We start from the raw sequence: 70,851 nt of genomic DNA on the forward strand, positions 1-70,851 counted from the left end.
TATATTCTGATAATACTAGAAGATCCATGCACTTTTTTAAGTACATACTCGATATTATCTGCTATATGTCTTGTCTTCTTGAAAATATTTTTCAGGAACAATTGAGCACTCGAGTAGGTTGTGGTCAAGTACACCGCATTATCGAGAACGATCTCGACAAATGCAGAGTCGTCACGCCCAACCTACCAATGAAGACCGACGACCTATCTCATAGCACCGGCCATGGCTGGACTACTCGAGAAAAGGTTGTTAACGGATAATTCCTCGCGAACGCCGTCGGCTTGATCACCCGACATGATTGCGAACGGACATCCGGATATGCTACGAGTTGGGTGTGTGAGTCATGCTGGTGTCACGCCCCGAACTAGCCCCGAGCGGAACTATCTCGTGACGCCCCAAATTAACCTGTTAATCGATACCAGTCCCAGGAAACAGTACTGGTATCACAGGAAGACAGAATATCACAGCAACAGAGGTCTCTTTATTATAGAGTAGGAGTACAGTTATGTTGGGCTGCGGACAGATCCCGAGCTCACAACTGCATTACAAAAGGGAAAGCGGAAGCTAAGACTTGGACCAATCATCACAGGCGCGACTTGGGAACTAGGCCGAAACCCTAAAACTCATCGTAGCCGACTTGCTCTTGGAAAAACTCCTCGTCAGCGGGATCCTCTTCATCTTCTTCAGCAACTGGGGGGGATTATTTATATAGAGCAAGGGTGAGTACGGGAGTACTCAGCAAGCCATGGGGATTAAGTGTTTAATGCAGGCTTCAAGGAAAGGCTGTTGTTTTTGCAATTGATTTTATTTAAACTCTTTTCTGAAACAACTAAGTGAGTGCTTCTCAAACGACACGGATAAGACAGTGCGTCTCGTCCGGTCGGAGTATGTGCAAGGTATCAGTCTTTTGAATTGATCAAGGTTGGCATCCGGCCAACAGCTTTCAAACGGCCACCTGGGCCTGGCTGATCCCATCAGCCGCAGATTTTCCAAACATCGAACCCAAACCACATCAGCAAATCTCACAAAGCAGTAGTCAAACAAAACTACGCTAGGAATCACCTCACATCCGCCCATGACCGTGGGCACGGCTGTTCGAACAGTTTAATAACCTCTGCAGAGAGGGGTACACTTTACCCACACGACATTACTAACCCGGATCATCCAGCCCGTGCAAAACGGCCACGACTAGAGACCTTAAGGCTTTCATGACAAGGCATTTCGAACGCCGACACAGGTTCACCATATGCCAACGAGAGGGGTCCCAGACCAACACCAGATTAGGTCCCAGACCTCCCCGACACCACCCCGTTGAATCCACATGTCTCTTGGCATCATGGCTCCCCCGATTAGCTAGTTACTCAGCCAGGGGTATCCCGTTCCGCCCATGTGGTCGCACTTGTCTTATGTTCGGATGAAATTCCAAGGAAACGGTCCTTAAGTATAAGAGCGGGAGACCGTACACCTGGTATGTTCCCCGGTCCGCGATTTTGGAAATTCATTTAGTTCGCAAGCACCGACCCAGGTGTTGGGTTTTCCAAGTCTTTTGTAAAACCCAAGTTTTACCCAAGATGTTTCTCAGATTTTAAGTTTGAAGGCGACCGTCGATACTCGTGCAGAGTGCACGATTACCGAGGCGCAACTAGGTGGTTACAAGGGAACATGGTATAATCAATTAACAAAGGAAGGATCAGATGCAATAAGTTAGGTAGGCCCATCGGTCTGCCTTGCAGACGGGGCAAACAGATTAAGTGCAATCCTATCAATGCATAATATTTTGCAAGCAATATAATTAAGTTCAAATATAGGCTCGATATGTTCAAAGGTGGCTTGCCTTGCTCGAGATCTTGAGCTTGTTCCTCGAAATCCTCGCACTGCGGGTCTTCGGGCTCCGAAACTACACGCGAAACGGGACAACTCAACAAACGGCGAAAATTAAGCCCTATTAATGACCTCTAAGCATGCCATTAGATAGATCTCGAAATTTGAGGAGTTTTGGAAGTTGAACGGAGTCAAACGGACTTACGGTTGGGAAGATATTGAATTTTATGATTATTGGATTTTTGGTCTAAAGGAAAAATGATTTATTTAAATCCTTTTTGAAAAGAAAAGAAAAGAAAAGAAGGAGGGAGGGGAATTAGACTTCCCTCGGGCGGCTAGGGCGCGGCCCGAGAGAAAGGGGCGGCTCGGCCGAGCTTAATGGGCCGGTCGGCCCAAGAAGGCGGCCCAAGGCGCGCGCGCGGGCGGGGAGGAGAGAGAGAGGGCCGGTGGGCCGGGTCCACCTTGCGTGGTCCTGGGTGGGACCCGCTTGTCGGCGGTTCGGCTCACCGTGAGCGAGGTGCACGCGGGGCGTGCTAGGGTTTGGGGAGGGGAGGCGCGGCGCATGCGCGCGGTTCGCGGAGGACGCGGTGCGCGGGCCCACGCACAGCCTCACGGCTTGCGGTGGACCGCGCGCGCGAGCGGGGCGGAGGGCAGCGGCGGACCGGGGTCAGCTTAACCCGGTCGCGGCCGAGGTGGCGCCGACGTGGCGCCTACGTGGCTGCCACGCGGGCCGGCGGGAGGTAGACGATGACGTAGGCCGGAACGGACGGCGGACGGCGGCGGCGAGCGGCGGAGCGAACCACGGCGATACAGGCGAAAGCGAGCACACCGGGAGGTTGCACGGGACGAGGGGAGACGAGCCAACGGCTCGGATTCGTCGGGGGATGCTCGACGGCGGCGGATTGCGGCGGCGGCAATCGGCGGCGAGAGAAGGGGGAAACGGCGATGGCGCGACGGGAGACCGATTCGGGCGAGCTAGAGCATCTATGCGACTCCGGGAATCCGTTGCTAGCGTCGGATTGGGCGGAGCTACGCCGAGCGAGGCCGGCGACGAGCGGGCGCTACGGAGCATGGGCGGCGACGGCGGCAAGCACACAGCGAGCGGCGGCAACGGTCGGGGCGGCGCCAGCTAGCTACGGGGAGGCTACTCGTGCTGCTACCCAAGTCTAAGGGGAGGAGATGGAACGAGAAGGGAGAACGGAGGGAGGCACTACCGTGCGGGGGGGGGGGGTGATGGGGCGCAGTGACGAGAGGCCGACGGCACGGGAGTGATCTCTCCGGCCTCGGGCCGGGGAAGAGGAAGAAGACGAGCGCCCGGAGTCCCCTTCCGCGTCCTAGCGCGCACCGGCTCCTCCGGCACACGCGACGGCGGCGGTCGGCGAGAGGGACGGCAATGGCGCGAGCGAAAAATGGGGAAGATTGGGAGGGGAAAAAGGAAGGGTGGGCGCCTGGGTTTATAGGGCGGCAATGTCGGTTTGGAAACCGACCTTGGGCGGTCAAGGCGCGAGCTAGCGCTCGGCGCTTGCGGCCAAAAAGGGCGACAGAGGCGGATGACGCCGGCGGGGAAGAGAAAAGGAAAAAGGAAGGGAGAAAGGGGGGCTTGCCCCTTGCCTCTTTGGGAAAAGAAGGGGGAGAGAGGGCGATGAGGAGGAGCCCTGCCTCCTTTCCTTGGAAGCACGCACGGGGAGAGGCGGGGCCGAGTCGATGACGACGGCGATGACGGCGGGGGCGGTTTGGAACGGAGCGGCGACATGGACGGCAGGCGCGGGCAGGCGCGGCAGAGGCTGACGGCGGCGGCGACCAGGCGGTCGGCCACCACGGCGTGCGCGCACGGGAAACAACGGGCGGCGCGGCGATTTGGGCGGCGCGGCTCGGGCACGCGGCAGGGCAGCGGGGTCGGGCGGCGCAGACGGCGCAGGCGCGGCACGGGCGGCGACCACGCGGGCGCACCCCGAAGCAACGGCGCGCGGGGCCGATTTCACGGGCGGGGAGCTCGCGGGGATGGGGGCGGGGAGAGGGAGAGCGAGGGGGAGGCGCTCGGCGTGGCTCACGGGCAGAGCGGGGAGAGAGGGGGAGAGAGAGAGAGAGAGATGGGGAGGGAGGGAGAGATGGGCTGAGAGGAATTCGGCCCATCGAACCCGAGGGAGGCAAAATAGACTTTTACGGAGGGATTTGATTTGGGAAGGATTTGGATTCGGGATTGAACTTGACGATAGATCGGGGATCTGAGATCTGAGATGGCACGAACACTAGACAACAAGCAAAGAAACAGATTTCGCAATTAGGGTTTTTAAGAGATAGTTTTCCCGCTAGGCGCCACGACGGAACGGGCGCTACAGCTGGCCACATGAGACGCACTTGTAATAAACCAACTCTAGCACCTCTATTGGTGTTCGAGAGATAATTCTACACGTTCGCTGGTCCTCGAACCAGTGCGTAGCAATCTCTCGCACCGCACCTTTCATTGGTGTTCGAGAGATGATTCTACTCGCTCGCTGGTTTTCGAACCAGTACGTAGTAATCTCTCGCACCGCAACCTCCATTGGTGTTCGGGAGATAATTCTACTCGCTCGCTGGTTCTCGAACTAGTACGTAGTAATCTCTCGCACCGCAAACTCCATTGGTGTTCGAGAGATAATTCTACTCGCTCGCTGGTTCTCGAACCAGTACGTAGTAATCTCTCGCACCGCAATCTCCATTGGTGTTCGGGAGATAATTCTACTCGCTCGCTGGTTTTCAAACCAGTACGTAGTAATCTCTCGCACCGCAATCTCCATTGGTGTGCGAGAGATAATTCTACTCGCTCGCTGGTTTTCGAACCAGTACGTAGCAATCTCTTGCACCGCAACTTCCATTGGTGTCCGAGAGATAACTCTACTCGCTCGTTGGTTCTCGAACCAGTATGTAGTAATCTCTCGCACCGTAACTTCCATTGGTGTTCGGGAGATAATTCTACTCGCTCGCTGGTTCTCGAACTAGTAAAACGTAGCAATCTCTCGCACCTTAACTTCAGATGGTCGAGGTACGACTACAGCAATAACTCAGCGGTCCGCGCACCATGACTTCAGATGGTTGAGGAACAGCTACGACTGGTCTTCGACCGGCAGCGTAGCGGTTCTCGTACCACAACTCCAAATGATCGGGAGACACCTACTCACTGGTTCTCAACCAGTCAATCGTAGCGATCTCTCGTACATTTACTTCTAGTGGTTGAGTTACGACTACACCTGGTCCTCGACTAGCGGTGTAGCGATACTCCCACTACTTCCACTTCTAGTGGTCGAGTTAGGACTACTACCTGGTCCTCGACCAGCCATGTAGCGATACTCCCACTACTTCCACTTCTAGTGGTCAAGTTACGACTACTACCTGGTCCTTGACCAGCCATGTAGCGATACTCCCACTACTTCCACTTCTAGTGGTCAAGTTATGACTACTACCTGGTCCTCGACCAGCCATGTAGCGATACTCCCACTACTTCCACTTCTAGTGGTCAAGTTACGACTACTACCTGGTCCTTGACCAGCCATGTAGCGATACTCCCACTACTTCCACTTCTAGTGGTCGAGTTACGACTACTGGCTGGTCGTACTCCCACTATTTCCACTTCTAGTGGTCAAGTTATGACTACTACCTGGTTCTCGACCAGCGGTGTAGCGATTCTCCCACTATTTCTACTTCAAGTGGTCGAGTTACGACTACTACCTGGTTCTCGACCAGAGGTGTAGCGATTCTCCCACTATCTCTACCTCAACAAAGTTGATATCAGGTACACAATATCGCCAAGTGTTTTACCCAGAGATCCCTTACCACGATGACACCTAGCGTTGAAACCTATCCTACTGTCCCTTTATGCCGTCTTGACAAGGCCTCCGAGGAACCTAAGGGAACTTCGGCTGGGGACGCCCAGAGCCGATAAGGCCTTGTCGGATCCTGTAGAGACAAAAGACCATGTAAGATCTGGTCGTGTAAGAGTTCTCGCTGTGCGTATTAACCAAGCCGTGTAATCGGAAATGGATTTTCCAACTTCACGGCTAGGGGCTAGGATCAGTGCTTATTCAACCAAGGCAGGTCAAAGGTCTAAGAGCCTTATCTTCCGAGAGCGATTCTCCGGCGACAAGGCTGGGGGCTAGGGAGAGTGTATAACTCAACAAACTGACTAATCGAAGTCGGTAAAAGAGTAGACGCTCATATACAAAACATAGGTCTGTAAGTTTAATTCATTTTCGGTTATTTCTATGGCTCTATACCAAGATCGACTAAAGCGAGTACGACAAATGTTGACAAAGTTCCGTCGCAGACTCCGCGCCTTCTCGATCACTCGAGAACGGTTGGTGGATCTCGACAAGGAATACGGAATGAAGAGATGGTGTACCCGCCGAGATAAAATTTCTTGACTTCAATCCAAATTCTCGATTACAGCAAGACGGGAGACTTAGTCGTATGCTCTGTACTTTCTTGGTTGACATCGGAGGTTGACTCAGACAAACCCGCACGAGACTGATGAAGGAAGTCTAACGTTATCTCTGAACACACCGAGAACGGTCACTTGAGCTCGATAACAGTTACTCCATGGTCAGCGGTCGAGAATATGAATTCGTTCATTTGCATTGAAATCGAGGGCTACTGTCAGGGTTATGGATACCACATACATAATAGTAGTTGACTAAATCTCGGCAGGATCCACCACATACCATGTACTATATGGAAACAACATGCAAATATAGGAGGAGTTCTGGACAAGGAAAGACAACCAGAGTTCTACATGGAAACGACAAGGACTACTCGGAATGTATCCATATTGATTTCCCTAGTTCTACTTGGACAAGGGGACACCTATGGGTATAAATACAAGCCCCTCTAGGAGGAGAGGAGGACGAGGAACACCCAATACAATCGACATAGAAGCCACAACATAAAAGCCTACATACGCCAAGACACGCCGCCGGATATCGACTTCAGGGATAAGCACGGCTAGTATCCTACGGTGTCTCCGGATACTGTCAGGAGAGACGAAAGTGCTATCTCTGATCTCGCCGGGCACGGATTCGAGGAGAAAGGCTACCTTGTTGTCGATTACGAGTCAGATCGTCAGACTGCCATGTCGACAATAGTTAGATAGGCTACCCCAAATATTGTACTGGTGTGATTATCATGAATAAGAGCAATACCGGCTTCGGCCAACAGGATGTAGGGTTATTACCTGACAATTCAGGGGCCCGACCTGTATAAAAATTCTCGTCTCCATCTCTTTTACCTCAGTCTCGCGTATACCCTAGTACCAACGATCTCCATGCCATGTAAATACCGTAGTCGAGACATCAAACGTCGACAACGTGAAATGAAGACTAGATCAACACTGTCATGTAGGCGCCAAGTCAGCGAAACAACCATCTAAAACCACAGAGGAAGTCAGATTCCACCGATTTTAATAGTTAAGGGGTCGAGATATCTGGTATTGTGGTTCAGGGACACAAATCATATGGGATAATTTCGTTTCTACCCTCACTTTCTTCTCCAATATTGATTTTACTCCTACCTTTTAGGGTTTTCGTTTTTGCCCCCACTTTTTTTAACCGAACAATCCGTTTACCCCTGGTTTGGATGGAAGTTAGTGGGACTGAGTATATGGCAGTAAAAAACTAGAGAAGTAAAGGAAATATTTTTTTTTTGAATTTGTGTGTTACCTTTTTACCCCTAGCAAATATCTACTAACAGAGGAGAGAGCCTTCACGATTCCTCTTTCTTCTCGCGATTCTACCAAGCAGCGGCGGCAGCTAGGGTGGAACGCAGATCCAGTGACATTCTCCCGTGACATTCTCGGTGACATTGAGTCACTGACATGTGGGACCTACATGTGCCTGGACCCACGTGGGTCCCACACGTCAGTGACTCAATGTCACGGGGAATGCAGCTCCTCCCACCGCGAGCAGGGGAAGGGTAGGTGGCGGGGAGCGGCGGCTAGGCGGTGGGGAGCGGGTGGCTGCCTGGCGGCGGGGAGCGAGCGGCGGGGAGAGGGATAGGCGGCGGCGGGGAGAGGGCTAGGCGGCGGCGGCCGAGAGGGTGTTGGCCGAACGGTGGCTTCGCTTCCACCTCCGGCGTTCGGAGGCGGCGCTGCCGCTGCATCATCTGCCGACGCCGGCAACAAGGCGCCACCGCGGTGCAGGCTGGAGACGGACGAGGTGCTCAAGCTTCTCGTGCTGATCGGCAGGCCAAGCCAGGGAAGAAGAAGGGCAGTGCCAGCAGGCCAGCTGCCGTCGAGTTCGGGCCATTTGCGCCGCCCAAGCTGGTCATCTCCGGCCGGCAGCTGGGCTTCAGCCAGTTCGCCGGCTCGTCCTCCCACTCTCCCAGCCGTTCGAGGTGACGCCTACCACCCCAGATGTTCCTGACAACATCAAGAACAAGAAAACGAGGTTGAACCAAACAAGCTGCAGCTTGCTGCTCCAACCACGTCAGCTTATTACCAAATCTTTACTCCTGTTGGGATTTGGGAAGAATGGCACAATAATCTTGATTTACTTCACCCTTATTATGCGTTTATATGTAAACTGGAGGATAATTGGGGGCAAAAACACAATGAGTGAATAAATATGGGAGAGGGGGTATAAATGTCCTTTTGATAAAAAGTTAACACCGTTAACTGCTCCATCTAAAATAGGGGCAAAAAGATTGTTCGGTTCAAAAAAGTGTGGGTAAAAACGAAAACCCTTAAAAGTAGGGGTAAAATCACACTACTACAAAAGTGATTTTTCTGTACGAGACCCCTTGATTTTTGTAAACGGACCATAACTAGTGGCGTCTGCAAAAATCGATGGTCATTTTTGCATGCGGCCCCTTAAGTGGCCCGTATGAAAAAATCGATTTTCCCATACGGGTCTCTTAAGAGGGCCGCATGCAAAAATAAGCTCATTTTTGCATGCGGCTCACTTAAGCGCCCTCATGGAAAAATCGATTTTTCCATACGGGCCACTTAAGGAGGCGTATGCAAAAATAAAATTTGAAAAATTTAAAACCAATGTATCTCACTCATATGAACTCCAAATTAGATGATTCTTTTTTCTAAATGTTTATAAAATCATGCTCTATCATGTTATTGTGTTCTTACGGCTATTATTTGGCCATTTTTCTTGTGACTTTGTTTTATCAGTTAAAATTTTGAATTTGAAAACTTCAAATAATATTTTGAAGTAGTAATTGATTTCAGCTGAAAAAGTCATCAACAACAAAGTTGTATAACTCATCAAGATATATAACTTCTATTTTAGTCATTTCTTCATCCGATAAAGTTTTTTATAAGATTGTTTACAAAATTTACATCTCTCTTATAGTTTCATAAACTATATAAGAGATATGCACATTTTGTGAACAATCTTACAAATCACTTTGTCGGATGAAAAAATGACCAAAATAAAAGTTATAGATCCTGATGATTTATACAACTTTGTTATTGATGACTTTTTGAGTTGAAATCGTTTAGTATTTGAAAATGTTGTTTGAAGTTGTCATATTTTTTTAAATTCAAATTCAAACTGTTCAAACAAAGTCAAATATAAAAATGACAAAAACAAAAGTTGTAGATCTTGATGAGTTATACAACTTTGTTATTGATGACTTTTCCATTTAAAATCATTTACTACCCGAAAAATTATTTGAATTTCTTATATTTTAAAATTCAAATTTTGTATAGTCCAATCAAACTCGGATGGAGAAATGACCAAAATAAAATTGGTAGATCTCAATGAGTTCTACAACTTTGTTTTTGACAACTTTTTGACATGAGTTGATTTAATGTCATAAAAATCAATTTAAAGTTTAAAAAACACATGATTTTTGCATTCGGACGCTTAAGTGGTCCGCATGTAAAAATAAATGCTCCATTTTTACATGCGGGCCTACTATTTCCTTCTCAACCGTTCAAAAAATTTTCAACTCACACAAATTTTCAACCGGCCTTATCTACTACTTCTCTCTCTCTCTCTCAATCCTCATCTCTTCATCTCTCTCTCTCAAATCCTCTCCTCTTCACGCACGGAGGCCGGTGGCGCGGGGCTCGAGAGGCGGCGGCGGCGGCGGGCTCGAGAGGCGGCACGCGGGGGGCGGCTGTGGCGGCCCTCCCCCGAGCGGATCCAGGGTTGGCCGCCCTCTTCCCACGCGGATCCGGCGCCGGCGCCCTCCCCACGGCGGCGACGAGCTCCCCTCGGCGACGACGAGCTCGGGGGCGGCGGATCCGGCTCAGGTGCGGCGACGACGACAGCGGCGGGTGGCGGCGGCGAGCTCGGGCACGGCGGATCCGGCTCAGGTGCGGCGAGGACGACCTCAGCGACGACAACGGCGACGGGTGGCGGTGGCGAGCTCGGGCGCGGCGGATCTGGCTCGGGTGCAACGACGACGACGGCGGTGGGTGGCGGCGGCGAGCTTGGGCGCGGCGGATCTGGCTCGGGTGCGGCGATGACGACCTCGGCGACGACGACGGCGGCGGGCGGCGGCGACCTCGGGTGTGGTGACGACGACCTCCCCACGGCGACGACGATGGCGGCGGGCGGCGGCGGTGAGCTCGGGCGCGGCGGAGCCGGCGTGGTGGCGAGCGGCGGCGGCGGTGAGCTCGGGTGCCTGGGGCTAGGGTTTTTTTTTGTGATTTTTATTTTTTTTCACGATTTTTTGTTTTCGCATGCGGCCGGCTTAAGCGGCCGCATGCGAAAGTCTGATTTCCGCATGCGGTTGCACCGGCCGCATGCGATGATCGTGATCTTTGCAGACCTTCTGGCACATGCGGTCCGTCCAACCGCATGCGAAAATGCGATCCGCCCGTTTGCAAAAACGGTTTTTGTAGTAGTGTCAATATTGGAGATGAAAGTAAGGGAATAAACGAAATTGGCTCAAATCATATTCGCACTCTAGTTAAGGGAGTCAAAGTGAACTTATTCCATTTAAAGTAGTTATTGGGCCGAGTTCATGGCCCAAATCTCGATGCAATGGTCGGGCAGGCTTTAATTTGTAGTTTGTATTACATGCGGTGTGTATTAGGCAGGGTTTACCTTACCGCCGGTAACCGCGCGGTTACCGGGCTTACCGCGGGGGTACGGTAATATAAATACCGCGGTAATCTCCTTTTATTCAAATAAATTTAAAAAATAATTTGAATTTTTGATAAATTTTACACGGTTTTGTATGGTTTTTTACGGTTACCGCGGTTACCGCGCGGTAACTGTGCTTACCGCCGGGGCGCGGTAACCCTACCGCGCCCCGGCGATTTGGGAAACCTCGGTATTAGGTAGGCATTGTTATCTTCACTGGTGGAGAAACCATCTTTGGTCGGTCGACCAGATTTTACAATAGTCCCGGTTGTATTAAAAACCGGGACTAAAAATATCTTTAGTCCCGGTTTAAAAGCTACAGGATACTTTTCAATCTTTAGTACCGGTTGGTGTTACCAACCGGGACTAAAGATCTATTTGTAGTCCCGGTTGATAACATCAACCGGGAAAAAAGATCGCCATATGCTTTACTCCCGGTTGGTAACACCAACCGGGACTAAAGATCTATTTATAGTCCCGGTTGGTAAAACCAACCGGGACTAAAGATCGACGCGGAGATCGGAGAGGTGTGCACGATCGGATCGAGGTACCTCCTCCTCTCCTTTAACTCCTCTCTCCTCCTCAAACTTATCTCCTCCTCTCATTTTTAACTCATCTCTTCAACCTTATCTCCTTTTCTCATTCTTATCTCTATTTCTCTCCTCTTCTTTTCCTCTCCTTCTCCTCTCTACTGCCAAGCCGGCGCGAGGGCGGCGGGTCGCGGAGGGCCGGCCGGCCGGTGCGGTGCGCGGTGAGGCGGTGGCTGGCGGGCCACAGAGGGTCGGCCGGCCGGCGCGGCGGTGGGGCGCGGTGGGCTGGCCGGCCGGCACGGCGGCAGCTGGCGGCGGGGCGCGGAGGGAGGGCCGGCCGGTGCGGCGGTGGTGGGCGGCCGCACGGTGGCGGGGCGTGGAGGGCCGGCCGGCCGGCCGGCGCGGCGGCGGTGCCTCGCCGCGCGTCTTCTCCTTTTTTTTTCTTTTTCTTTTTTTTTTTTGAAGAATCTGAGATTGTTGTGTGAATGTATTTGATTGGATCGAGATTGTTGTATGATGTATTTGATTTGTGTGTGATATGAATATGTGATGAATTTTGTAGAAGTTGTGATGTAATTTTTTTTTAAGATTTTGTGATGTATTTGAGTATTTGAGATGATCGATTTGTGGATTTGGAGGCAATTTGAGGATGATTGATTTGGGATTTTGGGGATGGAATGGGGTGAAATCAATATATTTAAAAATAATGAAGAAAAGAAAATAATAAAGAGGAACCGAAAAGAGCAACCGGATTAGCCTCTTTAGTCCCGGTTGGTAACTGCTTTATCTTTAGTCCCAGTTGTGGATTTTTACTCCCGGTTTTTTTACCCGGGACTAAAGATAGTGATTTTTAGTCCCGGATTCGTAGTCCCGGTTCGAGAACCGGGACTATAGGGGGGTTACGAACCGGTAGTAATAACCCTTTCTCCACCAGTGCTTGTTTATACCAAAAATGACCGTCCTTCCGTTGAGAACATAACATTAGTACAAGTTTATGCTTAGGATACCAGCTGAGTAAGGTGGTATAATTAGTGTGGAACCTAGAGCAATTCAGGTAGTAAAAATGGCTGATATTTATATAAGAAAATTCGAGCAGCACAAACAAACAAACAAACAATCCAACCAACCATTTATTTCAATCCAATGAAAATACAAACAAAGAATGAATGTAAATAATTACAAATCAAAGATCGATCGACCAGCTCTCTCGCGCACGACATGATTAAGTTCATACACGCACACATTTAGTTGTGCTAATTAATTAAGATTAAGATATACGAGTAGTACTACAAATAACCGGGTTTTGCTCATGCTTGGACGAATTAATGATCGGAGACCCCAGTTCTCCTTAATTCGCTTAATTACGACGTCGTGTGTTCGTGGTCGTGCCTGACGATGTGCTCGTGGACCTCGACCTCGTCGGTGATGTCGACAACGTTCTGCCCGTCCACCACATGCGCCACTGCGTGGACGTGATGGGATGAAGACACCTCCAAGTCGTCCACCACCACCGCCGCCGCCGCCGTCTCCTCCTCCGCCTCCCTCCGCCGCCGCGCCCGCGCCAGCAGGAACAGCCCGGCGACCAGGCCCAGGAACAGCAGACCGGCGATCGGGACCACCACTGCTATCACCACGACGTGCCTCGACGGCGGCGGCGGCGCCGGCGAGGGGTAGTAGTAAGGCGTCGGCGTCACCGGCGGTGGCGGATAGTAAGGCGGAACGCCGCCATGCCCGCCAGGCGTCGTCGACGGCGCGGGGGCAGGAGTGGGCGGGTGGTGGTGATGAGGGTGATGCGGCGGAATGTAAGGCCCAGGCGCCGGCGCCGGCGCCGCCGCCGGAGCAGGAGTATGCGGCGGGTGGTAATTAGGGGGATGATCATTACATTGCTGCGGCGCCGGCGATGGTGGTAGCAGGTGAGGTGGGACGTATGGTGGCGGCGGCGGCGGCGGAAGAAGGTGCGCTGAGCTGCATGGCGGCCGCGCACGAGTGGCCGGCGGCGGCGGCGGCGGCTCGACGCGCCAAAACGACTCGGATTGTCGTTTGCCTTTAGCCATATCTGTTTGAGCTGAAGGGCATAGTGTACTCTGCTTGGGTATATATACGTGAGCTAGGGTTTGTTGCTCACTTAAACAATTACGAGTACTAGAAACGTAACGTAGTATATATATAAATCGACATATGTGATTAGATCTATTCAGATCACATGCATTCTGCTTGTGCTAGTAGCTTGGTCCTAATAATGTTCATATGCAACGTGATACGTATGCATGCAAGCAACTCTCGTTAATTACTCAATCGTCTGTTACGAAACTGTACTACATGTAGTAGTACTACTTAAGTTTCTTCTGAAGACCTAATTAGTATGTATCGCTCAAGATCAAGATTAAGTTAATCTGTTGGCAATGCCGTACTTCACAGAGGGGCAGAGAGAGATAATGTGCGATAGTGCGTCATCACGTTATAACTGAGGTTGCATTGCATATGCCACTTCCAGGTTGGTTTTTCATAAACAACAAAATTATAGCTAGGTCGCCTCTACCATACATAGTACACATAAACAAATATCTTTTGGGGGAACATATACACAAATTAAGCAAACTTAAATTTATGTGATGAATAATACTAACAGTGTGTGCGGTGCCAAGTTGGGGTATCACAACTGACAACTGTCATGAGTCTATCCCTTAACTCGTACTCTCTCTGGTTGATAATACTTGTCGTTTTGAGACAGTAAGCTAAGGATAGACGAAATCCAGTAAGACATTGATTTTGCAAACCATTAGTTTATATTTAATTTTCTCGATCCCCTTCTGACGGACTAAGAATACGAGAAAGTTACCAGCCGAGATGGGCACGGTATCCAAAAAACAACATTGACCATTCTTTTTTTATTATAATATATATAAAAGTGTTAATAAATACTTTATCCGTTTCACAATGTAAGACTTTCTAGCATTGCGCACATTCATTTATATGTTAATGAATCTAGGCATATGTATGTGTTTAGATTTATTAACATCTACTCCCTCCGTTTTAAAATGTTTGACACCGTTGACTTTTTAGCACATGTTTGATCGTTCGTCTTATTCAAAAAATTGTGAAATATGTAAAACTATATGTGTACATGAAAGTATATTTAACAATTAATCAAATGATATGAAAAGAATAAATAATTACTTATTTTTTTTTAATAATACGAATGGTCAAACATGTACTAAAAAGTCAACGGTATCAAACATTTTGAAACGGAGGGAGTATATATATGGACAATGCTAGAAAGTCTTACATTGTGAAATAGAGGGAGTATATGATCTTATTAAAGTACCTTTTAAGACTAATCTATACATGTAGTCACCATATTTGAAAGATAAATATTTTAAAAATGATTCGTAATAAAAGATTCTAAAGTTTAATCTCACCCTTATGTAAAAGGATAAATATTATCAGCCCGAAGAGAGTATATGGTATAAGCATGTAGATCAACTTGTTTTACGTGAAGGGATTAATTGATAAATAGCTACGAGAACAATTGTTCGACATGATCATACACGCAATATGTATAGGGATCAAGCGTGTATGATCGTGTCAAAGCTACTTTTATACCGAAATAAATGAATCTGTGACTTATTTTGGCTTAAAAATAGGTTCGAGGGATTAACCACTTACACGTACTTGTCGCACGTGAATCAGTCGGGAATTCCTAATCAGAAAAAACGCGAGCAGCCAAAGGCCAAATCTGAGTGGTGGGCTTCTAGGAGTAGCTAGCTAGGCTGGCCCATTGCCCATCAGCCCATGAGGGGCATATCAAATTTATTTTTGGAAAGTCTCTATACCAAATATTTTCTATTCAATAAGTTTCTATGTAGAAAAAAGTTTATATTGAAAATTTTCGGTTTTCTATATATTTATCAATAAATTTTCTCTCAAAAATCTATTATATTTAAGTACAATATGATTGTAGTTTAATTATTATGTTGTGAATTGCATGCAACTTGTATGCAAGGTTTACATAATTTTTACCTGTTAGATTTACTTTAAGATTTGAGACAAGCGGGAAAGGAAAAATAATCACAACTTGCAGATGGGTGAGGGGATTCAGTCATGGGACCTTCACTTTTCATAAATAGTGTGTTACCGTGGGAATTTTAAAAGTTACATACAAGTTATAATTTAATCACATCACGATTATTACACTATGCTTATATCTAATAAATTTATCGATAACTAGCTTGTGTCAGGTCTTAACAGTTATGGCGCCATAAACTATTTTGTTTTTGTCTTCTATGTAGGTTTTTTCCGATTTTTCTTCATTTAACCGTGCAGTTGTATGTTTTCGGCCTAGTTTCTCTAATAAACTAGGTGATCTCCTTTTCTTCTTGGTATAAAACAGGAACCCCTGTCCTCCTTCTCGAGGTTTACCTAAAAAGAAAAAATAAACTATCCATAAATGTATAAATAGTCCCATCAGACTATCTATATACTCCCTCCTTCCAAAAATCTGAGACCTATTTCATTTTTTGGTTTCTCCAAAACTCTGAGTCCTATTTGTAGTCACTATGTGCTAAATTAAATTGTTGATCGGAAACCAAGAAGTTATTCTAGTACTTATTGGTTGCATGTTCATTGGTTTTGCCACATGGTGAGTGAGTTAGTTGTTTCTTGGTTTCTTGGTCTCAGATTTTTGGAAGGAGGGAGTATTTAGCAACCCCAAAGATTTTTCTTTTTCAAATAAAGAACGACTAGCCCGCCGCGTACCGGAATTGCTACTGGGCGATCGCTCGCCCAGGGCGATCAGATCCAATCCCCCTCCCCTCTCCTCCACGTGGGTTCCTTTTTTGGTACCGCATTACTTTTCTATTTTAGTAAATTTATGCACCTAAAGTTTGTACACCTCAAGTTTACACATCTAAAGTTTATACACCTAAAGTTTAGAGACCCAAAGTTTATAAGTCAAAAGTTTATATATCCGATTCAAATTTGAATTTGAATTCAAATATTTTTTATATATAGTATTTCTATACATCTAAAGTTTATACACCTAAAATTTATAGACCCAAAGTTTATAATTCAAAAGTTTATATACCCGATTCAAATTTGAATTTGAATTATATCTGATTCAAATTTGAACTTGAATTCAAATATTTTTTATATATAGTATTTCTATACATCTAAAGTTTATACACCTAAAGTTTATAGACCTAAAGTTTATATATCCGATTCAAATTTGAATTTGAATTCAAATATTTTTCATATATAGTATTTCTATACATCTAAAGTTTATATACCCGATTTAAATTTGAATTTGAATTATATCTGATTTAAATTTGAATTTGAATTCAAATAATTCAAATATTTTCTATATATAGTATTTTTATACATTATACACCTAAAGTTTATAGATCCAAAGTTTATAAGTCAAAAGTTTACATACCCGATTCAAATTTGAATTTGAATTCAAATTTTTTATACATAAATTTTTAAAAATTTGTTTATGATGTACTGTAATAGGAAGAGAAGAAGGGGAGGAGTGCCTATAGGAGCCGGGGGGGGGGGGGGGGGGGGGGGGGGGGGGCGGGGGGGACCGATCGCTGGGCGATCGCCTTGGCGATCGATCGCCCATTAGGCCGACCCGACATATAGGATATATGCTGGTACGGTAAGTAGCCATACGCGTGAGCTAACTAGATTTTGGTGCTAATTAACTTAAAAGATTACACGTAGGCCAGAGTATATATAAAGTCATTCAGTTATAGTCAGACCACATGCATTCTGAATTTCTGATGTTGCTTGGTCCTAGCTATTATGTGTATGCAATGTGATACATGCAAGTAAGCGACTCTTATTGTTAATTTTTTGAACTTAAATTCTGTTAGATTATGTATTAGGTAGCTACAAAGATGTGCTTGATCACCAGGTAAGTTTCTCCCTGTAAAACTAAATATATATATGGATCGATCGCCCAAGAAGATTAAGTTTGTTTGGATATATAATTGAGCACACAACGTATACATGGAGACCAGAGCTACCTAGATAGAGGGGAGAGCGTGCGATCACATTAACTGAGCTTGCCAGGTTGGTCTTTTACAAATTATAAACAACCACCAATTAAGCTAAGCTAGGTCTAGCTCGATCTTACCAGGCATATGCATACATAAGCAACCTAATTTGTGTGATGACAAAACAGTGTGTCAACTTGGGATTTAATTAGCTATCACAAATGACAACTGTATTGAGTGTGCGCTAATTAATTAACTACGCAGTCAAACATGTTTTGCGTGAAGCTATAGCTAGGAACAATTGTTCGACCATACATGCAGTCATATTCACATATTAATATATACTACTGTAAACTTCAAGAGTACTTGTCAAGAAAAAAAAAACTGCAAGATTAGTATAGGGCATATGTGAACGATTGCAAAATGAAGCTACCTTAAGCCTTCGGTTTGGAGGGGATTGAGGGAGAATAATTCTACACTACAATAGGTGTGGAATAAATCCCTCTCCAATCCCTCCCTTATGGGGATTAACCGAACAAGACCTTAGTGGGATATGTTTGGATAGAAGATATTTGTCCTTTTTTAAAGTTGTTTGGTTGAACGGCAAGTGTGGAATATGGCCACATAGGGAATATTTTCTGAAGATGCTAGTTATATATTTGCATCCGCCAAATCAGATTTGAAAATACTTATAATGCATATGCTTCTTCTTAATGTTTTATTAAATCGTGTACATACAAAAACTCTTTTAGAGTTTCGTCTAATATATTGACGTACTTTTACGTATCCGCGAAAAAAAAAATCGTATACATGCAAACAGGTATATAAGGTGAGAGCTTATTTACCAAGGGGTATTCTCACAATTTCATCCAAAATGTGATTACAATAGCTCATCCATCCTTAAAAAAAATGGCTACAACCGAAAATAGAAAATAGAAAATTGGATAACCACATATCCCTAAAAATATGGATGGTACTATCCCAATAACACACCTTAGTAATTTAGTACTCCTGCATATATACAGTTGAACATGCATATATGGGATGCTAATTAAGCTTAGTTAGTTGTCTATCTCTCTTAATTATCTGATGACGTACTTGAGGCTTTATAGGCTTAGCTGACGTATGCACACGCTAGCCGCACCAGGTGAAAAAGGTGACGGAAATTTCCGATCGACCGAGCACCGTTTTCGTATAAGGGGTACCATTTTCGACCGTACCGTTTTTGGTCATTTTTAAATTTTGTTTTCTCTAATTTTTTTCTGTATCGTATTAACATTGATACGGAGTAGTTTAAATGATAAATATGGTCAATTACCGGCCGATCGAGTTCGTTTCCGAAGAGATGCTACTGATACCGATTCCGACCGTTCCTAACCGTTTTCAACCCGGTGCACGTAAGCGCATTTGTTTGTCATGTCAACCACTACTATTTTTGTAGCTAGGACACAAAGAATTGCAGCTAAGCATAACGAGGGATCGGAAAGTGTTCTTTTGGTAGGGAATATACCTCCCATTGTTTCTTACATGTCACTAATTTCGCAATGATGATGAAATAAATGGAAAGAAAAGGTTACTTGTGCTCCCTCTGTTTCATATTATAAGTCATTTTAATTTTGGTAAAAGCCAAACTACTTTAAATTTAACTAAGTTTATTGACAAATATAGTAATATTTATAATATCAAATTAGTTTCATCAAATCTATAATTGAATATATTTTCATAATATATTTGTCTTGAGTTGAAAACGTTTACTACTTTTTTTTTATAAATTTAAAATAATTTGACTTTGATCAAAATCAAAATGATTTATAATCTGAAACAGAGCTAGTATCACTTTGCAAGGGACAAAGAATGCAAACTTTTTACATTTATCAGAAAACTTATCATTTTGCAAGGGACAAAGAATGACAACTCTTTAGTTTGATCAGAAAGCTATGATAAAATCGACTAGGCGGAACTAAAGTTCATAAATACACACGCACACGCACGCAACACAACCGACAAGCCGGTATGAAATTTCCATGCAAATACATATATATACACTTACATATATATTCACGCAGTTTAACTAACAATTCTGCTAATTAATTAATTGAGACAAATCAGGTTTCTGTTCATGCTTGGATCGACGAAGACTGACAGACTGACAGTATCAGAGACCATGGCATCGATCCATGGTGTGGTCATCCTTCCCTTTCGACGACGTCGCGTTCGCGCTCGTGCTCGTGGCGGACGATGTGCTCGTGGACGTCGACCTCGTCGGTGACGTCGAGCACCTTGAGCATCTCCCCCGACGGCCCGGCCACCACGTGCTCCTCCGCGTGCACGTGGTGGGCGACCTCCACGTCGTCCACCTCCACCGTCTCCTCCTCCGCCGCCTCCGCCTCCCTCCGCCGCCGCCGCGCCCGCGCCAGCAGGAACAGCCCGGCGAGGAGGCCCAGGAACAGCAGCCCGGCGATCGGGACGACCACTATCACCACGATATTGTTCGGCGGCGGCGGCGGCGGTGGTGGAGGAGGAGGCGGTGGCGGTGGTGGTGGAGGAGGAGGCGGTGGCGGTGGTGGAGGAGGAGGAGGCGGTGGCGGTGGCGGTGGAGGAGGAGGTGGAGGTGGCGGCGGTGGTGGAGGCGGGCAGTGTGGCGGCGGCGGCGGCTGCGGCGGGTCGACGTGCCAAAACGATACGAATTCGGAATTGCCTCTAGCCATTCGCGCGCAAATTCAATTCAGAGAGACAGTAGTGAAGCGTGTAGGCCTGAATCTGTAACTGTTTCAGCTAGCTTAGTATGCTTGTTGGGTACTAAGTAAGTTGGTGTACATAGTAGATATATACCTGAGCTAATGGTTTGTTGCTAGCTTAAAAGATTGCAAGTAGATCGAAGAGTGTACACAAATTAAATCCATATATAGTTATTAGTCAGACTCAGATAAACACATGCATTCTGCATTTCTGCTTGCTTGGTGTGCTTGGTCCTAACTTGCCTGTTACTACTCCCACGTCATATGCAATGTGATACACACGCAACTCGTTAGTTATAATTTGATGGGGATGGATTCTAAACTCTCGAATGATGTTCTATTGTTTTTTAACATGCCATTTAAATAGCTAAAAAAATAAAAAACATATTAATATATGATATATCACTGTGCAAGCATACAAGTTCAAATAATTTAACTTTTACAAGGTAAAAAAACAAAAATATTTTCATTTATAATACATGATACCATTGACTTTTTAACATATGTTAAACTATTCATCTTATTCAAAATTCTTGTGTTAATTAAAAAAATATAATTCATGTTTAAAAAACTATTAATGATAAAGTATGTCACAACAAAATAGATTGATGGTTACTTTTTTTTAAATAAGTCGAATGACAAAAATATCTTAAAAAGTCAACGACATCATATATTAAAGAACATGCGGATTATGACTATAAATATATACATACTAGAGTTTAATTTGTTGTTCTTCAACTTTTACAATTTAATTTTAAACTTGTATATTTGTGAAGTTGTGAACTATTATATCACATAATATTAATAATCTATCTTATCAAAAAGTTTAATTTTTTTCTTAACTGTTTGAATAAGATGCAAGAAATAAGGAGATGTCTCTTCGAAAGATTAAAATTATTTTTCAATTGTTGGATAATATATTACCTACGAAAATGTACTTCACCAGGTAAGTTTCTCTGCAAACCTAAAGATATCGATTGCCCAATAAGATTAAGTTTGTTGGCTAATTCAACACACATATGAGATGGTGTCTAATTGTCTATACATACTGATTGTGCACTTGTACACACTAGCTTACAGTATACAAATACATGAAGATTGGCTAGAGTTTGCTTAGATAGAGGGGGATAGAGCGTGAGATTACATTAATTGAGCTTGCAAAGTTGGTCTTTTATAAACAATAAGAAAAGCTAGTAGCAAGCTATTACTTAGTTCTACCATGCATTCATATATCAGCATATACACGAACTACTTATTTTTTTGTGATGAGCATACGTATTTTGCTAACTTGGGGGTTAATTACTATCACAAATGAGATGTGGCAACTGTCATGACTCATGAGTTTATAACTCGTATAAGTTGTAAAAGTATGTGGTAATTAAGTAGGTCAACTTGTTTTGCGTGAAGGGATAGCTCACTAGCTAGCTAAGAACAATTGTTCGGTCATATATCTATCTATCTATCTATCTATATCTATATATATATATATATATATATATATATAGGTAAATTAACTAGTGCTACATGGAGTATGGGCTCCAAGATTTCAAATTGAGTATATACCCAATTTGAATGAGTATGAATTTTTTTTAAATGTTTAGGTATGAACATTAACTTCTTTACTAACAAGTTTGAACTTTTTTTTTTGTTAGATTTTGGTTCTAGGTATATAACATCCAAACATATAATCCGCTAGGTATGTAATAATGAATTGTGAAATAAAGTTGAGTTTGAATTATTTTGCTGTTAGGTATTGGTATGAATCAAATTCATATACCTAGGTATATACTCACAATTTAAATTTTTTAAAAAAATTTGAGAGATTTTGTGTGTTTTATATCTTGGAGCCCGGACACCATAGAGTCCCATATGGGTATCATATATATATATATATATATATATATATATATATATATATATATATATATATATATATATATATATATATAACTGAGAGTACTTCTCTCAAGAAAAAAATAAAGTGCACAGTACAGAACATGTGCAATATTGGGGAAGCTACCTACATTAGTTAGGATACTAGTACAGAACAACTAATTAAGTAAGATAAACAGTTATTTGTCAGCTTCTGATCATCAGGCGGCTCGATCGGCTGATGTAGGCACACGCACATTGTTTGTCAGGTCAACTATTTTGGTACAAAACAGAAGCAATTGTAATTAGATAGTCTGGTCAATTATCTTTAGTATTTTTTTGAATGTCTTAAGATCCAGTTGCCAATTGAAGAGAATGAAGATTGGGCCGGGAATTTAATTCCATCCCTTATTAAGTTGACATGCATGCATGCACCCTAGCTATCCATACGGCCTGAATAAATAAATTTGTTTCATTCTTTTACTTCAGTATATATATGATATATACACTTGCATGCATGGTTAATAAGAAAATTAATTTTAACTAAATTTACAATGGTATATGTAACAATCGGTTCCTTCAAGCTAGCGTTCGCGCGTGGATTCACACCCACACTTATTACGACCGGAGAAAGCCAGCGTACATGCGTTATTGATCAACGCAGCATATATATCGATCGCGATATATGCAAGATCGAAATTAACATAGCCACTTTCATAGACAATAACGTAACAATTAATTAATCATGCTTGGGAATTTAATTTACTGGATTGTTGGAAAACGACCAAGCTAAGCACGCGCGCGTAAATACACATATGAAAGATACACCGTTACAGTACACATGCACGCCACCCACAGTTACACACCCATTAATTTGTTGTATGTTTTCTAACACAACTACACAAGGATAGATCATAATACTAGTTAAGTTAGTTAAGTTTATATATGCATGAGATAAAGATAAGGTATATCTATATATATATATATGTAGGTTTGATCGGTATAGCTGGCTGCGGCTGCAGCTGTGCTGTACTTCTGTACCTACAGTATCAACAGTATATAATATATTTTTGAATATATTGGAGCTGTTGCAGAGCTGCGGCTGCGCAGCCGCAGCAAAGCTGAACCGATTATCCCCTGTATATTTTTCTTGATGTAGGAGTATATATACCATGCAGTTTGTTATGTTTCATATTGCTGTTGACTTTTTTTATTATAGAGAAGTCTCGTCTCATGAAACTAAGGTTTCATGTACGGTTTTAGAATTTGCGGTGGGAACCGTGATGCTATCATCAACTATGATTATCCGATAGTTCAAGTTCAGTTGATATAGTTAAAGCACAATTAAAATATGGTGTTTTTGTATGGAATCTTTGGCGTTAGCCTATAGGTTTTATGGTTTTTGAATGTGAAAGATTACCCTTTGAGAGGAAGAATAAGTAACAGGTTATCAAAGCAACATCTTATTTAAGAAGTTACGTAATTACCACTTGTTCTGTTGTGTTTTGTTTTATCACTAAAGCTTTTGAAGTGTGATTTTTTTTTTTTTTGCATATTCACATAGAGTTGTTGAGTAATAAGATGAATGATTGAACGCATGTTTAAAAGTAAATGACGTCAAACATTAGAACTGGAGGGAGTATCCCTTTAGATTCAGCCTTTTCACCATGCATCCTAGAGCTACTATCCAAATATTTAGGCATTTATGCATGAGTAATATTAGTGTTACTTGTAAAATTCTAGCAAGCTATATGGTAATGAATTAAATAATGAATCCACACCGTTATAATCTGGCTAACTAAATATTAATTGCTCCATTCCGATAGAAATAGATGATGTTTCAAGCGGTGAAATTGACTTGCACTTAGTAGTATTTGTCTATCGGAAACGACAAGTAATACTGCCCGGAGTGAGTGCATATATAATTAATTAAATGGTCTCTAGATTTTTCTCTCTGTAATTGCTGTAATTTTAAAAATTCAAGTTTGTAAAATTCTCGGTCGTTAATCGCCAAAGTGATATGACTGATTTTAAAAAGTGAAAAAAAATATTGATAATCTCCTTTAACACTGGAGATAGTATTAACCTAAAAATGTATATTTTTTTTATAAACACTCAAGAATTAATCCAGCAATTGACACATTTTTTTCTTTTCGACAAATCATTCCAATGCGCTCTCTTCGATCTTAGTAGTTTTAGAGTCCATCCTCACTGAGAGCCATCTATGGTCGTTAGCTGGCGTTGCTTTTTTTAGGTTTTTCTGTGAGGGTAGTGTGGCTCTGTCCCATTCCCGCTGATTGGAGTTGTGTTTAGCCGTCGTAGTAGTCTCTTCCTTTTTTCCTTGGTTTTTCTTGATTTTGTCTTTTCTCCCTCCCCTTTAGTATAAGTCAGTCTGGCTGATTGTGTTGTTTAAATAAACACTTTTTTCTTCTAATATATTGACATGTAATTGTTTTGCGCGTTCGTGAAAACAAATCATTTCAATGGAAGGATAATAATTCATTCATAACAGATAATTAAGAATACAAATTTTACATGTAACTACCAACAAAAGTACATAATCCACCACACAATTAAATCACAAGCAATTCAGCGTCGACACACAATTGCCAAACACCTTTTCACCATGCAAAGCCATCCATCCACCCATATGAATGCACCTGCATGCAACTAGCTTAATTAGCTAGCTAATTAAGCACACTGATCAGTGAGAGCGATCACTCATGATCATGGTGATCTCGCCGAGCCGACGCCTCGGTGACCTTCACGACGTGCTCCTCCACCTTGATCTCGTCGTCGACGACCACCGCCCCGGCCGCCACCGCCTCCGCCACCACCGCGGCGGCGCCGCCACTTATACCGCCGCCGCCTCCGCCTCCGCAGCCGATGGCCCCACCGGCCGCCACGCCGGCGACCCCGGCCTCGCCGACGACGCCCTCCACGATGCGCACGTGCTCCGTCACCTTCACCTCCACGTCCTCCACCTCCTCCACCTTCGCTTCCTCCTCCTCCTCGTCGCGCCGCGCGCGCCGCCGCCTCCTGAAGACGACGAACAGCAGCGCGGCGAGGAGGCCGAGGCAGATGACGCCCACGATCGGGACCACGATGACGATCACCGTGACGTGCGTCGTAGGCGACTGCGGCGGCGGCGGAGGGGGCGGCGGAGTGACGTAGGATCGTTCGCCCTCCATTAAAGCTATATATATTTAAGAGAAAGTTGGTTTTGTTCTTGATATGTGTGGCAGTTTGTGTGAGGGATTTATGGGATGGACATGGAGATTAGTCCACATTTGAGCTACTTTTATAGCTTGGGAGAGCAAGAGGTTGACACTTGACACTTACAGTTTTTAGTCTCAATCCAGGGCTTGGTCCAACAAGCAAGAGCATGCATGTACACTATGTGAAGTGCAAGAAGCAACCCCATTGCGTTAGAGATGCTGTTAATTATGACCTTAATTTTCTTTTCTTTTCTTTTCTTTTCTTTTCTTTTCTATTGTCCATGATGGAGAGGTGCAGATGACATGTAGACATTTTCTGAGTGTACACAAAAACCATGGAGGAGTGGTAGCTAGCTAGACTAAATAACTGCAAGTGTGGCTTAATCAATACTACCATTGCTAATTAACATTAGCTGGTATGGTTGTTGAGTGAAGATGATGGACTTTACTTGGCAGCACATTCAGTGCTGGAACAAGCAATCCATTATCATCATATTGTCGTTGAGAAGAGATAAGTACAAGACAAGTGGAATGTAAAATAGCTTCTGGGAAATTAAACAACGAACGAACTACGAACCCATGAAATGCATGTAACTAAACTTCAGGTGTCGTCTGTTAATTTTCTAACGGTTAGTGGAGAGGTTATTCACATTAGGAGGAGGAGAAAAACTCATCTCGTCGATCACTGAATGTAACTGTTGGGTGTTGGCACTTGCTATAACAAACGTTTTTTCAGATATAGCTACTGCACACACACAATGGCAGAGCACCTTTTACCTATGATACAAAATTACAACAGATGGCTACAAAAATTTACTCAAAAGAGTTATCTGATCAGTCAGCAGTCAGAATGCACCCTGACCAACTTCAGTGACTCAAATGGCGTCTGCAGCCGCCACTCCCTCTGCTTCTTGCTCAGGGGCCTTCCCTTGCCGGCCTGCTGCCTGTTGATCTTCACATCAGCTATACCCCAGGTGCACTCGCACAGGTCCATGTCGTAGGAGATGAGCCTGAAAACTCCATCGCCTTCCTGAGGCGTCATCCCTTCTCCTCCGTCGCTTGTAATGGTGTACCTGACATACATGGCCCGTTCTTTGAAGCGTTCAAGATCATCAGGGATGCGGATAACCCTCTCCACACCAGGGGATGACACCTTCAGAGTGATCAATGGAAGTATGCCTTATCGCTAAGTACAACATAAACAATAACGAATTTATTGAAGGTTGTTAGCTTCTTCCAGAGATCATCTGGAGAAGGCATTAACAAATTCTGGATATGGTTAGTGAGACCTAGAGGGACAACACATACCTCCAAGGATATGTTTTGTGGTATCCTGCCTGCTGACTCTGCATCATCCATCTTTGCACGGTATGCAATTGTGAACGCTTCGATATCATCTATGGTTGGAGAACCATACCTAATAGCATGTGGTTCATGAGAAATTTTAGATCAATGGTGCTAAACTGAGAACAAAGCTACCAAAAAGAGGAAAAAAAAAACCTTTGACCTCAGTGATATATGCAACTAACTCATAACATGTTATATCTTTGAAAAACATGGTTGGACATACACAATAAAAACTGTAAATACCGCATATTGTTGCATAGATACTGATATTGATATAACCTGGTTGACATCTTCTCAATGCGTACTCTGATGGTTAAATTAGCAGCTGTCTTGAAAGCATAAATTTTTAAGTCTCCATCAAATGAATTTGAGACCTCCTCTGCCAAAGCCAATGCTTCTTTATCCCACCATGTGCCAGCAAGTGATATTCCGCCACCAGCACCTCCATCCCCAACCTCCAGTTACCAATGAAAATGTATGGCTATTGGTCAATGTTTTTTTAGGACCTCCATCTTCCAATGTTCTCTGGTAAAGGTTGCATTTTTCAACAGGTAAAAGTATCACTTACATAAAGATCTTGTTCATCATCACTCTCAAAATCATCTTCAAAAGAATAGTCATCATCATCATCCTCGTTATCATCCAATAGATCTGCATGTTTTGAGGGGTACAGTTACTTTTTTAAAATAGCTAATACTACATGGTAGGTCAATGGACTGGAACTTTTCATGATAGCTGAGGGTGTATATTAGCAGGTTTAGCAAGCAAGGATGCTTCTGTTGAAAGATTGAGTACTGTGTAAATAAACTCAGCAAGACGTTAACTATTCGGTTATTCTACAGCTCAAATTAATTATTGCACATGCTAACTGTTTGTAATTAGAAATATCAAGGTGAACTAACAATGGGCTATGAAAGCAAGGAATCCTATCTGTTCAAGAATCATAGACCGAAATGAGGAGGTCAATTTTGGGACGATAGCTGATTTGGCAAGCTATGTCCAATTAATTGCATCAGGACTCAGAACCACGGACCTCTCGAATTAACGGAATGAGTTCGCACACATATTGCAGCATTATTTATGGCCTCTGTCTACACATAATCTACTCGAGTAGCTGGCCTTACATATAATCTAGTATTCAGAATGCATGCCCATATGAACATCCAGGATTCCAGACCGAATGATGAAAGAAATGTAGGCTAAATGCAGAGACCCAAACAGCCCCCCCCCCCCCCTCCCCCCCTCTGCCCAGTACTGAAAGATTCCCACAAACAAAACAGAGAGATATAACCAGAATTTGCCAGCCATACCATCATCATCAACATCCTCCTCCTCCTCATCATCGTCTTCACCCTCCATCTCATCAACAAAATCATCACCCTCCTCCTCATCAGGCGGCTCCTCACTTCCCCCCTTCCTTTTTTTCTTGGCGAACGGCACCACCGCTGAGGCATTTCGACAAACAACCAGCGGGCATGACGAGCACGCCGCAAAAGCAACGCGGCGGCGAGAAGCCCAAGAACTGAGAAAGAGCGGAGTCCTCGGAGATCTGATGCGTTCCCAGGATGACGGGAGTCCGCGAATCACTCCTCCCGCGACCAAATCCATCGCAGAATTATCGATTTCGCGCGCGCGCCAGTGTGTGTATGCGAGTAACCAAGCGGCATGGAATGGAAGCAGCCGTTCTTATCAGACTTATCGGTAAGCTACAGAGTGCACAAACCAAAGGAGAAAGCGCATTTTGCAAAATACGCCTTCAGAATACGAAACCGCTTTCCCATATCCCGAGTAGTTAAACGCAATCTGGGTGCGTGACCCGTGTCGACGACGACGACGACCACCGCCTCTCTCTCCGACGCGGCGGCGGCGCCGGCGCCGGCGCCGGAATGCCGCGCTCCCTCGGCTACGGCCACGGCCACGGCCACGAACTCCGCCGCCGCCGCCTCCTCCCCGTCGCCTCCGCGGCGGCGGTGCTCCTGCTCCTCGCGCTGCTCATCATCCTCCCCTCCACGCCGCCGGGAGGGCCCCGCGCGTCGTCGGACCCCGCCTCGCTCCTCCGCGCGGCCATCGCGGCGCACCCGGAGCCGGGCTCCTACGCGCGGCCCTGCGCCGACCACCTGTCCCTCTCCCTCCACCGCCTCCGCGCCGCGGCCGCCTCCCTCGACTCCGACGACCACCCCGCCGCGCTCCACCTCGCCTCCGCCTCGCTCCAGTACCAGTACGACTGCTCCCACCTCCTCTCCCTCCCGGCCTTCCCCTCACACCCCATCACCTCCCGCTTCCTCGCTTCCCTCGCCCCGCCGCGACCCGGCGCCGCCGCCACCACCAAACCCTCCTCCGCCTACGCCTACGCCGCCGCCTTTCCGGCGACCCTCCGCGCGCGCGCCACCGTCTGCAACGCAAGCCCATCAGCGACGACGCAGCGGTGCGATTACTCCACCGTGCAAGCCGCCATTGACGCGGCGCCGAACCACACCGCGGGGCATTTCGTCATCAAGGTGGCTGCAGGTATATACAAGGAGAATGTGGTAATTCCGTATGAGAAGACCAACATTTTGCTGGTGGGTGATGGGATTGGTGCTACCGTGATCACTGCCTCGCGGAGTGTGGGGATTGATGGGATTGGTACCTATGAAACTGCAACTGTTGCCGTCATCGGTGATGGTTTCCGGGCAAAGGATATAACATTCGGGAACGGCGCGGGTGCGGGAGCTCATCAGGCGGTGGCATTCCGGTCAGACAGTGACCGGTCGGTGCTGGAGAACGTCGAGTTCCGCGGCCACCAGGACACACTGTATGCTCGCACGATGCGGCAGCTGTATCGCCGGTGCCGTATCACGGGGACGGTCGATTTCATATTCGGGAATTCAGCGGCGGTGTTTGAGGAATGCGTGATCAAGACGGTGCCACGGGCAGAGGGAGCTCGAAAGAGCGCGCGCAATGTGGTGGCGGCAAATGGGAGGATTGATCCAGGGCAGACAACGGGGTTTGTGTTCTGGAATTGCACACTTGATGGGAGCAAAGAGTTCTTAGCGTTGTTTCGGGCAAAGCCGGAGTCTTATCGGCTGTATTTGGGGCGCCCATGGAAGGAGTATGCAATTACAGTGTATGCCGGATGTTATTTGGGGAAGGTTGTCAGGCCAGAGGGATGGCTTCCTTGGCGTGGGGAATTCGCACTCAGGACGCTATACTATGGGGAGTTTGACAGTCGAGGGCCTGGTGCAAATCACACGGCAAGGGTTGAGTGGAGCAGCCAGGCACCAGAACAACTTGTAGGAGTCTACTCAGTAGAGAACTTTATTCAGGGGCATGAATGGATTGCATACTAACTACAATGTGAAGTGAAATTATTATATCAGTGATTCTTGGTGGCAGTTCTACATCACAATTTTGAAAATTATCTTGAGACTACAAGATGCTCCTAAGGATCTGATGCCAACTGTATTGACACGGTACATAGGCCAACTGATGTGGTTTCTTATGTATTTAGTTGTACCTTAGTTTTGTTTTAATGTTTGGTTGCGCTTTTGGGCTAGTGTCTGGTTACAGATTTTGTAATTGCGTTAATCCTTTTGTAGAATACATATAAAAAAATGGTTTGCTGCGGAATATTTTACGAGCTTATTTACGTTTTGCTCCTGCAATATAATTAGTTTGTGGTTGCCTCTACATTTTTTTTTGCTGAGATTTGTTCATCAATATTATCACTTTCAAGTACAAAGGCAAGGACCAATTTGTGCCTTTGCAAACCTTCGATGTGTTTTTCTTCCAAGAGCTCCATCGGTTGGCCTAATAAGCCAAAACAAAAACTAAAAAAATAATTTAATTTTGAAGTTAATTTTAGGATATTTTCAACGTAGTACTTTTTGGATATTGGCTTTTAAATCGCTAAGAATAACTATACAAAAGTTTTACCTATAAATTAATTTTTATTCCCTAATAAGCCGTTTTGGTTTATTAGGGAATGTGGGCAACCAATCAGACTGCAAGTACTGGATGAAAACCAACCATTCCTTCTGTCCATATATCCTGTAGTAGTAATATAGTAACATTGTTTCACCTATTCCCAGATTACTTGCAGTGGTTTGCACCCTAATTGCCTTCTTCCTTTACTGAAGTGCTGCATGATCAGTGTAAGGCCTGCTTTTGTACTAAATTTCTGGGGGTCTGAACTCTCAAATGTTTTTTTAAACAGTTTATGAGTACGGCTTGTCTCCATTGCCTCTGGCCTTCTTCAGCTCTCCTGCTTGGGAGGATCCGGTGCAGTTGCTAGTGTAACTGCAACTTAAGCAGTTGCTCTAGGATCACAGGATAAGAAATCAAGGGTCCAGATCAATGCATCACTGTAGCACCTATTTGTTGTAGCAAAAATTATTATTTTACGTGTCTTTGTAGCAGCGAATCTGATCTGTTTGATGAAAATACAGATGGCCTAGATTGCTTTCAGTTTTGTGCAGTTGTAATACCAACGGCACCTGATCTAAGGGGCTTCAAAAGTTCGATGTGGCGGTTAACTGAATCTTGCTTGCGTGAGTTTTGTACAAGTACAGAAGCTGAAGATAATTCTTGCGCAAGCAAATGCACGTGAATTTGGCTTCCAATCAAATTCTTCAGAAGCTGAAGCTTCCATGGAGAGAGAAGTGACAGGCTCTCAGCAACAAGATGAGCAAATTTTGACAGCTTCCAAGCAATAGCCAATCTCACACGAATGCACAACCAATTCAACTCACGCCCTGTTAGAGAAAGGGTAGGAACAATCAAATGGTTTTCAGCAATTTACTTTGCTTGATCTTTGCACTCTATTTATCACTATTGGATGGTCAACATGCTGAATTTGACATTTTGTGTAAACAGCAATAGGTTGTCATTTTGTTCTGACCTTGAAGCATTTAAGCAAATTGCTTTGTTGAAGGACGCCACACTGTCAGCCATGACTAAGATGTATTGCATTAATATAGTTTTCGGTGTTATCATTGTCAGGCAAGGAATGGGGTTCTTTCAGCATTATATAATGTGCCTGATGAATCAGTTAAAAAAGTTTGGGTGCTACCTAGTAAAAGAAGCTTATCCATTTGTATTTGTACTTTTACCTTATTAGTAGCAATAGCAATATGATTATATTTGTACCGCTATTAAGTACAAGACATACTTGTGAAATGTTCAGCATGACATCTTGGCCAACTCTCACCGAAACATGTCTGTTAATATGCATTCTGGAGCCAAAGTTTAGGGAGAGTTTGTTCTAAACTAAGTCAGACATGAGTTCCTTAACAAAGCTGGATACAGTAGAAGTCAGTCATCGACACAAAACATCCAAATATGACCTAGTAATTGCAGCTGTTCTAATTTCTAAAATGAAATCAGACCTGACTGAATTAACCTTAAGTACAGGGTCTGAAAATCAAATTGATGCTCAATAGAAGTATGCAACACATCAAGGGGAAAGGAATCTCTCGCCTCGTATGGCACAGAAATTTACCCTACAATAGCAGATGCAAATTGTTCTATACTGAAGAACAGTTTATCACAAACAAATTGTTTCTTTCTCCAAGTACAGAACAGCTCTGACCAGCATATATATATACCATGGTAATAACAGTTTACAATGTCCAGTAGATTGAGAACATTTATCTTTAAAAAAAAAACAGAGAGAGAACATTGTTTTCACTAATAATTTCAAGTTTCCTAGTACAGAGATGCCAAATCACACTGAAAAAACATATATTTGATCATGTGATATACACCGTTACAAAAAAACAATCTCACTAATGTAAATGTTGTCTTAGTCAGGATTCAGGAAGAATACATCACATTTCACAAGTAGCTATTTTGTCAGTTCAGACTTCAGAGCGAGGCAATGAAACAAGGTTGTATAGTCCAAGGTTCGTATCCTTCGAGCTATTGGGTCCAAGGAAGCTGCCCAGGGTAAGGCACCAGACCACAGTATGAGAACAGACCCTTCAGCTCAGGGCAACCATTCGGATATGGAATGGCACGGTGAAATGGATCCCTCTTAAGCCTCTTCATATGAAGAGAACCTAAGCATCCATAAGGATCTTCCTGGAACTGAGATCTAACAGCGGCTTCACCCTTGACAGCAGACTCCCTTGCGGTCAGTGTAGCAGGGGTACCTAAGAAGAAGAATCTCCCTTCAGGGAATCCAAGAGCAGATCTGTGCAATTGCGCAAACCTTTCCTCCTTAAAATCATAGCTTACAACCTAAGAAAAGAAATGTTGAGATGCAGATTAGTGAATGGCATCAATAAGTTTGAAATACATAATCCAGCCAACAGGGTTACTAATTGCATAATGATAAATCCTAATAGGAGGTTTTGATAACAAAGTATAGCAAGACAAGAAATCTTACAGTTATATTTTGCGGGTAACTTCCAGTGAGTTCTCTAAAACGGCAAACGCTAAATAGGAGGTTTTCAAAACTATCACGTGCATGCTCCTCGGTGAGTGCCCGTCTCCTTACATTTTCATCATTTCCTGTGCATATACAAGCAAACTATAAGTAGTTTACAGAGGATAGTCATCAAGTCGTCTAGTCACCAGTGATAGCAAATTCAATTTGATGTTAATATTACTACACTCCAATAAGTAAATACCATCAACTTCAGAGATCATTTACTTATATGAGCATATATATATTCATTATCCATCTTCCTGAGATACTATACTCATACACTGAAACTTTATTTTTATCATAACCAGAGAATTCTAAGTTTCAAGGAATTGCTCAGTGACCTGCAGAAAATATGAATAAACTATTTCCTTTTTTATTTCCCACTCCCAAAGCATTAGCACGACATTTCTTAGTTAAGGCTTATATATATGTTCCCACGCATATGTGCCTAAACATAAATGTAAGTCCTTTACTCCTTGAAAAGAATTATACTTGTTTTGCTCTTTTTCAGAGCAACTGAGAATTTAGTGGTTAGAACTGACATCTAATTGTACATCTAACAATGCTATGATTAGACTAAGCAAAAGAACAATTGGCAATGCAGTTTCAAATTCCAGTGTGTCAATAAAACTAGTAGCGCTGTGACCCGATGAAAACCATTAAAGCAGCCAAACTCACCAAACCAGCCTTTCGAATCCGCAATAGCCCAGTAGCTCTGAGCCTCGCTCCTCGGCCCTGCATCTTTCCTCGTCTCCCCGCCGCTGAACAGCAGAAGCGCCTTCTCATCCCTCGCCGCGATACCCACGCCTTCCTTGATATGCGCCAAGAACGTGGCCGCCTGACCGGGGTGCTTCTGGTACGGCTCCAAGAACCAAGAGTCCTCGCGATCAATCTTCCCGCAGCTCTCGCTCGTGTAAACCGAATGCCCGGCCACCATCACAAGGTTGCGGAGCTCCGGGAGCGGATACTCCCCGACCTCACCCGAAGAACCCCTCATCATCCTGAACCGGGTCTCGTACACCGACAGGAGGATCAGCACGCTCAGACCGAAGGACAGCAGGATGAAGGCGACCGCGACGGGGTGCGCCTCGTAGAAGTACCGGATCTTCATCAGCGTGGAGGTGAGCAAACCGGGGTGGTCGTGGTTCTTGGGCTTGCGTGAGCCCTTGCGGGCGATCCCGGACTCGAGATCGAAGTCCGCCCTAGGGTAGCGGAACGACTTGGGGCTCCCGCCCGGACCGAATCCCTGGCTGTTCATCGCGCCCCACCGGCTCGATCCGAGTCTTCCTCCCGATCCAGGTCTCGCCGGCGCATGAAGCGGCGCCGGAGCGAGGGAGGGAGGGGGAGAGAGGGCTAGGAGGCAGGAATGGGGTATACCTCCGGTTCGATTCGAGCCGAGATGCTCGCCGGCCGGGCGCGCGAGGGCGGGGGCGCGCACAGCGGGGAAGGGAAGGCTAGTGTCGTGAAGGAGAAGAGGCCGTCGGCGCGGCGCCTCGCCGCCGAGTTCGCCGGCCGCGCGCGCGAGGGACGAAGCTGGCGATCCCTGCGTCCGCCGGATGGGAAGGGGAGAGGAGAGGAGAGAGGAGGGGGGGATTGGATTGGTGCGGTAATTTGGCCTGCGTTAGTGTTTTTTTTTTTAATAGGGAATTTGGCCTGCGTTAGTTACACAAGAGAGGATTTGGCACTCAATTTGACACTGCGTGCAAATTGTCTTTCAGAATTTACCACCAACCGTGTAAATTGTTTTAATCCTTTTGTTTCAAAATATATGTGATTAAGATTCTTAGGAATGTGAACTTATCAATTTATTGGTATCTTGAATAATGATAGTGTATGTTTGGATTGAAACCAAATCATCGGTGATGCCCATGAACAATTTGACAATAATGTAGAACTTTATTATCTGTATCATCAATATTTGGTTTTATATTAGTAGCAATTCAAATATGTAGTATGCATCTCTACCCTATCAAATAATTGGTAGTAGCAAAACATACCAAAAATTTGGTGTTACCAAAGATTTGATAGGGCACATAACCAAACAACCCCTTTAGTACTAGTTTGTATTGCTCTCTCCCATTTATGCCCTACTCAATATCACCATCTTAAATCTGCCAAAAAAAACAAGTCATTGTTGAACCCTCTGAATCGAGCGTAATAGCTCATCTTTCACATCCAGTAGCCCCGATATCCAGGAGTGAAGACCCATGAACGCCACCATTCAACGACAAGCTAGACACCATGAGCTAGCATTCCACAATCGTGTCATTGTGCCTGGTCTACATAGGTAGCAACCCTGTCTCCACGGTCGTGTCATTCTGTAGGATTGGTGACAAGAGAATTAGGGAAATCTCAAACCAAAATGAATTAGGAGGGGTATTTGCAACAAATCATTTTATATAGGGGAACCTCAAACTCATTGTGACGTGAGCTGGTTTTTGCAATTTTCTTAAGAAAAATTAAGATTATGCCATGGTTAAAAGTGGGTTTCCTCAAATACCATTTCACACACGAACTCCATTAAATTGCCACTCTCAAACAGTTCGTTAGCGCAGAATACTATATCGGACGAAAATTCATTTGTATCCCAACTTCTCTCCCAACACGAGTGTGCTCTTTGTTGGTGATGAAGGAACAGAAGAAGCTTGCTATGCTCGCCTTTCCTCCAATCCAATGCCGCCGTAGACGCGTGACTTATTGATTCTTTATTATCACTTTTGCCAACGAAGCATATTGGCGTGTAAAGTCTTTTTAGCCCCTCCTTCTATTCCCTTCCTCCCGCGTCCTTCTTGGCGTGGCATGCCTCGAAGTCAACAAGCTCCTCACAAGCATTGCTGCAAACCTATAACAATACGCAGCAACAGGGAGAGGAAGACAAGCAAACCTCCATCACGCGGTGGCCTCAGTCTCCACCACCGGTGGCTTCTCTCCGATAAGCGCAGATTTTGTCTCCCCAATTAAGTGTCCCGGGCGCGTCGCCACTCCTCCGGTTGCTGCTTAACTCAGCTGTCGGGGAGGATTGGGCGCTCTTTCCGTTCGAGCTTCGACGGTGATGAGAGGAAGGAGAGAGTGGTAAAAGAGAGTTTTTACGTCCCCGGACATGTTAGAGCATGTGCAACGTTGGGTTTAGAGGGGTTCCATAGGAGAGAGAAATGGATAGGACCGACTCTATACACTACAGAGATCTTTACCAGTCGTCCCAACGTAGCACCAGGCACCATCTGTAGTGCCCGGTTCAAAAGGAGATAAAGTACATCTGGGCCCATCTGTCAGTTGCCTACCGTTCAATTCTTTGTATTTAAATCGTGGTGGCCCCCACCATAGTACCTTTGCATGTTCTAGAACTCATACATTGCAGACACATTCACAAGCTACTATGCTCTCCGTGGGACCCACCCAAAGGACCTGCTTCAAAATTACACACTGGCCATGCTCTTAGGTCCTCCTCGGATGGCTAAATGCTTTGGTTGATCAGCCATTTAAGCAAAATAAGCTAATTGGCTGATCAGCCAAAGCATTTGGCCATCCGATGAGGCCCGTTAGCAAGCCTAGCTGTCATGTTACATTGGCGAAAATAGCAAAGAATTAAAAAGTTTCCTCTCTCTAGTGACAGAAAAAAACATTTTGAAGCATATTCACCTCATTGCTTCTCCCTTTCTCTTGGTGCATCGCTCTTGCGCCGCATTCGCATAGCGTGTATGGTTCATGGATAGATCACTGCATGGGCGCAAGCCGCGCAACACCATGACCTTTTTTGAACTGTCTCCTATCGCCGGGGAGGTCGGCTGTGGGCTTCCTGTTGAGGAAGAATGTGGTGGGGGCTCCAGCAACAAAAGGCTGAAGGGAGGGGGAAAACGTCTGTTCATGTCGAATGAGAAAAGAAATTGAGGAAAATAAGTAAAAGAGGAAAAAAAAAAGAGGGGAGAATGGCGCGACCTTAACAATTCGCAAGCTCGGGAACAAATTCTACAAGTCATGCAAATTACTCCCTTTCTCCAAACATACGACACATATGTCGTGCTGTACGGGAAAAAAGTAAGTACATTCGAAAACGAATCCAAGAGCATTAATTTTGTGTCATAAGAATTATAATTATATCATAATAGATTGGATGACATATCCGGTGAAAACGAGCTAAGTACTGAAAACTCATGAAAATCATATCTAAAAGTTTTGCAAATTCATAAAAAAATATCAGAGATAGATATAAATATAAAATACATTCTCACCAAATCTTAAATTCAAACTTAACTTTATTTAGGTGTAACAAAAAAGACAAATTTTAGTTAATAGTATCAGGACACTGTTTACCTGAAATTTGTCATTTTTGTTTCTCTCAAATGAGAAGTTAAGTTTGGACTTAAGATTTGATGAGAATGTATTTTATATCTACACCTATCTCTAATAATTTCTTCATGAATTTATAAAACTTTTAGGTATGATTTTCATGAATTTTCATCGCTTAGCTTGTTTTCAAGGATATTTTCCCAATAGATTGGTTGTTAATCAAAGCCTTTTTCTAATGAAATAAAATATGCCTTACATATATTTTTTATGGATATCAAAAGTTTGTAAAGTATGATAATTGAGTGTTAAATTGGATGTCAAAAGAAGGGAGTCATATTTCACAGGTTCCACCGATCCTGTGCCAGAAAGGCCCATCAGAGCCACATGCAAGTGTCAGATTCTCAATCTTTCTCCACTTTAAAAGGCTACACAGGCCACTATAACTACTACACAGGAAGGTTTGGCTCAAATCCAATGGACAAAGCCCTGATGCTAAGGTTTTTTCATTACTTAAGGTTCTTCACCATTCATACATCAGATTAGATTAGGTGCACTTTGGGATATCAGACAGAGGTATCAAAACCACCTGACTTGCGCCTCTTCCATTCATAAGCTGCTTTTATTATATTCGGTGCCATGCCAACTTCATCAGCAACCAAACCATCAGTAAGCTTATCAAACCTAAAAAGGCACACATTACATCAGCCTTAATTTATTTGAACTGCAAATATGTACACAAAATAGGAAAAAGTTTGAAATACCCCTGATCTACCGCGATTGATCAAATTACCCCCTAAACTCGAATACTAGAGATTTTATACCCTGAACTATGCAAACCAGACAAATAACCCCTAGTTCAATCCAGAGTTGTTTTTGGTTATACAAGGTAGCCCAGTTAGTTTTTTTTTTTTAAAAAAAAGTCGATGGGCTCCACATGTCATACTCTCCCCTCTCACCTCTCTTTCATCGCCACCTTCACGCGAGCTCCGACTCCACCACTGCTGCCGATGCCTCCAATGCCCTCTCTGAGGAGAACTCGAGCTTCGTCACCGGTCCATCCTTGAGCGAGCTCCAACGCTACCGGCAGCCACGCCCCCAGCTTGAGCTTCCACCCTCCAAGTTACCACCGCCCAACAGCCACATCCACCCCCACCCATGGCTTCTAGCTACCTCTGCCGCCGTCCGCTGTGTAGCCCGAAGAGGGAGCTCCTCCGCCTCGCCACTGTGCAGCGTTGCCTCTTGGAGGCTGTCAGACACCGCGGTCACCAGCTTATGGAGAGTCTGCCACCTCCTCCCTGCTCGGTTCGGTGAGAGAGAGAGAGAGAGAGAGAGAGAGAGAGGTGAGGGGAGGGAGAAGAGAGACAGAGGATGGGGATTGAAGAAGAGAGGGATAGAGTAGAGAGATAGAGAGGGTGAGAAACTGACAGGTGAGGCCCACTGATTTAAAAATAAAAAGAATTGTTGTCTGGACTGCCCCGTAAAACCAAAACCACCCCGGATTGAGCCGGGGGTTATTTGTCCGGTTTTCATAGTTGACGGTGTAAAATGTCTAATATTCGAGTTCGAAGGATAATTTGATCGACCACGTAGTTCGGGGGTGGGGGGGGGGGGTTAATTAGAGCCTTTTCCCACGAAATATAATGCAAACACAGACGGCAAGTAGCAATGGAAAAAAGACCATACCTAGCACTGGAGTGTTCCTTTGGAGGCATTGGTCTTTTCCTCATAACCTTGCTTAACGTCTTGCTTTGCACCAAATTGACATCCCCAACATCACCAAAACTAACTTCCTTATCAAGCCATTCCTTGAGCAGGATTGACACTTCCTCTTGCAACTCAGATGCACTGTTCTGGAAATAATCAAACGCCCTTTGAAACACAGCTGCATCAAAATATAGGAAAGTTATTTTCAGTTATCCAAATCACAAAATGCACAATGATAATCTTTAATTCAATGGGTACCTCGGGACCTTTGGACCTGCTCATTCCTGCTTTTCTCACATCCATTACTCGAGCCAGCTGAAGCTTCAAAATCAGCATAGCTGATCCAAACTTTCAAATGCTTTGTTTTATCAAGCAATCTCTCATACAGTTCCCTTGTCCTACGAAGTTCATTCTCATTTTTTTCAAAATTCAGGTATTCCTGCAATTCATAGAGAAACGGTTGCCAAATTAAAGGAATGCTATGAACCAACTAAAGAAATACAAATTAAGTCCAACTAGAAGAAAGTTTGGCAATTTTAAAAACACACATGTAACGATGTAATAAGTTAGACCATATTAAACAACTTCCTGATCAAGGTCAGCAGCATAGCAGATCAAACTAGAATGCACATGGATGGGAAATTTACAGAGTAATCAAATGGTCTATGAGTACCTAAGATTTTTTGGACAGGCACAAAATGGAAAAGAAATGAACATGCTAGACCAACATTAATGGACTGTAGAATGTTAGCCTCAAAAACACAACAAATGGTAGGACCTGGCAAACTATTGTTGTAAAGAAGAAATGAAACTCTGAAACATGCAATATTCTTCTTGGAAAAATGATTAGATTAGTACTCCCACTTCTATAAACTCCTCGGCATGGCAGAATCAACAAGGCAGATTGATTATCTAGTATATTAAACAGGCATTGAACTAAACATTACATATGCTGACATCTAGTTTATGATTTTCATGTATCAGAAATGTCCGTGATGTATTTAGAACGTAATCCAGTGGATCATACATGACAGTCACTACAGGAGACAGATGTACGATGCATTTTAAGGATAGTGAACAAACTAGGGAATTATGAATGTTCAAGCAGGACATCTAGTCTCTTAGTTTTCTTGCATCATATGGAAAGAAAAAGAAGTCTTCCATAATTACTTGAAAAAAAAATCAATGGTTACAGATTATAGGTTTATCCCTGTTTCATAAAAAAGAAGATTTCCAATTTACGATGAAAAATATTATAACCTCATAATAAAGCAAAAGATCAGCTATCAATCATAGTAAAAAGAAAAGTATATTTAACACATCAACGCATAGAAAACTACATGTGCGCATAAGAAATAGCATATCCTACCATCCTAGTAAGTGAGTAGCACATAATCAGACAACTGACTTTCAATTCTAATGATACTGTATCCAAGAAAGAAGAGCGCAAATCAAAGATGGTATGTTCCAGCATGATTTATACTACTATCTTTTGAGATAATCAAGTACATAAACTTCACCAAAGCACTGCATAAATGTTTTAAAGAATACTGCATAAAAGGACAAAAGCAGGAATACCTTCCATAGAAGCTCTGGTGTATCCAGTCTAGGCTGAGCTACAGCAAGCCCAAAAATGGACCGGACACGATCAGTCTCCCGGAGGTTCTTCTCCATTTCAGTGTATTTCAACCAGGCATAGCAATTAGCCGGATCCCATGCAATGTACTTCTCATACAAAATCCTGCAGCGATCAATATTGCCCAATTTCATCTCAAACTCAATGTACTTCTTAAAGATCTTCCCCTTTGGAGCAATTCCAATCGCATTCCCCATTATCTGCCGGGCAGACTTGAGATTCTTCTGCCGAATTTCGAAATTGGCAGCCATAACCCAAACCTTAGCAAAAGTGAATTTCCTGTGTGGGATTAACTTGAGACACTTGCTGTAAACAGATCTTGCCTTTTCAAGCTCATCTGCATCAATTTCCTCAAATAATGCCCACATTATCCAAATATATACATAGCGTTTCCAGTATCGCTTCTCCTCTGCAGGTGGAATATTGGATACAGCCCTTTCATAAACCTCCCTGATCTTGTCCTTGTTACCCAGGCTCTCCTCTAGTCTTATGTAGTCAAACCAACCATCATAATCCAGCGGATTATTGGTGACCTCATCCTCATACAGAAGCCGCTTCTTCATCATCAGTGTGTCCTCGATGCTGTTCTGATCCCCAAACATCTTCTCAAACGTCAGGTAGTTGCTGTAGAGCTCCTTGGTGTTGCCCATTGGCAGCCGGTCAAAACCAAACCTGTATATAGCCCGCGCTCGGTCCACCTCTTTGTGGGCTTGCTCAAAGTTGGCGAAGGACAGAAGAAGCAACTCTGCGTCCTTGTCCTCAGGGTCGAACACATCAACAGCTTGCTCATACACCTGCCGCGCCTTGCAAAACTCGCCATGCTGCGCCTCGAACTTGGCGTACTGGAGAAAGTCGCTGGCCCGCGGCTGCTCCCGCACGAGCCGCTCGTAGATGTCGCGGGCGCGCGCGACCTCGCCGTGCCGGAGCTCAAACTTGGCGAAGGATTTCCAGGCAACCGCGGTAGCGCGCTGAGCTGTACCGCGGGCCCAGTGGGTCCAGCGCTCGAACACCTGGCGGGCGTTGGCGACGGCGCCAAGCAGTTCTTCCATGTGGATGTACTTGTACCAGAGCTGGTCGACGAGCGGGAGGACGGCCACCGCGCGATCCCACACGTTGCGGGCGTGCTTGACGGAGCGGTTGCGCATCTCGAACTCGGCGTAGCTGAGCCACAGGGTGTGATCGCGGTGCGCGGCGGCGTCCAGGGCGCGCTCGAAGACCGAGCGGGCGCGGGCCATGTCGCGCTGGGACTCCTCCCAGCGGGCGTACCTGAGCCACACGGACGGCGAGGCGGCGCGACGGACCATGTCCTCGAACTCCTTGCGCTTGCGTAGCCGGTGCTCCGAAAGCTCCTCGGAGTCGACGACCTTCCGCTTCGGCGGCCGGAGCTCCGCCCCCCGCTGATCCCGGGCCTCCCGCAGGATCTGCTCGGCGGTGATCTGCACCGCGGAGGGACGCTTGTTCTTCACCCGAGCGGCGCCGGGGACCCTGAGAGCGGACGGCGGCGCCGGGCGGGAGGGTTTGGAAGGGCCTAGAAGCATCGAACTCCGCGGAGGCGGAGCACACGTGATATCCATTGATGGACTGGGTGGGTGGGATGACGGGGCCGAATCGAAGGGAGCTTGAAGGGGCCGGAATCAGATGGAGGATTTGGAGCAGAAATTATTTTCGAAAATGTCGAGACGGGGAAGAAGATGTGAAGGAAGAAGGGGTTTGAGAGTTTAGGAAGTCCCACACCCACACACAAGACACAACTGGGGGGTTCTCTCTAGTAACTGACACGCGGGCCCGGACACTGTGAGGCATATCCTGATGAGAAATGACACAATGGAAAATTGGAGACGGTGATGAACTCATGAATACTACGTCCAAAAAAAAATATAAGCATTTCTAACTTTAACAAACACATATCACATTGATCAATGATATTTAGAACAAGTTGTTTTAAATAAAATATAGTTTATAATAGTTTGTTTAGTAATAAATCTAGTAACACCATACCTACATGATTGATCTTGTTTAATTAGAGGGAGCTGTCGACAATTTTTTAGGCCAAAAACATTCGAATTTTCCAACCACATATCGGCTCCACACCAGTACAAACCACGCAAACCACCGTTTAGAGCAGGCAGGCCCGCTAAGAACACTAGACAGGCCCGTTTTGAGGAACCGAATAAAACTGGCCTGCTACAAAGGCCCAACCAAACAGCAAAAACACACGGAACTGCTAAACTGAGGTCAGTAGATTCAGAGTGCACTTGCATCAGCAAAAAAAACATGCAGTTAAAGTTTTGTACTTTCTAGCATCAAAATTAAACATCAAAAAGCATTATGTACTTGCTAGCAGAAGAACATACATACAGTTAGAATACCATGCAACATACCATCCTTCCTTCTCTTTATGCATGATCCTATAAGAAAAAATATTTGCAAAGCTAATTTTATACACTATAGCTAGTAAGTACTCTGTAACTATCATGTAACTGCTCTGTAACTATCATGTAACTACTTTGTAAGTGTTGTGTAACTAGATTATAAATTGCATGCATCTATAAGGAAAAATATTTGCAAAGCTAATTTACCTTTTAAGTACGATGTAACTGTCTTGTAACTACTATGTAAGTGTGATGTAACTAGATTATAAACTAAGCTAATTACTATGTAACTGCTCTTTATAAAAAAAAAAATCGGCGAGGAAGGCCTCCGCCTGAGCATCGACGCCACGGAGACCTCTCTGGAAAGAATAGAACGAGAGATGCAGCAAATCAGCAATCATTGCTCAAAATTGGGAACAACACCAGTAACAGGCTGACACCGATCGAGTAGACCCAACAAAACGAAGCGGGTTCGGATCTGATACAGAAAGAACGCATCACTGATCTTAATGCAGATCAAACGGCCAAAAAATCGAAAGTTTTAGGCCACAAAAGCTGTTGACAGCTCGCTAGCAAATCCGTTTATTTATTTATTAGATCGTCCGATGCGGTAAATTTTCATAGGTAGGTTTTGATGAGTAATTTTCTTTTGCGATTACAAGCCGAGTGTTCGTGCATGGTAACGGAATCAAAGTAATTTATGTAAAACCTACAAATAAAAACCCAAATAAACAACTTATGTGGATGTTACAACTGTTGTTTAATGCTACTAGTTATCCGTGCAATGCACGTTTTGGCATTATATACACTATAATAATAAATACGACTCTTTTTTATGCAACACTCCATATAAATTTTTCATGTAAAAATTGAGTTTTATAGAACATAGTGGGATGATAATTTGAATGATCTCTACAAAAACTTGCACCGTCTATTTCTAGAGTGACAATATAATATGCAATGCACCATCCACCTTTATTAACAAAAATTCCAAATCTCCATATGAGTGCCCCCGAGGACAAAAAGATAACTACACAGAAATATTTCATAGTAAAAAAAAAGAAACAACTTTGAAGTATATCTGGCCGAGAGTCACTATGCTCACTGTTTCTGTGAGATTGCTAGCATCTCCAGCTGGTAAAAAAATACCATCAGCTAGCATATCATTATCTCATTTGTAGAATTGCATTACAGAGAGTAATACTATAATCCATGATTAGTAATCCTATGGCGGTAGACCTCAAACAGATAAAAATAACCAATGAACTTTAATGACTCACATGAGATAGTTGGTGGTTTGTCTAAGAAGAGCACTTTTTGAATATATCATAGATAATGTATATAATATCTATTGTAATATACATAATGACGCCAATTATTAATCCATTCGAGCCAGTAATTAAAAGAAAGGCATACCCTATCAATTGTCGTCAACAGTCCACTTTCCTGGTCTCTCAGCGCCACCATATCCTTGACAAGATGAAAAAAAAGAAAAGAATAATCCCCAAATATAGCACAGTGATGTATGCGTACTTCATATAAATTTTGCTCAAAATAAAGAGAGAAACATGAAGCAACTTTTCATTGCACTGATGACATAGGGTAGTTTGTGAGCATAATGTATGGCCTCAACTATTAAATTCATACTCACATATGGAGAGCAATCAGAAAAAAGGAAATTTCAGAGAATAATTTCGAAACAGTGCAAGTCCATATATGTTCGCAGGTCGTTTGGAGATGGAAACCCATATATGTTCTCAGAAGTTTAACGATGGGCCATGGAGAAAGGAACTCGTCTGGGCTAGAGCAATTACTACATGGGCCCTGTTTAATTCCCACGTTCCCAAAAACTGTTCATGGGCCACCGACCGTTCGATCTGGGTCTAGCCCAGGCCGAATTCTTCCCAGCCCAGCCATGCGCTCCTGCCCCAGCCGCGTCGTGCCGTCGCGTCCTGGTTTTTCGCCGCATCCCGCGGCTTTCCGCGCGCCGCTCCCATGCGACGCATCCATCCCGCGTCGCGCTCGCGCCACACCCGTGCCCGCACCGTGCTCGCGCATGCACCGCGCCGCTTCCGTGCCCCACGCCGCGCGTGTGCCGTTCGCCAGCCACACCACTGTCCATCCGCTCCCGCGTCGCACTGCACCGTGCCGCTCCCGTGTACCGCGCCACACCAAAGCCACCGCGAATCACGTTCCCCTCGAGGAAACACGGCGCCGCGCGTCTCTTCGCCCATCCTCTCGCCGTCCCGTCCCGGACTTCCTTGGACGCGCGTCTCCGTCGCCGCGTCATATCTACCGCGTAGACCGGCAACAACTAGCCCTTCGCCATCACACGCCGCCTCGCCACCGACGGATAACGGCCGCCACGTCGCCCCATCGTCACTACGCCGCGCCGCGTCCGCTGGTTAAAAATCGCGCCCTCCTCGCAGCCTAGCCGCGAGCCCTGCATCCCTAGCGTCGCCGTCCAATCCTGCATTAACCCCGGCCGCTGCACCCCGAATCCCCGCGGCCAAGCAATCCGCGACGCTAGCCCAGCATCTAGCTCGGCCGCCCATGTCCTGGCCTGCGCCGTCGTCGCATCGCCACAACCACGCCGCGTCAGCCTCCGTCGCCTAGGCAGTAGCTGCAATCAATTGCGCCAGCTCAAGCCATCCATCGATATTATCCTCCACGCCCATCCGCCAAGCCCTCCTACTCCTATCAAAACCATGTCACACTCCCTTAACCGAAGCAAAAACACCACGTCGAGCACCTTGTGTGCATAATCTTACCGCCACTAGAGACCGCTATCGTGGGGCCAATCAATGGGCGTCGAGTTCCCGGAGTTCAGAAGCCCTAACTCGCCAAGAAATAGGATCGGGGGCTGCTGTGACACCGGGCGCATTTCGTCGAACACCTGCGAGCGCGTCGTCCTCGACGTCCTCTACTTCCTTGCCGCCTCACCACCGCGCTGCCGAGCTTCGTTGTCCCACTGTATCTCGGTAATCGCTAGCTCTTGTAGACTCTCCTAGTACCATAGAAGCTGGCGCCTCCATCAATTTCGGCGAATAGCGCCCATAGCCATTCCGACCCGAGCTCCATTGCTCCGCCGTCAAGCTTACCCTGGACATGCCATCCCGAAGCTCCTCTCACCCACCTTATTAGCAAAATCGAACCCCTAGCAGCTCGGTATTTTCCTCAATTCACTAAATTGGCTGGAGTCCCCGACTATCGCCAAAGCCCCGAACCTCCTCGAGCTCGGCCATGGCGTTGACATGCCGCAACGCTCGCCCCTGCTCCGCCTTGCACCGCCGCAGGTGGAGGGTCGCCGAAGCTTCGCCGCATCTCTCCTGGCCGCCGCCGAGCCGTCCTCGCGCCGTCCCGGCTGCGCTCAGCCGCGCCCTGCGCGCTGCCCCTCGCTCTGGCGAGAGGTTGAAGATGACCCAGCCCGTGTCACTGACAGCCCAGGCCCACCTCCTATTTTCTCTAGCAAAAATAATTCGGTGGAAAAGTAAATAAAAACCTAGTCCCACATGTCAATCACTGTAAGTTGTGGATAATGTTTCGGAATTAAAATAATTCATTATGAACAGTACTGTTTTACAAATATTGGAATTAATTCAAAAATTGAATCTTCAAACGAGCATAACTTACTCATTTTAGCTCCGATTCGAGTGAAACGAGAACCTAAATTCATCAGCTTTCCAATGGCATATAATTCATTATTTAATAAAATGTATTTTATAATTATAGAAATAATTAATATCAAATGATTAAATAATGGTTAACCTAAAAATGTGCTAATAAATATAAATGGATATTGTACAATAAACTACTCCTAGGTAGAAGAATATTTATCTCCAACATGTTTTATAACTGTGGGAACCATGTAAACTAAATAGTAGATGTATTGGTTCAAATTAATTAAAGCCTATGACTATTTCATTGTTTATCTATGACCATAAATATAATTATACCCATGACTTCCAAATTATATAAATGAAGTTTAGCCTTATAAGTTTGCAGCTAAAATATGAATACACATAGATCATTCAATAGCTTGTTTATGAGTTATGACGAATAAAAACAGAACTAGTGTGATTAAATCACCTATACGAAATTAATTAATATCATGTCTCATGGAGTAGTATATTTTTAAGTTGGTAATCAATCCTTAAGTTAATAAACAGTAACCAACTCATGGACCCACGGAATTAAATTTAAAAATATACTGTTGATTTGTTTTTTTCTTAAAAATATTCGGGATGTAAAAATTTTGATAGAAATATACCGCCGGACTCGCGTAACCATTGCACGAGAATGACGTGGGAGTGACAACGCATGCGGTATCGCGCAACGAAAGCGCGAGACCGCGCGGTCTGGCACGATGAAAGCGCGAGGCCGCGCGGTCTCGCACGATAAAATCGCGAGGCTGTGCGATCTCGCGGGAAGAAAGCGCGAGACCGAACACGGTCTCGCGTTACCAGCGCGCGATACCGAATGGCTGGCCGGATTCAAAATGTTTAATTACACTGATTATCGATTAATTAATTATTAATTAATCACTAATCAAGATAATTAATTACTAATTATTATTAATTAATTAATTCCTAATTGAGTAATTATCCACTGACTGACTGCCGCTCTCGCTCATTGCTTGTGCGAGACCGCACGGTCTTGTGTTTTCATCGCGCGAGACAGCGCGGTCGCGCTTTCGTCACGTGATACCGCGCGGTCTTGCGCCGTTATTGTGCGAGACCGTCCGCATCGTCACGTCCACGTCATTCTCGCGCAACGGTTGCGCGAGATCGACGGTATATTTCTGTCAAATCTTTTACATCCTGAATATTTTTTGAGAAAAAAAGCAAATCAACAGTATATTTTTAAATTTAATTCCCACTTAGATCACCTATATTGTATAGCTTGTAGTAAATTGCACATATTCAGTAAATGATCCCGTACTAACATATTTTTTGAACTCACATATAGTACATTTATTTAACTTGTACAGTATAAATCAGTAACCTGACTTATTCCATATACCAAACTAAGGCGTATATGCCAAATACGAATATTAGATAAACGCTAATTATAAATCTTGACCTCAAGTAATTTTTGTTCAACTATAACTTAGGATGGTTTATTATAAAACTATGCAATGAGATAACCTTAACTGCAATATTATTAACCGTACCAATTTAATATACAGAACACGGATAATAATCAGAGTAAAATCCGTATATATACATCATGTGAAGAATTCAAATAATAACTCTATAGATAGAATAATAATATAGATGATTCGTTGTGATGATTTAATTATCGTAGACCTATCCAATACCAGAACCATACTTTAGCCTTGAGTATATGACCATTTTATTTAAATAGAAGCATGTACAGTCATATAATCCTTCCATAGCTTAATAGATAGATCAAACCACAAATTAGTGAAATGTGTATGTCATTTATATTATGTTGGTTAGCTCTAAATAAACCACCATGACAAATAGAAAATTAAGAAACCTTAGCCCCTTAGCATGTTAGAATCCATTAGCAAGCACGATTAGTATGAGCAACCCTAGGTATATTCCTAACACTTATATTTTGTTTGCACATACATGATTGTTGTTTGAATGTTGGTTTTTATCGCACATTATAGAATTTGTGTATCGGTTAGTCGTGAGGCAACGTATGCAGCTTCCAGGAGGCGATGGTTGATCAAGTATTATTAAGAATAAGGACTATCTTGAGTAACGCAAGTCATCACCTTTTCTTTGAGCATGTTTATCCCAATTATGAACTTACTTTGTTTAGAAATAAAATTGCATGTAATGATGAATATTCTACTTGTTATCGTGACATGCCTTTGACTATTGTTTACTTTATTCCCTTGTACCCTTAATTGCGTATGAGTCCTTAGTCACTTATAACAAATCCTTAGTTATGCTGCATTAGTTGCATACTACTTCATACTTTATCAAATGCTATATGCTTGGGCAGTTACCTTAGGAAAGGTAATTGATATACGGCATGTGAAAACATGAGCGCCACATTGCCATTGATGAAATGATTTATGAAAAAAAAAACCTGAACTAAACAAATGTTTTCGATTGGGTAAGCTCACCAATGACATCAATGAGTGGCAAACAAAAGAGTGGTACAAGATGCAACAGATGGTAAGAAATTATGGGTTAAAATGAAAACATTAGATATGACCGGGTCGAAAATAACACTTATGCCTTGAGAGGAAATGAAGAGAATTGAGAGGGAATAATTTCACACCACAATAAATATGAAATAAATCCTCCTCATTCTCCGGAGGGATTAAACGAATAAGACCTTGAGGTAAGGAGTCTAAACTCTAAAGTGTAATTCACTCTTAAATTAATGAGATGTGCTCTCTGTTGAAAAAGAAAAACCTCTTGGCTTAAGGTCCCGTGACGTAGTAACTCCAAATATGGCGCTCCGTAAAAGGAACAATAAATCATGTGTGGTAGTAAAGATTTAGAGACTTTATTCACATATAATGGACAGTTACATGTCTTTTTTCTCCCGATGAGGGCGTTACACGTTACTCGCATTGAATAAAAAGGACAGCGTTAAAATTAAAGCATATATGCTAATTAATCTTTGTGTTTAGATAATGATGCTAACTAATCTAAGAATTCGTTGCCTGCACTTTCTGCATCTTCCAATTATAAGCAGCTTCCAATATCGCCATAGACCTCTTTCTTTTAATCCCCTTTGTCGCTATGTGCTGCACGGAAGCAACGTCACCGAGAACGCCGAAACTTGTTTCCTTCTCCAACCATGCCTCCAGAAGAGCCCTTGGCACCTCTGATTCAGTAGTCGCACTACTGAAGTGGTCAAACGCCCTCTGGAATATGGCTCTGCACCTTCGCACCTGCTCCACCTGGCAGCTGGCATCGCCCAGTCCAGCTTCAAACTCAGCGTAGCTGATCCAGACCTTGAGATGCTTTGTCCTGCCGAGCAACTCCTCGTAGAGTTGCCTTGTTCTTTCGAAGTCGTTCTCGTCCATTTCAAACTGCAACAACGCCGTCCATACAAGCTCCGGTGTATCCAGTGCTGGCTGAGAAACCGCGAGCTCATAAATCGACCTGACACGATCGGTCTCGTGGAGGCTCTTCTCCATCTCAGCGTATTTCAACCAGGCGTAGCAATTTGATGGATCCCATTCGATGAACTTCTCGTACAGAATCCTACAGCGATCGATGTTGCCCAGCTGCATCTCGAACTCAATGTACTTCCTGAAGATCTTCCCCTTGGGAGCAATACCAATCGCATTCCCCAGAATCTGCCGAGCTGACTTGAGATTCTTCTGCCGAATCTCGAACTGGGCCGCCATGAGCCAAACCTTAGCAAACGTGAATTTTTTGTGTGGGATTACCTTGAGGCAGTCCCGGTAAACAGCCCTTGTCCGTTGAATGTTTTGTGCGTCAATCTCTTCGAACATTGCACGCATTATCCAGATATATATGTAGCGTTTCCAGTATCGCTTCTCCTCCGCGGGTGGAACATTGGTGACAGCTCTCTCGTAAATCTCCCTGATCCTGTCCTTGTTACCCATGCTCTCCTCCAGCCTTAGGTAATCGAACCAAGAATCGTAGTCCAGCGGATTGCTAGTCACCTCATCCTCGTATAAAATCCTCTTCTTCGTCATGACTGTGTCCTCGATGTCCTTATGATCCCCGAACATCTTCTCAAACGTCAGGTAGTTGCTGTAGAGCTCCAGCCGGTCAAAACCAAACTTGTATATAGCCCGCGCTCGGTCCACCTCTTTGCTGGCTTGCTCAAAGTTGGCGAAGGAGAGGAGAAGCAGCTCTGCGTCCTCGTCCTCGGGGTCGAGGACTTCCATGGCTTGCTCGTACACCCGGCGCGCCATGGAAACCTCGCCGTGCTTCGTCTCGAACTTGGCGTACTGGACGAACGCGCTGGGCCGCGGCTGCTCCCGCACGAATCGCTCGAAGATGCCGCGGGCGCGTTCGACCTCGCCGTACCGGAGCTCGAATTTGACGAAGGATTTCCAGGCGACCGTGCCGGGGAGCCACGCGGTCCAGCGCTCGAACACCTGGCGGGCGTTGGCGACGGCGCCGAGCAGCTCTTCCATGTGGATGTACTTGTACCAGAGCTGGTCGACGCGCGGGAGCACGGACACCGCGCGGTCCCACAGGTTCCGGGCGTGGTTGGCAAAGCCATTCCGCATCTCGAGCTCGGCATAGCTAATCCACAGGGTGTGATCGCGGTGCGCGGCGGCGTCCAGGGCGCGCTCGAAGACCGAGCGGGCGCGGGCCATGTCGCGCTGGGACTCCTCCCAGCGGGCGTACCTGACCCACGCGGACCGCGAGGCGGCGCGACGGACCATGTCCTCGAATCCCTTGCGCCTGCGGAGGCGGTACTCAGAAAGCTCATCGCAGTCGGCGAGCTCCTGCTTGGGCGGTCGGAACTCGGCGCCCCGTTGATCCCGGGCCTCCCGCAGGATCTGCTCGGCGGTGATCTGGACCGCGGACGGGCTCTTGTTCTTCACCCGACCTGCGCCACCGCGGCCACCGAAAGCACTGGTCGTCATCGCCATTGCAGTTTGCAAGAACAGGTTCCTCTGTTCCGGCGGAGAAGCTAGGCGCTTGGCGGTACCGACCTTGCAATCTTGGATGGCTCCTATATAAGGCTATCTCGTCCGATTTCGTTCCGATTTCGGACTCGATGCATAGTCGGAGTCGGTGATTTGGGCCTTTGTTCGGCCCAGGTTATCCTCTGTTTTTTTTAACCTTCCCATTCTTTTATTACTTTTTCGGTTTTGCGTTATCCTCTGTTTCCTTTGGGCGCCAATCTCTACAAGTGAAATGTAAATCTCAAACAACCACCTCATAAGGTCCACGTAAGCTAAAAATCTAGCACCATCCGATGAAGGACAAACTAAAGAGTAAGCCGTTGCATCATTTCATAAGAAACAGTAACAACTAGGGAGTTCCAGAGTTTTCCATCATGTGCCTGTTCGGCTGCCTGTATGCGGTGGCTGCAGCTGCGGCTGCGGCTGCGACTACGCTATTTGTGTGCGGTACTGTTGGTGACGGCTGCGCCGCAACCGTAGCACAAGTAGCCGAACAGGCCCCATGCCAATATCAAACTAAATTCTTATGCAAACTAGCAACAGACAAGCACCTCCGTTGCTCCCTCACACGTGGGACATATAGATCAAAGAAAATGAGTGAAAAAAAAGGGGGGCAGAATCGTTCACCGGGTAAACCACAGTATATGTGAGGGAATTGGGACATGGGACGCAGAATGCTAGACCATTTCGGTATACAATATCAATGAAAAGATATTTCTATTACAAATAGATTGCTAAATGTGAGATCGCTCTTTATACATCACTAGACTTGTGCAATCCTTATATAAATAGATATAATAAACCCGTAAAAAATAAATGTACACATGCTATAAAACTTACGCACAAACGAAAAATGAGTGAAGGACAAAGGTCATGCTGCGGCAGAAATGACAATAAGGCAATGACTTATGCTGTGATGAAGATGATTAAAAATAATAGTAAAATTATGTAAACTTCATTTTACATATGAATCTAAGGTTTGGATAAAATTACCGTGAATAATTTGTCGCTCTAGTAATATTGTTTATTACGTATCAAAATAGAAAATGAAAATGTTTACAATCTAATACATTCAGAGAAAATTATATATAAGCTAAACAATTCAAAGTATTCCCAATATTTATTAATTATTTAAATTTTGTATCATATTTTTATACAAATGTTAACTATGATAAATGCACTGACAAATCGCCTTCTTATTATGCTACCTAGATATGTCGGGTTTCAGCTCATTACTCCACCTTATGAGAGGCCTTCTTATTATGCTACCTAATATGTTGGGTTTCAGCTCATTACCCACCTCACGAGAGGCCAGCCAAGCCCTAGAGCCCTACCCATGATAAAATTTTTCACGGAACCCTTTTTTTAGTCCAGTGCATATTTATTTATAACTAGGAGGATAGCCCGCGCATTCGTGCGGGCATGCGTATTAGTTTGTTTTGAAAATAGTTGTAAGAAAATAAACTGAAAATAAAGTAGGGTGTTTTCTATTTTTAACTGGGTGTTCATTGTCTCTCTTTTCCTAAATAAATCTCGATAAACTTTTACTGGCAACAAATATTTTTTACCATCCCTAAACCCTCTTTTTAATTGATTCATATATATACTATTAGTTATGCTTGTGAATCAATAAAGATAAGATCTAGTTTAGTGATTGAATGATTCTAATTTTGAATTTGCATTCAAATCAAATTATTGTTTTATTCTAAATTGTCCTTTTAAAGATTTTAAATTGTACTTAATCTCGTATCATATTGTCTTCTGACTAATCTTTTAATACTTATTTTATTATTCCAAATTTTAGATATTTATAAATTATAATTTTATATGGACTGTTGATATTTTGTATTCTACATGGAATCTTGTTATAATTTTTTTGTAGTTTTAAAGGTTTTTTAATTTTTGAATGTGTATTTTAATCAAATTGCTTGTTTTTTCTTCTGAATTTAATTATAAACTCCTCGTAGTTGATCTGCCTGTTACCGTTGGCCTCGCAGAGTATCTCTTCAACCTCCTGAGCCTCTCCTAATGCATTGGACATAACGTGGCGGGGCACAGCGATAGAGATGAAAGCTTTCGTGAGTGTCCACCTCGCTAAGGTTGTGTTCTTTCCCCTCCTTTCCCAATTTAGTTCTCTTGTTTTCCATGCGCACGCTTTCTAAACTACTAAACGGTGTTTTTTCTAAAAGTTTTATATAGAAAACTTGCTTTCAAAAAGCATATTAATCTGTTTTATAAAAAAATTTAACTAATACTTAATTAATCATGCTCAAATGTAATGAGTCGCTTTGTTTTACGTGCGGGAGATTAGCACCCAAACCCATCTAATTAACACAACCTAATAGTATCTTCCAAGCTCCTTGGTGCTGATTGAATATGGACTTTAGATTCACATATTTGAATTCATTCATCCTTTCCGCTGTAAATTTTGCTCAAATATCTATAGTCAGAACGGCTACATTATCTAAATTTTATATAGTAAATATGGGTCATATGGATCTTGAATTATGTATTTAATTATACATAACACGACAAAATGCAAATAAATTGAGAAAAATGCATGTAACTTGAGAGTCATGATCATTTAACCATCTGATTATTATTATTTATATATTATGTGTTACCTAAAAAATAGGAAAAAGTTGGCTCACATACGGTGGGGAGAGTGCGATCCCCGAGGAGAGTTGGAGGATTGAGGGAGTAAGTAAGTACGTGTGTGCCCACATACGGTGGGGTCGAGGGTACCTGGTTTTTTTTTTTTTTTGAAATCTAATAGTTACAGTTAGTGGGTCCACCTATTTAAAGGAATATCGATGGTTAGATTTTTTTTCTTTTTTATCAAATTTTTTAGGTTTTTTCTAATTTATTAGATCGTCACATGGTGTCTTAAGAACATTTGTAGAATGCCATGTGACGGTTTGAGAGTGTTTGTAGGGTGTATGTAAACTTTTAGTTTATAATAGATGTTTAGGTGGTGTTTGGATCCAGGGACTTAACTTTAGTCTCTGTATTTAGACACTAATTTAGAGTATTAAATATAGACTACTTACAAAACTAATTACAGAAATGAAATTTAATTCGCGAGACAAATGTTTTAAGCCTAACTAATCCATAATTAGAGAATGTTTACTGTAGCATCACATAGGCTAATCATGGATTAATTAGGCTCAATAGATTCGTCTCGCGAATTAGTCCAAGATTATGGATATGTTTTATTAATAGTCTACATTTAATATAATTAGTATCCAAACATCCGATGTGATAGGGATTTAAAAGTTTTAGTCCCATCTAAACAGGGTCTTAATGGATTGCCAGTATATAATATAGATATATGTGTAAAGAATATAATACAGTAAACTTTCTTCAAACATTATAGATGTATACAATGATGTTGTCTATGTTTGCAAAGTTATAATTGTTTATTTCTAATAATCAATGTTATCTTAATCATCCTTAGAAATTATAAAAGGGAAAGGAGAGAAAAACGGACGTGATCGAGGTGAGCGGCTTCACACTTACATACATACTTCATATGTTCTGACTTATGGGAGAGGTGGGGCCAATGTATGTGGTAAGATTAATCTAATCCAAGAGTTTGTAATATCAAACCCACTAATTTATGTAAATATTAAGGGTTAGATATTTTGCTTTTTAAAAATTTTCTATAGTTTATTATAGCGTCACATGGTGGCTTAGGAGCGTTTGTAGGGGTGATTCGAGGATGTTAATCTCACACAAATTAAAATTTAAATTAGATTTACTTTAAGAAACACAACTAAATTATGTTGTTTGCATTTTTGTTACATATGTAGATTCAAATTACCATTGTATATTTGTTGAGTAATATTTGATACCATAGAATATTATGATGTGATATTTTTGAAAAATTGTTATGGAATTAATTAATTCATGTAAATGTCATTTGTTCCTATGTATTTTATGCTAAAATATAGCCAACATAAGTCATCAATATAAAATCATAACAAAATAAATGATAATTACATTTTTAATTTTTAGCAAACGTATACTCAAATGTCAATAACATAAAAAATAGTGCTACTAAATATATTATGGGAGTATTCTATGTAAAAATAATAAATAGAGATGAATAGTAAGGAAATAAAGAGATGGGGTATGTACGTACTACCTGTACGGTATACGTTCGTACTTGCGGGGAAGGAAACACAAATACGTATGCATGATAGGAGAGGGAGTGATTAACATATGTTGTCAATCTAATCTAATGGTGTAAAATAATAGACCCACCACTTCAAATGAAAAAAGAGGGTTAGATGCTTCTAATCTATTAAAATGCCACGTGACGACTTAGTAGCGTTTGTAGGAGTGCCACGTGGCGATATGAGAGCGTTTGTAGAATGTTTAATGGACTTTTAGTATACAATAGATAGATATATTTTACCAACTAATAAATATCATTGTAAATGAACCCTCAAATCATTTAATAAAGTACTGTTTAATTTATAAATACACCCTAATCATCTAATTACATTTTGGTTATTTGAAAAATGGTACAAATGAACATTCAAATAACATGCAGAAGCATTCAATATAGAGGGTGCTTAAAGTCGCGCTAACGAAAATCCTAGTGTGGAAAAGCCCGCGCGGCCGTTCGACGCACGAATCGATCCGAAAAAGGAAATACGACGACGTGTGCGCGAACCACTTTCGGACGGGGTTGCAGTCGAAAATGTTAATTTTAGTCTGTACTTGCTCCGTTCTGGGTATTAAGAAAGCCGTTAGAAATAATTAAATATAGTTTATAATTAACTGAAAAGAGAATATATCTGAAAAATATTAAATAGAGAATGGTTATAAATGATTGAGAGAAGAAGGTAGGTGGAGAAATAATTTTATTTTGGGTTAAGGTAATGTGTTGGAGTATATATATTTAAAACAAGGATAGTAGCGATTAGCCGTGCTTGACGATCAGATATACATTCAGAATTTTCTATTTTTATGTATGCATGTAAAGTTTATATAATATGATATTCACACTTTTTTTAGATTCCACAAATTTAGCTGATGAGATCTTAAATGTTGTTGCACTGAGTTTCACTATGTAAATAAAAAGCAAAATTTGCTTTGGATATTATGACTTTGTGGTTTTAGTTCCTGTACACTGCAAAAGTGGATCTTTGGGGGAACTTATAGCTAACGTGGACACTATAAACGTGGTGTCCTACAGAATTAGAAGCTCCTAAATAATCCAGATTTTCATCCAGATGTTGTAATTGTAGAATCTAGAATATAAATTAGAAGTCAGAAGCTAGGTAGATTCTCACAAGCTAGCTACTAATCGATTTCTTCTCAAAATCTTAAGCTCTCTCAAACATGCCTTTAAATGATCCCACATGTTAGTGACGGAGGAAATTGCATCCTCCATAAGGATTAAAAATTATAAAAAAAAACCTCCAAATTAATTATACATTCAACCTAGGATGGAAACCGACTTCGATGAAATTGTTGAATGTCGTGTTGATTGTTGGCAATTTCAAAGCTAAAGTGATAATTTAGCTAGCTTGTTAATCGTGGTTGTAATTTGAAGTAAAGACCAGATAATCGTGTTGCTATTTTAACTATCTACATGCTGATGATTTTGGGGGTGGCCGGGTGGGCTGGGTCTGTTCTTGCTCGGCATGAGTCTAACCTGACCCATTGCCATCCAATAAACAGTACTGAATTCTACACTCCTGTAATGTCACCTCATCTGCTCTCATCATAAATTTTACACGTTACTCATTGAGCATCATGTTAAAAGACATCAAAATTTAAATAGATGGTCACATATAAAATCAAATTAAGCTGAATATTTTCTTATAACAAAAAGGTAAAACATCTCATAGAATACCTATTTTTATTTATTTTAGCAAAAGGTAACACATAGACAACCTTATAAAAAATAAAATAGAATATTATACTGCTTGTTAGTTTTTTCTCCATATATATAGGAGTAAGTTTTACGTCCATTAGGGGCCTTTTAGTTTCTAAAAATATTTTGCCCCTGCAAATCACATCGGATATACGGACACAAAATATTCAACGTAGTCTAATAACAAAATAAATTATAGATTCCGCTAGGAGACTGCAAGACAAATTTATTAAGCCTAATTAATTCGTTATTAGTAAATGTTTACTGTAGCACCACATTGTCAAATCATGGCGTAATTAGGTTTAAAAGATTCGTCTCGCAATTTACACACAATCTGTGTAATTTAATACTTTATTTATGTGTTAAACATTCGATGTGACGGCGTGAAAATTTCTATTTTGGGAATAAACCGGGCCTAAACAGTCCCTAACTTTGCTCTCAACGGGGGAACGAAAGTACATAACACGGAGACCGACAGGTGGGGCTGTCAAATGAGCTTGGGACTCGGATCGAGCTGCAAACGAACCGAGCCCGACCATACGCATAGACTCGCGAGGTTCACCAAGCCGAGCTCGAATGTCACGACAAGCTCAGGCGTTCACTCCCCGTCAAAAAGTCGAACACTCTTTTTCTGTATTTGCTTTACATAGTACTGGCCCCAGGGCACGGCCACACACGATAGAAGTTTATACCCTCTAACATTTAAAATAAGTTGATTTTTAGAGCTTAAACTTTATCCTAAACAAATCAATTTCTACCCTTTTCTAATCTTATGTACCGGTACATAACTTAAGAAATTTTACTTTTAAATATCCATTTCCACCCACTCACCCATATTAATTTTCTATTAATAAGAGATAAATTACCCGTTTTCCCTCCCTGCTAAAGTTTTCTGGAATACGACAAATATACTTATTTGGGGCTCCTTAGAAATGTAGGATATGAAAAAGCAGAAACTAAGTGCCATGACTAGTCAATTCCTACGGAAATGAAAATGTAGGAATTTGCTAAAGATCACGTTTGATTAGTTCATATATAGGAAAACCTCACGAATTGTGAATGAAATACTTAAATGTATAAATAAAGGATAGATAAAGAGACATGCTGACTTCTAGTTGTTAAAATGAATATGAGTATAAACCATGAGCTTTGATAAAATGTTTGGAATCCTCCAAAAAGTGAAGGAAAGGAAGCAATCGCATAGGAATTTTGAAACCTACCGGCTACTCCTATAATCCAATGGACCTTATAATTTTCAATAGGATTTCAATCCTTAATAATTCTTTCAAAATTCTTTGATTCTGAAGGAGACCCTAAGGTGTTTTACAATTACATAGTAGAACCCATTGATATTTTCTACTAGTAATTTAATATAACATACCTATTTATACTTCCAGTAGTTAGCAGTAGACTAATTTTTTTTCCTAAGTAGTTCAAATTCCTTCAAGTAATACTAATATTAGTATAATAAAGTAAACATAGCACTGTGTTCTTAATTTTTCAACTTCACCTTACTTTTCTACGTGCACGCTACCCAGAATACTACATGTTGTGTTTTTTTTAAAAAGATATAAAAAATTGCTTTAACTTTTTAAAATAATACTTAATTAATCGTGCATTAACCCGTTACTAGAAGTTTGACGAGGGTCTGAGCTCGAGCCTATACTGCTGCCAAGCCCGGTCGAGCTCGGCTCATTGAATTTGAAGTCCAGGTGGCCTCTGTGTGGGGGAGGGTGTATGTACTGTGCGGGGGCACGCGCTACGGCTGATTCGGCAGCGCGGCGCAAAATCCGCGAACACCATGGAGGGGATCCACCGTAGAGAGGCAGCGGAGGCGGAGCCCCGGCGCAAGCGCGCCCGCGTCGACGACGTCGGCGGCGGCGGCGCGGTGGCCGCCGCGGAGGAGGGGGACCGGCTCAGCGATCTACCGGACGACCTCCTGGAGGGCATCCTCGCGCTTCTCGGGTCGCGGCAGGCGGTGCAGACGAGCGTGCTGTCGCGGCGGTGGCGCCACCTCTGGCGCGGCGTGCGGAGCGTCGACATCGACCTGCGGGAGTTCCGCGCACGGGGAAGCGCGCGGTTCGACAGCGACGGCATGGAGGACTTCGCGGACGCCATCCTCTCGCCGGCTCTCCTGTGCTCCGGGCCGGAGCTGGACTCGTTCCGGCTCCACCTGGACGAGGACGGCGTGGCCACCAACTTCCAGTTCCAGAGGTGGATCCGGCGCGCCCTCCGTCGCTGCCCCGCGTCGGTCGACATCCACTATCGCGTCCGCACCTCCATCGATTGGCCGCCCGCCGTGACACTGATCCCCGCCGCCGCCACCAGCCACATCAAGACCCTGCGCCTCTTTGGCCTCCGCCCCACGGTCTTCCTCGGGCCCAACGAGTTCCCGGTCCTCGAGGACCTCCACATCGAGAGGTGTTTCTACGGGTTCAGCACCATCACCTCGTCCACGCTCAAGAACCTCGCCGTCATCTCACCCATCGACCGCGACTGCGTCCGGGAGCTTGTCCTCATCGCTCCCAGCCTCACCTCACTCCACCTCGACCACCCGTACGGCCGCGCGCATGGGCTTAGAGTGATATCTGCGCGGTCGCTCGCATCGGTCCTCGACGCGTCGATCAGCATGGTTGACACTGATCCAGCAAATGAGAGGAACCGGCCACCGAACCTGGCCAAGTTTGATTTCTTGGTTTCTGTGAGCGATCTGCTTGGCCGACTCACAGGCGTCAGAAATCTCGAACTGACCGGGCTTACTGCGACGGTACATTCTCTCTATGTTACCTTTCATCTGGCACTACTTCGAAAGGAAAACTAATTTTAAAGCTAAGTTACTGTTCGATTATCTGCTTAACCGAGTCTATTGATATGTTTTATGGCAAAAACTGTTGCGGACTGCTTCTTATTACTCTGAACTGCAGCTGTTCGTGGCTTAGTCTGTATGCTCTGACCATATAGCTGCAAGGATCTTATTGTCTTATCTATCTATTATATATTAAAAGTCCATTAAACTCCCTACAAACGCTCTCAAACCGCCACATGTCATCCTACAAACGCTCCTAAGTCGCCACATGGCATTCTAATAAATAATAGAAATTCCTAGAAAAAAAAAACAAAACATCTGTCCATCCGTTTTCATTAAAATCGGTGGACCCATTATTTCAAGCCATAAGATTTATCTAAAAAAAAAAATCTTTCCACCTCCACCTCCTTCCTCCCACACTTAACATCACTTTCCCTTGTATATGTAGTCACGTATAAATATACAACAATTGATTTACACATGTACAGGTGTAGAATAGATTAGATCAAATCATATTAAAGTAATTAATCCCTCTCTTCTAATCTCGTGTATTTGCGAGAGAGAAAAATAAATCTATACTATTCATCCGGAGAAAATATATGTATGTATATATGCATGTACATGAGATTATTATTTGGAAAAAAAAGAAAACATGCATATGTCCGTACATAAAAACACCATATCTTCCTAAAAATACTCCTAAACCACCACGTGTACTCCTAAAAACACTCCTAAACCGTCATGTGGCACTCTAATTAACCAGTGGACCCACTATTTTAGATTTTTAGCTATTAGATTTATAATTATATAGTGGACCTAATATTATACGTCATTAGATCTTTTTTTTAAAAAAAAGAAAATAGCATTGATCCCCTCCCGTCCCGCTTAAGTACATTTCCATTTACGTGAACTCCATCTGTGTACGCCTTCCCCTCTGTTCATTTTCTCTCCTATTTTCATGATTTTCATGCTATTTTAGTTAGATGGAAATCACAATTTATAATAATATTTTTTTAAAAAAAATAAAACTAAATCACCGTCCTATAAAACTAAAGTCCTATAAAACTAAATCACCGTCCTATACACTTTTGTAGAAACGGACGTATGCCTCCTCCTTCGTGTTCCAAGGCCGGTGTCCACCCTCCTTTTTTTATATATTATTTAAATTCAAACTAGACCTTATTATTATATCAAATATATTTTTAAACCTTTTGATTAACAAAATGCACTAAAATTAGAATAATATAAGTAGTTTAATTAGAAAATACAACACCCAAAGTATTTTAAATTAGATCTAATATTAAATGTATTTATAAAAATAGATAACTCTAAATTATAGTGCACATTCGATCTATTTTAAAAACACTAATCTCCTCCCATCATCCTGTCTTTCATAATGCCACTCTCCTCCCACTCTGCCTCTCGCATCCTCTCTTCTCCAATGCAATTATCGCCTCTTCTATATTTTTCTAACTAACATAATATAAAAATAGTCATAACTATTATTTTATTTATAATTAAACATTCATTAGCCATATTTTGCTATATAAAAGTTAAAATATATCATTTGAAGGTAGACCCTACCGTTTGCATGAACACTAAATAAACACGAAAATTAATTGAAAATATGTATCGTGTTATACTAAATCATTGTACACAATCAAAATCAATTAAATGCCCTCCGGAGTGTTCGTAAGTCACTAACTACATAATTAAAACAACCATAAACTACATATATGGAATACTCCTATGCTTTTTAAATCCGTGAAACCATTATTTCTAACCATTAGATCTATCTTATATATAAAAAAAACAAGTGTGTATTCATGGTACATCACATTTTAAAAATATTATTGCGTAATTATATTTCGTCGTTATCGTATTCATGTTAGATTGCGTGGAGCCTCTCACTCACTCTATATGAAATGAATGTTCAGATGGATCATCTCTCAAACTACATCAATCATTTTAGGCTATATAAACCCATACATTTACTGGAGCTTCATGTCCCACCCAATTTATCCTTTAGTAAACTATGATAATATATACGCAACTAAAAAAAAGAAAACCAACTTACTTTTACTGACATGTTTTCTAAAGAAAATAAGTCTACCTTCTTTCCAAATGATGAAGAAGATTATAAATAATCGCTTATAGATATTACTTAAATATGATTAACATAAAGCTAATAGCTTATAAACTTATAAAAGCAATTAATGCCATGAAAACAATTTATAGAGAAATCATGGGAGGTGTTCTCCGGTTAATATTTCACTTTTATAAGTATCTTAAACTTAGCGTACGACATATGCCCGTGCATTTGCGCGGGCTACCTTCCGCGGGCTACCTTCCTAGTTGTTTTAAATATTTCAGGCTATGCAGGTTTATAATTCGGAGAAATTCCCAGTGTTCCCCTTGCTAAAGGCCTTGCTCCTCAACGACTGTGCCATGGGAAACAAGATCATACTGAAGCAGGCACCAAATCTGGAGCAGCTCCGCTTGCACAACATGCCCCAGGTCTTGAAGAAAACATGGTTTGGTTAGATGCTCTGTGTCTAATACGAAACAGGCGTACATGAATAGTTGTTGTTTGAAGAGATGTTGAAAAGCAAATGAAATGAGACAGTTCTCAGTTCTAACTCAGTGAACATAGAACAGTTTGACTAGTTATGTACAAATAGTACATAGGTAAAAGTTACACCATTATGTAATTGCATTGTCAAATGAAACATGGCTTTATTTTCCATCTTTCAGGTGGTGCCAGATGAGGGATCATTTGAATTCCCTAGTTTGCAGAACACTTATTTGTGGCTAAATGTGGACTAAGTGTGATATGGCCATATGGGTGACAAATTTTTGAAATTGAGGAACCTTCTGAAGAAATATCCTAATATGCCTTCATTTAGTGGCATTATGACTTGATTGAGTTAGATATCTTATACAAATCATTGTGCACTGCAAAACTTCCAATATATGGAAAGGAAAGGCCCAGTTGAGCAAGACTGTGAGCATCTAATGTCGTTAGTTGAAGTGCACTGAAATATTGTACAATGATGTGAACGAGATCCACCAACTGGTCAATACTTTGTTAGACATAGCTGAAAGTCATGTGATGAATGCTAGTGCAACCTTTAACAAAGTAAGAAGGTGATTATGGGTCCGTGTCTGAGTAGCCTTACCGTTTTATGCTTTCTAAATGAACTCCTCTTCAGATATAAACATGTGCTGTTCATTTCCAGACTTACCCATGTATGTTTGTAATGTGGGAGCAAGCTAGCGTATGCTCCTTGCCTCTGTTTCTAGATGATTTAAGAGTGTGCTCGTTGCTATTGCTTATTTGATTCGTGCTGCGTAGTACAATAATGCTCTGTACTGTGGACTTGTGGTACGTATTTAGTTGGGAGATAGATGGAGCATGAAAACTGTGTTATTGTTGAAGGGAGCCTCAGCTAGTGCTGGCCCTGTCTGCAAGTAACGCGCGCGTTGCTGTTTTCTGATATTCAGTTCCTGCCTGCATTGCATTGCAATGTGGCTTGGCCAATGGCCATTTTACATCTTCTGTGATAAACGCGCGCGTGTTGCTTGCTTCGTTTTGGGCTATTCAACGGTTCTAGCACTCATTAATTGAAAACCTGCATTTATAGACATATAATGAGCAATTGAAGTAATCAGTGTTCCTATCCTCCAGGTGCGCACAAATATGTGTAGTTTAATAAGCAAGTGAAGCCATTGGTATCCCCGGGCTTAAAAAAAAGGAAAAATAAAAGAAATGGAGAATGTAGTTTTTAGTTGGGCCATACAATTAACTTGGTGGTAAGTCCACCTCACCTCCTTCATCTTTCCGTTGAGAAATAGCATCCCTGAACCGCGATACTAGAATCTTAACCCTCCAATCTGCAAAATCAGGTTATTAGGTCTACTGACGTGGCATCCTAATAAGCAAGAATAAACAAACATGTGGGATGTGGCCACCTATACTTCTCCTGGAAACGGATCCTCTGACGTTGGGTAGAAAGTCACGGTGTTGCAGCTGGTTTCATCCCAGCCGACCACTGCATCCAACGGTACACATCCATCTTCCCTCCGACAGTCTGTTGAGTGATGCACGGCTAAAGAAAAAAGAGATCCGCACAAGAAGTTCAAAGAGAAAAAGAAATTGGCTCGATAAAAAGCGGAAGTCCAAGAAAAAGAAACAAAAGAGCCCTAGGAAAAGATCAACGGTATGTTGTTAACTAACAATTGTATCCTTGTATTTTGATTCATTCCAAATTATTTTTGCAATGCTAATATAGATTGGACTAAATTTTGCTCTGCATTTCAAGGCTAGGAATGATGGTCAGGAAGCAGAGGCAACTGATATTGCTTTGACGGGCAACACAAAAGATTCTGAAGAATATATGGTCATAAATAGTTATACTCAACTATTAACGGTAATCATGCTTATAATCTATCATATTGTTAAGACTAGTATTATTAAGACTAATTAAGATGAGCATATGCTTATATTTTTGCAGGTTCAAATTTCTGATGACCTTCGCACTGAAGAATTATTTTAGTTATGGAGCTTGTACCAGTGCAATACTTTTGGTTTTTCTTTCGTCAATTCTAGACAGCCATTGCCCTGTAGTGCTGTCCAAAACTCAGCTGTTGATTTGCAGTGCATGAATGATGCTAACTGAAACTGGGCCTTATTTGGAATTCTTCTAAATGATATCAGTTTTATGCTTCAGCAGTTCTGGTTCTCTTGTTCTTGTTGCAGACTTCAGCCTTGTCCTTTGCATCCGTGCATGTAGTAGCAGGTAACACAGTCATTGTGGCCTGATGGGCTAGCCGATGGCCACAGAAATCGAGCTGATGGGCAAGCAAGCAAGCAAGCAAACAGTGTCTCGGAGACTCGGACAAACAAGCAAGCAGGTGCGGCGGCGATGAACAATATGCAGTCGGAGGGAAGATGGATGTGCGCCGTTGGATGCAATGGTCGGCTGGGATGAAACCAACTGCAACACCGTGACTTTCCACCCAACGTCAGAGGATCCGTTTCCACTTCTCCTTTGTTATGAAAATAGATGCACAACGGAGACATGAATTTTACGTGGAAAACCCTTGCAGGAAAAAACCACGGACGCCGACCGGCAATGATCACTATAGAGGAGATGATTACAAACGTAGGGGAATAACAATGGGAACGTCTCCCCTTCCCATACGGCTTACAAGAGTATATATAGGGGATAATAGAAAGACATCTATAGGACTCCTACTAGCAAACTAATCCGAATATATTGTGGGCCCAAAATTCGGATCACATATTTAACAATCTTCACCTTGAGACGAATTTCCTCTTGTAGCATAAAAACATCAATCACCAAAAAATACCTCATGTAGGTAAAATCACCGCGCGCCAAATAGTCTCTAGGACTATACTGTCAGGGCCGGTCCTATGATTTTGAGGGCCCTAGGCGAACTCATCACGATGGGCCCTCTAAGCTATATATATATATATATATATATATATATATATATATATATATATATATATATATATATATATATATATATATAGTAAATTTGTTTGGTGCTCCATGGTGCCCGGGCACCATTGTTGAAATTGAGTATATACCCAATTATATAGACACTAATTTTACTTGCAAAACGAAAACAAATACATCTATATATTAAATTTAACATGCCTGGTAATTATCAAGAAATAAAGTCGACCAAAATAACAATATATTTATAACTTAGAACTAATATCATTATTCATTAACTTAATGAAGAATAGAACCCCATCGTATCCATTGCTTCCTATGAAAAGATACTTCTTCGGGCATTTCTTGATGCAAAATCATCCAGAACGGTATTAAGATCAATAGTGTATGAGATATCCTTCTCGATTGAGCACATAGCCAAGCCATTTAACCTTTCTTGCGACATAGTTGATTTCAAATAGTTTTTCAACATCTTCAATTTTGAAAAACTTCTTTCAGCTAAAGCTACCGTCACAGGTACGGTTAAGAGAATTCTATAGGCATCTGAAACATTTGGATAGAAATCTGTATTCATAACTAATTTCAGAATCTCAGGCGCGAATATCATATCGAAGAATCCGACAAACTCATTTGCAACACCTTTAATTCTGAATAAAAATCATTGATCTCAACATCGGATAAGGTACTATATTACTAGTATTAGGTGTTGGCCCCCCACCATCATGGGCCCCCGGCGGTCGCCTCGGCTGCATAGGGCCAGGGCCGGCCTTGTATACTGTAACACCAACCAAGCTTGAGCAAAGCTCAAACTTAGTAGCAGGAACTGGCTTTGTCATCATATCAGCTGGGTTATCATGAGTACTTATCTTGCATATCTTGACATCACCTTCAGCAATCACACCTCGAATAAAGTGATATCTCACATCAATGTGCTTTGTTCTCTCATGGAACATCTGATCCTTTGTAAGGCATATTGCACTTTGACTATCACAAAATATATTAATGCAAGACGTAACTCCACAAAGCTCAGTTTACAAATCTCTAAGCCAAATAGCTTCTTTACAAGCTTCAGAAATAGCCATATACTCTGCTTCAGTAGTAGATAAGGCAACCGTTGCTTGCAAACTTGCCTTCCACCTAATAGCACATCCTCCAATAGTGAAAACATAACTTGTGAGCGATCTTCTCCTATCCAAATCTCCAGCAAAATTTGAATCCACATAATCAACAAGTCCATCTCTAGATCTCCCAAACTGCAAACAAGCACTAGATATACCACGTAGGTATCTGAAAATCCATTGAATAGCTTTCCAATGCTCTTTGCCAGGATTAGCCATGTATCTACTGACAACACTCAATGCATGTGATAAGTCAGGACGAGAACATACCATGGCATACATAAGTGAACCAACTGCACTTGAATAAGGAACTCTAGACATGTACTCAATATCATAATCTGACTGTGGACATAAATCTGAAGATAATCTGAAATGTGCAGCTAAAGGAGTACTCACTGGTTTTGCATCATGCATATTGAAACGATGAAGAACTTTTTCAATATAACCTTTCTGACTAAGATATAACTTGCCAGAACGTCTTTCTCTAGTAATTTCCATACCGAGAATTTTCTTCGCTGCACCCAAATCCTTCATCTCAAATTCACTACTTAATTGTGCCTTCAACTTTGCTATCTCTGATTTGTCTTTTGCAGCAATCAACATATCATCGACATAAAGAAGCAAATATATAGCTGAACCATCAACAACTTTAAGATAAACACAGCTATCATAATTAGATCTTCTAAACTTCTGAGAAAGCATGAAAGAGTCAAATCTCTTATACCACTGTCTAGGTGACTGCTTCAACCCATAAAGAGATTTCTTTAACCTACATACTAGGTTCTCTTTTCCACGAACAACAAAACCTTCTGGTTGCTCCATATAAATGTCCTCTTCTAACTCCCCATGTAAAAATGCAGTCTTAACATCCATTTGCTCTAGTTCATAATCATGCATTGCAACAATACTGAGTAAAGTGCGAATTGAACTATGCTTCACAACAGGGGAAAAGACATCATTGAAATCAATACCTGGAATCTGGCTATAACCTTTAGCAACTAGCCTTGCTTTATATCTTGCCTCATCACTTGGAGACATACCTTCCTTTCTTTTGAAGATCCACTTGCAACGGATAGGTTTCTTCTCCTTTGGCAACTTCACCAATTCCCAAGTATGATTCTTTTCAAGTGACTCCATCTCATCATGCATAGCAGTTATCCATCTATTGCAATCATCAGAAACAATAGCCTCAGAATATGTAGAAGGTTCTGCATTACCTTCAATTTCTTCTGCCACACTCAAAGCATAAGCAACTATGTTCGCTTCTTCAATATATCTTCGAGGAGGTTTAGTATTTCTTTTGGACTTATCTTTTGCAATAGAACGTTTTGGAGACTGATGAACAATAGAAGAATCTGAATCTTCAATAACAAGTGCATCTTGGTTAATAGCAACAACTTCGTTTTCTGGTGCATGTCCTGAACTGATCAAATGCTCCACCTGCACACTTGTTTTCTCCTGACTCTCAACAGGAACATTAGTAGAAGGTTTGTCATGTAACATAACTGATTCATGGAAGACAACATTTCTACTAATCACAACCTTTTTAGTTTCAGGACACCATAACTTATAGCCTTTCACACCAGACGGATAACCAAGAAAAATGCACTTAATAGCTCTAGGCTCCAATTTACCATTATCAACATGAGCATAAGCAGTACAACCAAATACTCTTAAGTCTGAATAATTTGCTGAGGAACCAGACCATACCTCAATTGGAGTCTTCTTATCAATGGCATAGCTAGGTAATCGATTTATAAGATAACAAGCAGTGGAAACGGCTTCCGCCCAAAACTGTTTAGGCAAACCTGCATTAGACAACATACAACGGGCCTTTGATATAATTGTTCTGTTCATACGCTCAGCTACGCTGTTTTGTTGAGGTGTGTGAGGAATGGTGTAGTGACGCACAATGCCTTCAGACTTGCAATATGATTTAAATATCTTAGAACAGAACTCCATCCCATTGTTAGTACGAAGGATTTTCACCTTCCTTTCAGTTTGTCTTTTAACTACAGTTTTCCACTCTTTAAACACATTAAAAGCTTGATATTTGTGCTTCAAGAAATAAGCCCAAACTTTTCGCGAATAATCATCAACGATAGTCATCATATAACGAGCACCTCCAAAAGATGTCTTACGAGCAGGCCCCCATAAATCAGAATGCACATAATCAAGAATACCTTCAGTAGTATGTGTAGATGTGTTGAACTTCACCCTCTTATGCTTGCCAAAGATGCAATGCTCACAAAATTTGAGCTTCCCGATGCTTTGTCCATCTAGCAATCCTCGCTTTCTCAATTCTGCCAAACCAATTTCACTCATATGCCCAAGACGCATATGCCAAAGATTAGTAGCATTGGAATTAGATAATGAATCAGAAACTGCTGCAACATTACCTAATATAGTTGTACCTCGCAGATGGTACAGGTTGGCAGATTTAATATCAGCTTTCATCACAACAAGAGAGCCTTTAGTTACCTTCAAAATTCCGTCTCCACCGGAATATTTGTACCCTTTGCGATCAAGAGTACATAAAGAGATGAGACTTCTCTTCAAATTTGGAATATGCCGCACATCTGACAATGTTCTGATACAGCCATCAAACATCTTGATCTGAACTGTTCCAATACCTGCAACCTCGCATGGTGTATCATCACCCATCAAAACAGTACCACCTTGAACAGCTTCATAGGTGGCAAACCAATCCCTATTCGGGCACATGTGATAGGTGCATGCAGTATCAAGAATCCACTGGTCACTAGTTTGTGCACAACCAGCATAAGCAACAAGCAATTCTGCATCGGACTTCTCATCAGTAACAACTGTGGCTTTACCTTCCTCTTCTTTCTTACCTTTTGGTGTATATTTTCCGGTTCTCTTGTCTCTATCTTGTAACTTCCAACACTCAGAGATATCATGTCCATCTCTCTTACAGTATTTGCATGACTTATACCTGCCTCTGGACTTTGATCTCCCACGGTAGCTACTTGAGCTTTTATCTCTTGATTGGTTCTTTGTGTTCTTCTCCTGTTGCCTGCCCCGAACAACCAAGCCTTCTGCTTGTGAATTTGAACCTTCAAAGGGTACCATCTTCTTCATCTTTTCTTTGGCATGCAAAGCATCATAAACTTCTTTTAAAGTTAGAGTATCACGACTATAAAGAATAGTATCCCTGAAGTTTGCATATGAGCTAGGCAATGAACACAATAGAATAAGGCCTAAATCCTCTTCATCATACTTTACCTCCATAGACTCAAGGTCAGCAACAATTTCCTTGAAAGCGGAGAGATGGTCCATTACAGACCCATCATCTTGCAACTTGTGCAAAAATAATTTTTGTTTCAGGTGCATCTTACTGGTTAGATCCTTAGTCATGCATATCTGTTCCAGCTTCAACCACAGCCCAGCGGCTGTCTCCTTCTTAAGCACCTCCTGCAAAATATTGTTAGATAGATGAAGATGAATATATGACATAGCCTTACGATCCCTTTTCTTCTCATCGGTGGACCAATCTTGAGTCCTCTTGTCAAATCCAGAAAGCGCATCATCGAGGTCTTGCTGTGCAAGAACGGCTCACATCTTCACTTGCCAAAGTGAGAATCTTGTGTCTCGGTCCAGGAGCGGTAGATCATACTTCAAACTCGCCATGGGAATTAATCCTGAATTTGCTAGTAAGAAATTAGGGTAAACCTAGCAAAAACGCGAAACCTGGTACACTTCTCGTGTGCACGTAGCGAAGTATGTAGATCTCCTGGGTACACAAGCTTGGTGCGTATAGCAAATTCGCCTCCGGGAAAAATCAGCCTGTACTGGACAGACCTCTCGGCTGATACTCCTATACTTTTCCTCGGTGCACGTGCGCTGCAGTAGTACTCCTCTGCTTCCGCTTTTCTCCTGCTTCGCTGGCCGGCTGCTGCTGCTTCTTCTCGCGCAGGC

General features: G+C 43.0%; 9 protein-coding genes across 11 annotated transcripts; 2 read left to right on the top strand and 7 right to left on the bottom strand.

Annotated features, from left to right (window-relative positions):
- Positions 1-12,786: 12,786 nt before the first annotated feature.
- On the bottom strand, positions 12,787-13,479 carry LOC127770845 (leucine-rich repeat extensin-like protein 3). The gene has a single exon (XM_052296627.1). It carries the CDS (start codon positions 13,477-13,479, stop codon positions 12,787-12,789), a length of 693 nt encoding a protein of 230 aa, XP_052152587.1.
- Positions 13,480-19,268: 5,789 nt separating this feature from the next.
- Positions 19,269-20,205, bottom strand: LOC127771980 (protein TRACHEARY ELEMENT DIFFERENTIATION-RELATED 7-like). Its single transcript, XM_052297941.1, has one exon. It carries the CDS (start codon positions 20,127-20,129, stop codon positions 19,608-19,610), a length of 522 nt encoding a protein of 173 aa, XP_052153901.1. The 5' UTR covers positions 20,130-20,205; the 3' UTR covers positions 19,269-19,607.
- A 4,297-nt stretch (positions 20,206-24,502) lies between these two features.
- LOC127772041 (uncharacterized) lies at positions 24,503-25,301 on the bottom strand. The gene has a single exon (XM_052298011.1). It carries the CDS (start codon positions 25,220-25,222, stop codon positions 24,749-24,751), a length of 474 nt encoding a protein of 157 aa, XP_052153971.1. The 5' UTR covers positions 25,223-25,301; the 3' UTR covers positions 24,503-24,748.
- Positions 25,302-25,935: 634 nt separating this feature from the next.
- LOC127771319 (protein BFR2-like) lies at positions 25,936-28,277 on the bottom strand. 3 transcript variants are annotated; one of them, XM_052297206.1, is made up of 5 exons: positions 27,907-28,271; positions 27,165-27,247; positions 26,840-27,051; positions 26,558-26,666; positions 25,936-26,402 (listed from the first exon to the last, which is right to left on the bottom strand). In XM_052297206.1, the coding sequence occupies exons 1-5, from the start codon at positions 28,202-28,204 to the stop codon at positions 26,088-26,090; spliced, it is 1,017 nt and encodes a 338-aa protein (XP_052153166.1). In that variant the 5' UTR covers positions 28,205-28,271; the 3' UTR covers positions 25,936-26,087. The 3 variants fall into 3 exon arrangements, with proteins under 3 accessions (XP_052153166.1, XP_052153167.1, XP_052153168.1); XM_052297207.1 differs by having other exon boundaries at positions 26,876-27,051; positions 27,907-28,270; XM_052297208.1 differs by having other exon boundaries at positions 26,196-26,322; positions 27,907-28,277.
- A 150-nt stretch (positions 28,278-28,427) lies between these two features.
- Positions 28,428-30,277, top strand: LOC127769708 (probable pectinesterase/pectinesterase inhibitor 51). The gene has a single exon (XM_052295330.1). It carries the CDS (start codon positions 28,483-28,485, stop codon positions 29,923-29,925), a length of 1,443 nt encoding a protein of 480 aa, XP_052151290.1. The 5' UTR covers positions 28,428-28,482; the 3' UTR covers positions 29,926-30,277.
- A 1,854-nt stretch (positions 30,278-32,131) lies between these two features.
- LOC127772366 (uncharacterized protein C57A10.07) lies at positions 32,132-34,624 on the bottom strand. The gene is made up of 3 exons (XM_052298401.1): positions 33,684-34,624; positions 32,964-33,088; positions 32,132-32,815 (listed from the first exon to the last, which is right to left on the bottom strand). Exons 1-3 carry the CDS (start codon positions 34,261-34,263, stop codon positions 32,495-32,497), a joined length of 1,026 nt encoding a protein of 341 aa, XP_052154361.1. The 5' UTR covers positions 34,264-34,624; the 3' UTR covers positions 32,132-32,494.
- A 2,897-nt stretch (positions 34,625-37,521) lies between these two features.
- LOC127769372 (uncharacterized) lies at positions 37,522-42,353 on the bottom strand. Its single transcript, XM_052294924.1, has 4 exons — positions 40,575-42,353; positions 39,255-39,435; positions 38,976-39,174; positions 37,522-37,973 (listed from the first exon to the last, which is right to left on the bottom strand). The coding sequence occupies exons 1-4, from the start codon at positions 42,204-42,206 to the stop codon at positions 37,856-37,858; spliced, it is 2,130 nt and encodes a 709-aa protein (XP_052150884.1). The 5' UTR covers positions 42,207-42,353; the 3' UTR covers positions 37,522-37,855.
- Positions 42,354-49,531: 7,178 nt separating this feature from the next.
- LOC127771977 (uncharacterized) lies at positions 49,532-51,525 on the bottom strand. The gene has a single exon (XM_052297939.1). The coding sequence runs from the start codon at positions 51,364-51,366 to the stop codon at positions 49,642-49,644; it is 1,725 nt and encodes a 574-aa protein (XP_052153899.1). The 5' UTR covers positions 51,367-51,525; the 3' UTR covers positions 49,532-49,641.
- A 7,778-nt stretch (positions 51,526-59,303) lies between these two features.
- Positions 59,304-63,165, top strand: LOC127770846 (MEIOTIC F-BOX protein MOF-like). The gene is made up of 2 exons (XM_052296629.1): positions 59,304-60,269; positions 62,682-63,165. Exons 1-2 carry the CDS (start codon positions 59,304-59,306, stop codon positions 62,850-62,852), a joined length of 1,137 nt encoding a protein of 378 aa, XP_052152589.1. The 3' UTR covers positions 62,853-63,165.
- Positions 63,166-70,851: the final 7,686 nt, after the last annotated feature.

Source organism: Oryza glaberrima, chromosome 4, assembly GCF_000147395.1.
Source record: "Oryza glaberrima chromosome 4, OglaRS2, whole genome shotgun sequence".
Lineage (NCBI taxonomy): Eukaryota > Viridiplantae > Streptophyta > Magnoliopsida > Poales > Poaceae > Oryza > Oryza glaberrima.

Coding starts and splice junctions, on each gene's coding strand:
- LOC127770845 (XM_052296627.1), bottom strand. CDS start 13,479: ATGGCTAAAGGCAAACGACAATCCGAGTCGTTTTGGCGCGTCGAGCCG.
- LOC127771980 (XM_052297941.1), bottom strand. CDS start 20,129: ATGGCTAGAGGCAATTCCGAATTCGTATCGTTTTGGCACGTCGACCCG.
- LOC127772041 (XM_052298011.1), bottom strand. CDS start 25,222: ATGGAGGGCGAACGATCCTACGTCACTCCGCCGCCCCCTCCGCCGCCG.
- LOC127771319 (XM_052297206.1), bottom strand. CDS start 28,204: ATGGATTTGGTCGCGGGAGGAGTGATTCGCGGACTCCCGTCATCCTGG. Junction 27,248..27,906: donor GGAGGATGTTGATGATGATG/GTATGGCTGGCA, acceptor CAAAACATGCAG/ATCTATTGGATGATAACGAG. Junction 26,667..26,839: donor TATCTATGCAACAATATGCG/GTATTTACAGTT, acceptor ACATGCTATTAG/GTATGGTTCTCCAACCATAG.
- LOC127769708 (XM_052295330.1), top strand. CDS start 28,483: ATGCCGCGCTCCCTCGGCTACGGCCACGGCCACGGCCACGAACTCCGC.
- LOC127772366 (XM_052298401.1), bottom strand. CDS start 34,263: ATGAACAGCCAGGGATTCGGTCCGGGCGGGAGCCCCAAGTCGTTCCGC. Junction 33,089..33,683: donor GGATTCGAAAGGCTGGTTTG/GTGAGTTTGGCT, acceptor GTATATGCACAG/GAAATGATGAAAATGTAAGG. Junction 32,816..32,963: donor GTTACCCGCAAAATATAACT/GTAAGATTTCTT, acceptor TTCTTTTCTTAG/GTTGTAAGCTATGATTTTAA.
- LOC127769372 (XM_052294924.1), bottom strand. CDS start 42,206: ATGGATATCACGTGTGCTCCGCCTCCGCGGAGTTCGATGCTTCTAGGC. Junction 39,175..39,254: donor GCAGGTCCAAAGGTCCCGAG/GTACCCATTGAA, acceptor ATTTTGATGCAG/CTGTGTTTCAAAGGGCGTTT. Junction 37,974..38,975: donor AAGGAACACTCCAGTGCTAG/GTATGGTCTTTT, acceptor GTGCCTTTTTAG/GTTTGATAAGCTTACTGATG.
- LOC127771977 (XM_052297939.1), bottom strand. CDS start 51,366: ATGGTCCGTCGCGCCGCCTCGCGGTCCGCGTGGGTCAGGTACGCCCGC.
- LOC127770846 (XM_052296629.1), top strand. CDS start 59,304: ATGGAGGGGATCCACCGTAGAGAGGCAGCGGAGGCGGAGCCCCGGCGC. Junction 60,270..62,681: donor TGACCGGGCTTACTGCGACG/GTACATTCTCTC, acceptor TAAATATTTCAG/GCTATGCAGGTTTATAATTC.